At 35.4% G+C, this 72,089-nt stretch overlaps 1 protein-coding gene across 2 annotated transcripts; it reads left to right on the forward strand.

The window, feature by feature from the left end:
* The first annotated feature begins 8,824 nt into the window (after positions 1 to 8,824).
* On the forward strand, positions 8,825 to 44,834 carry LOC149544209 (autophagy-related protein 13b-like). Of its 2 annotated transcripts, XR_016355761.1 has the most exons (4): positions 8,935 to 11,381; positions 11,948 to 12,090; positions 43,246 to 43,429; positions 43,850 to 44,834. XR_016355761.1 is itself a non-coding variant. In XM_089798724.1 (3 exons), exons 1-3 carry the CDS (start codon positions 10,107 to 10,109, stop codon positions 44,247 to 44,249), a joined length of 1,818 nt encoding a protein of 605 aa, XP_089654850.1. In that variant the 5' UTR covers positions 8,825 to 10,106; the 3' UTR covers positions 44,250 to 44,834. The 2 variants fall into 2 exon arrangements, 1 of the variants encoding a protein (XP_089654850.1); XM_089798724.1 differs by lacking the exon at positions 43,246 to 43,429 and having other exon boundaries at positions 8,825 to 11,381.
* The last annotated feature ends 27,255 nt before the right edge of the window (positions 44,835 to 72,089 follow it).

The raw sequence follows: 72,089 nt of genomic DNA on the forward strand, positions 1-72,089 counted from the left end.
AATTTGAGATGTATTTTAAGCTAATTTGGAGAATGTTCAATCCTTTTTGCAAATGTCCCCCCCAAAAAGAAGACACATGCCATATTTTAAAACTTGATGACATGAAAGAGGATTTACAACATTGATCAACCATAGTTGCAAGATGTGAAAAGGAACATCATGGGCTGATGATACTTTTACTATTGTTGAACTACTTGGTGACATGTCAAGTCACAACCAAACGATGCAATAAATATTGATTTGTTAAGGGGTCAAATTGATGAAGTAATTGAAAATATAGCAACTGATCATGATTCTCCCATGATAACTAATGTAGTTGAGGTTGAAGAAATGTCACTTTAGTCACTGCTTGAAGGGAATCCTATTGAGAAATAGACTGATGTTGTTAACACAAAGGTAAACAAGAGTGATTTGGTAGAAAAGAACAAAGGGGTTGAACAAGTAATAGAGGTCATTGCATAACCATTGGACACAAATGAGCAACCACATGACACTATTGAACAAGTCAAAGATATTGATCAAATAGAGGCAAATACATATCAACAAGTTGAGAAGCTACAAGAACAAGGAACAATGAAAAAAGACAAAGAAGGAAATAGGTACATGTAACACTAGAATAGGGGAGCATAGCACAAATGTTTCTACATGTACACAATATTTACCCTCTATTTCTATAAATGCACAATATGAAATTGTAATTCAGAGAGAGAGAGAGATAGTAGATGAAGGGAAGAAGAATGAAGGTGAGGAAAAACCTAAGGATGAAGAGGAAACATCTAAAGAAGAAGCATTGACACAAAAAGAGAACGCCCCTAATAGTTTGCAAGAAGTTATAGAGAATATCATCCAAAGACAACGAAGAAAAGAAGTGAGTAAAATGATGAAGAAGATGAAGAGGATGATCCAAAATTTGAGATTTTGAAGAAACAACCCAAAAAGATGAAGTACAAAGAAAAGATATTAAATTCCCAAAAACTAGCAAAAAAGGATGTAAGAGATAGGGCAAAGAGGAAGAAGCACAAGAAAATAGTGTCGAGGAAAGTGGCTACTTTACTTTTAGATTTGATTCCTAATGTACACATCAACGATGAGGATTCATTGATTGATCCACTCAAAACTCTAGTTGATGCAATCAACAACTTTGAATATGATTTGGAATCATAATTGAAAAATAGAGCAAAGAAGAGGTTGGAGCAAGAAGTGATGGAAACAATATTACAAAATATTGTATTGATAATTTTTTTTTAAATTTTAGACAACGAAGGAGATGAACAAGTCACTGGTGGATGCTGGCAAGATTTTTGGTAAGATATCTATTCTTATAAATGTTACTACAGAGGTAAAAGGCTAAGCTAACATAGCTTGAAACTAAATTGGCTAGACTTGTCCATCAATTAGACCCTTTGGATGCATAAATGATGAAGCACACTAAAAAAATGAGAGAATTATAATTCAAATAAAGAGAGCTAAAGGCATAAGAAGACACGATTAGGATGACTTTGTTGGAGTTACAAAGTTTTCTAACTTCACATATGGACATTATGCAAGCATTTTTAAAAGAGTTGATTGATACACATGAGATGAGCACCATGGACAACATGATGGAACTCACTTTTGATATAAATGGTCAACACATTGCATTGAAGACATTGCAGGAGTCATGGAGGGAACTTTTAGCGAGTGTAAAGGACAAATTCAAGTTTTTTATTTGACAAACTATGAGTAGTCATAACAAGTTTGCTTATAGTCTTTAGAATTGTTGCAAAAAAAAGGGAAGAGTTAATGTAATGATATGTAGGAGAAGTGATATGTACAATTGAATAAAAGGGAGAGTATCGATTGAAGAAGACTAAGTGTTTACTTACTCAAGTTCTAAAATTTTCACAAAGCTTTTTCCACCAATGCCAAAGGGGGAGAATGTTGATTGAATATGCATGGGGAGAATGTTGATGATGAAATATATGAAGTATGATTGTACTTTCTAGAAAACCATTGAAGAGGTAAAGTAATTTTGTAAAACCAACTAGTAAACAACCATTGGTAATTGGTGAACAATTATACCTAGTGGTAAGAGGAAGATGACAAGACAATCAATAAAAAAATACGTTAAGCAGTAAAGGCATATAGAAGTTTGAGTGATGAATTGGAAAGTGAGCAATGAATAGGAGGACCGAGCGATACATATATAGGCAGTGAACATGAATGACAAAGAAGTGAAACATAAACAATTTTGATTAATCATCATGTCAATCACAAATGAGTCAGGTTCACAGAACCTGATCAATTAGTGAAACACACTACATTAATAAAAGAGTCAAATGAAACAATTTATATAGAATGGTGAACATTTTCTAATGGTGAATTCAAGGAATGTTTGGCAAATAAGAATGAAGAAGTATTTTACCTAGAGAATGACAAAAATATCCAAATCCAACTAACATAGTCAAAGATTTGAGTTTTTGTGGAACATTTAAGGATTGTAAATAAGTTATGGAGGGTACTTAAAAAACTAATTAGGTTTTATCTTAGAGATAAGAAGGGCATAAAAGGACTTAGTTGCCATGAAGAGCATGATGGAAGAGAATTTTTAATATGAAAAAGTGTTGAAATACATAATTTAAGTGACAAATTGAGTTGTAGAGAGGCTACATGAGTGTTGAGTGAACAATTACAAAGCATAAAGGATTTGATCAACATAGAGGAGTACAAATTACAAGTCACTTTATCTTGTTACATTCTTGACAATTTCATTAAGTGTGTCAAAATCCTTCAAGCAAGGTAGTTCTTGAAAATATTTATTTGTAAATCCTTTAACAGGGTGAACACTGTAATAGTGGATAAAATGTTTTAACATGGCAGTGATAGAAACACAATTTTTTTTCATGTATCAGCTAAGCAAAAGAAATTCAATAGCTTGATATTTAAAATCAAAGATGATAATTCAAGAAACTTTATTACAAATGAAAACCTCATTCGGCAAGAAGGGGTTAAGTATTTTAAGAATCTTCTTGCACTTGACATTTCACCGTCTCCTACTGTTTCTCAAGTTTATGAGATCCTAGATTCCATACCAAATATGATTTCATCTTAGGACAATGATATGTTGATGGCACCCTTCACCATCCAAGAAATTCGTAAAGTGGTCTTTTCCTTCCCTCTAGATAAAGCCCCTGGCCCAGATGGTTTTTTTGCCCTATTTTATCAAAGTTGTTGGGATATCATTGGATGGGATTTATTAACAACCGTTGAATAATCTAGAAAGAGTAAGAGCATGCTTAAGTATTTCAACACTACAAACATTTCAGTTATTCCCAAGATCAAGGACCCTCAAACATTTGCGGATTTTAGGCCAATTTCACTTTGTAATCTATCCTATGAGATTATATCTAAAGCTATATATCTACGAATAGAGCATCTTATCCCTCACATCATTTCACCTGAACAAGGTGGTTTTGTTCTAGGTAGAGAAACTATGGAAGAAGCTTTAGTGGCACATGAGGTTCTTCATTCAATAAACTTAAATCAGGTATCAAATTTTGTTATAAAGCTCGATATGATGAAGGTTTATGGTAGGGTTTGTTGGAATTTCTTGCTTCAAGTACTTAAAAAAATGGGTTTTTCTAAAAATTGGTGCAAGTGGATTAAGGCATGTATCTCAAGTGCTTGGTTCTCAGTGTTAATAAATGGTAAGCCAACGGGTTTTTTCTCTTCTAGACAAGGGGTTAGATAGAGAGATCCACTATCTCCAATTCTATTCATTATTATGGTTGAAGCTTTTATTAGGACCATTTCACGTCAACATGAGATCAACAAGTGGCATGGTGTTCATATTTTGGGTACAAATATTTCTACTACACATTCTCTTTTTGCGGATGATATATTATTATTTGGATTGTCAAATGTTCAGGAGGCTCGACAAATTAAACATGTTCTCAACCTTTATTCAGTCGTTTCAAGTCAAGCAATTAATGCACAAAAGTCAAAAATCTATTTTTTCAAAACAAATAAGTTGATAGCTGATAAAGTAAATAAAATTTTGGGTTTTACAATGGATTTATTACCCTCCACATATTTGGGAATTCCTTTTTTATGGGTTTAATAAATCTTCATATTGGTCCTTAGTCATTCAACGTATTAAGAGTAGAATTGTGGCCTAGAAAGTTAGATGGTTGTCTTTGGCTGGTAGAGTCTTGCTGATTAAATTAGTCATAGTAGCAATTCCAAATTATTTTATCGCAGTTCTCAAAGTCCTCCCCAAAGTTTTACTTCAAATCCAAAAATCGATTAAGGGTTTCCTTTGGACAGGTAATATGGATGATTCTCGAAAAATTCCACTTATTTTCCTACAAGATATGTCACATATCCTAGAAGTAGGAGGGGTAGGTGTGCATGACCTAACCAAAAGAAATGAAGCTTTTGGTGGGAAATTAAGTTGGCAAATGTATAAGAAACCTCAATCCACTTGGTGCAAAATTATGCAACAAAAAATATCTTGATAATAATGATTCTTCTAGAATTTTCATTATCTTGGATCCTCCAAAAGGATCAGTTATTTAGGACTCTATGATAGCATCATGAGATATTGTGGTTAAATATGTTTCTTGGGAAGTTAACAATGGTAGCAGAGTTAATTTTTGGAGGGATTCTTGGAATGGTCAGATTCCTCTCTCAAGTTTTGGAGGGATTCTTGGAATGGTCAGATTCCTCTCTCAAGTAACTTGATCTCTTCTAATATTATTGAGGTGTCAAAGTTTCATTGGGGTACTCAACTCAATCAATTTGTGGCAAGTGTTTGCAAATTTTTAAGGGAAGTCACTTGGAAGAACTCAGATGTATTGCCCTTGTCATCTCAGGAGATTAAACAATTTAAAGATATTCTGGTCTCTAGACAAGTCTTCTTTTCTAGATATGAAGATATGATTTTCTGGGCTCTAGCCAAGGATGGTCATTATTCAGTAAAGGAGGGGTACAAAATTTTGAAGCATAATGGTTCGAATAAAGTGACTAGCAGAGCATTCTCATTTTGCTAGAATCATGTCGTGCTTCCATAGGTAGGTTGTTTTTCTTGGATTGCATTAAAATATAGGATTTTGACTAGTGACAGATTGAATAGATTGCACATTGCCTCATCTAACAACTGTGTTTTTTGTAATAAATGTGAAGAATCAGTGGATCATCTATTTGTCTCTTGCTCATTTGCCTATCGATGCTAGAGTTTTGTTTTGAATAAATTAAACTATAGTACTCCAATTCAGAATACCCTTTAGGATCTTTTTAAAAATTGGCTAGTTCTTTATCCTAAGTCACTATTTGTAAACCTTTAGATATGTATTCCAACATTGGTTGTTTTGGCTATTTGGTGGGAACAGAATAAACGCATCTTCAGAAAAGAGTGTCACACTTTAGAAAAAGTTCTGGAGGGAATTGAAAGATCAATCTCAGAGGTGACAAACACAAGTTTAAGAAATTCAAAATTCAATCCTGTTGTTACTTCTTGGGACTCTCAAGTGATTTAGAATTGGAAATAGTTATTCATTCAAGATGGTTGGAAGATTAATAAAACATCCTCTTCTTCATTATCTCGTAAGAAAATAGTTTGGAGACCTCCAGAAGAGGGATATTGGAAACTAAATTTCGATGGTGCATCAAGAGGAAATCTTGATACTTTTGGATTAGGTGTGTGCATCAGAGATTATAAGGAGATATTGTGGCAATTACAACCTCCCCTTTGCCCATTGGTACAAACAATATGGCAGAGGCTCAAGCTCTGCTAGCCGGTCTCATATTAGCCAAACAAGGAAACTTTCGTGTGCTACATATTGAAGGAGATTCTTCTGTCATTATAGAAGCTTGTATACATAGGAGAACTTCCTCTTGGAAATTAAAGTATATTCTCATTCAAATTTGGAGGCTATTAGATGAATGTCAAGATGTCTGCTTTTCACATATTTTCAGGGAAGGAAATCAAGTTGTTGATTTTCTATCAAATATGGGTTGTTTATACCATCACTTCATCCTATACCTTTGGTAGAAAAATATGATGTCCTCAAAAATTTAATTAAGGCTGACAAGATTATTGGCTCGAATTCGTATTAGTGGCCTTGATCAGGTTCTACATTATATATTTATTATATCTGTTGTGAATCATCCCTGCTTTGTGTGGAAAAATTGACATATCATGGTGGCTTTTGGAGAAGTGCATTTTTCAGATTATTGAAGGATAGATTGCGTGTCAACTCACATGGTTTATGGATAGAATTATTCCACATTTTGGTTTTTGGATAGTGGTTTGATGTCTTGCATCAATCACTCCTAATATGGTGAGTCACTCAGAAGGTGACAATTGTAGCTCCTAAATGGGCATATTTATCTCTTATAATGAAAAGTTGTGGGTGTCATCCCCACCACAAATTTTTCCTCTAACCAAGGGTTTATGCGAGACCAAAAATCAGTTTGTTATATGTGTGCATGAATGGTTTATGGTTTATTGCATAAGTAATTTTCATTTCAGTTATTTGTTTGATTAAGTGCTGAAAGTTTATTATGCTACAAGTTCAAGGTTTCAAGTTTGAATAGGTAAATTGTCATAGTATTGATTCACAACCCCTCTAAGTAACTACCATTTCCAACAATTGACATAGAATTTGTTGACGCTGATCTTGAATGTGAGTAATTTTATGCACTTAAGAAAACTAAAGAGCTAAAAGGATATCTGAATATTCAAGATAATAAATCATTAAAGAATAAATAATTTTTTGATAAAGAGGTTAAGGTTTGAAAGGAACAAATTGTAAATTTAAAACTACAACTAAAGGAACAAAATATAATTCTTTTTGTTAAAGCTACCAGGGTTCACAATCCATTTGAATTTGATACATAGTTTCTAGATTTGATTGGTTAGTATTTTTTACATCAATATTTCAAATCACACTACATGATCCATCATCATGATGTAAGAGAGCAAAAAGGAAGAAAACTATTGATGAAATACATGTCTTTATTTCATTTACTATTTTGTGAAACATTTTGTACTTTAAGAGTTTGCCCTGAAATTGTATTTATCTCATTAATCTAGGATCATTGAGCAATTTAAAAAATCTGGGTTAATATATGTCAAATGATATAAAATCAACTTAGGATGCCTTACAAAAATATAAAAAATCATATAAGCTTTTAAGTTTCAGGGCCCTTGCCTCCAAACCCTCATTGAAATTTTTTTGGGGGAAATTGCAATGATAACAGTGGGGAAAATTTAACCTTCAAGTTATATAATTGATTAGGATCCATATAATAATAATGTTCAAATGATGGTTGCTAAGTATTTGTGCCCATGACCACAAATTTCTTCAACAATGAAACATTCACCATAATTTTAAAGAATTCTCATATGATTGAAAATAAATTGCCACTACAAATTAATATTTTCTCCTTTCAAATTAAAAACATCGCCAACAATATTCACTCACCCCCTTCCCTCCCCCCATTGAAGAAAAAGAAAAAGAAAAAAAGTAGTAGTCACCAAGATTTTACACCTTGTTTGAGAAGGTTTCTTAAACTTATCCCCTTTTTAAAATAATAACACAACAAATAATAAATTGTTAGAAAAGTGACCATTACATATTTTATATTCAAATTAAATGTTAAATCATTTAATTCATTAGATTTAATACTAATAAAAAGATATTTAGAAGCATTGACATATGAAATGACATTTTATGTGTTAACAAATTTATTTATATATGAATATGACATTTAATATACTTAGAGATATAATTATGAATGAGTATGGCATTTTTATGTGTGACAAATATATTTAAGCATGTGTATGTTGAAAAGTCAAGCCCATATTAAATCAATGATCTAAGTAGACAGACCTTGTCTCCTCAATTTTAAAAATATGTTAGAAGCATCTTAATTTGTAATTTTTTTTTGGGAGTAACAGGTTTGTACCTTGTGTATTAGAGGGGTTGTGGGAATTGGAAAACACTTTATAAACAATCAATTATGATATATTTTTAGTTGTCGAGTCAAATTCATTGACCCATGTTTCATGAGTAGTGTTTCACAAGAAGTCATCTCTCATGCTCAAATGAATAACACACTTAACATTGGATCTAGGTGATACATAAATGAAGTATCTAGCCTTCTCAAGAGGCCCCCCCATCCCAATACGACTATCACTCAAGTGTGCTTAAACATAGAGTTTCTTCAAGGTTAATTCCACTTAACTTGCTACTCCATTTGCAAAGCCTTCATCAAGTGTTGCCCTTTATGAAAATTGATTGACAACTACTTTTCAAAATCTATTCAATGAAGATTGCGTGGAAAGAAAGAATGAATTCGTTACTAAACTAAATGATAGGTGCTTCACAATACTAAACTAACAAAATTTACAATCCCATAGATTATTCTTGATCTCATATATCTTGAAAATTCATCTATTCTATACTATATCTTACCATGAAGTACCACCACATTCATATAGATTAAACTAATTTAATTTATTGTTTATGAATAAAAAATATGATGTTACACCTAGAATAAAGTAATTCTTGATTAGTTTTTTTAATAGAGAATTTGAAAGATTTTTAAAGTCTACTTATAGTAAAATAACTCATATGTACATTGACAAACATACTATAATCTATTTAAAATATGAGAATCTCTAGATATATATCCCAATTATTTATTTATTTTATAAAGTCTCTCCAGTTTGGCCACCAAACCAAATCCACGTGAAAACAGAAGCCCCCAATCTCCTAGTACAGTGGGACATGTCAGCAGAAACCCACGCGATAAACGGCTTCTCGGGAAGTGATGCAGGGTGCCCAAGCGTCCACGTGGCAGACAATCGGGCTAGAAGCCTGCATTTGAATCTTTGAAAAATCGAATCTTTGGGCAATTATAAATATCCCCTTTTTCCCCCACGGTATGTATTTCTCTTCTTTCTCCACTTCTCCTCTCTTCTTCCGCTTGATTTCTTCTTCAAACCCTACAACGTAATTCCTCTTTCACAGTTAACCTGGAATTTAATTCACGGGGGAAGAATTTCGTGAAATTTGTGACAGAAGGGAGAATTGTTTGATGTTGACTTCAATAGAAGTGGAAATCTCTGACGGATGCTTTCAGAGAAGCTGGACTGGACTGAAATAAGTGTTTAGTTCATGCTATTCATTTATTTTTGTAAATTTAGTTCGCAGTGTACAAATTTAAGAGCTGAATTCAGTGTATTGAAGTCATCCTTATCTTCAGATTCTTATTCAAAGCCTTTTCTAATTTGATTTGGTTAAACCCCTTTTTTGTGATCGAATTGCTGGCAGCTAATTTTATGCATTCCGGAAGGGCGATATCAGTGAATGTTTTGCGAGGGGATTTTGGCAGCTAGTTTTGGTTTTTAGGCTTCGGTTGCAGGTCCCATGTTGGATTGGGGAGAGTCGATTTTTGCGTATCTGAGGTTTTTGCAATTTTGGGATTTATTCTGGTTTTGTTTCTTGTATAAAGTTTCTGCAACTGAAGTGTTTGTTGGGATTTCTCGAGTATTGGAGTTGGTGATATAGGTGGCGGTTTTACTTTTGTTTGGAGTGTTTGCATTGTTGATTGGCACTAATTTGGGATCAGGTGGCAGTTGAGTTTGTTTTAGCCGCTGAGCGAGGTGGATTGGATTCGCCGAGGGTATTTATGTTTTTTCTTGACGGTCTGTTTTGTGTTCAATTTCTGCAAATTGAGTTGTTTGGTTAAAAGTGAACGAAATTGGACGATCTGAGTAGTGCTGCACTTAGGGGGTTTCAGCACTTTTTTTTTCTGTAGATCGTTTTCTTAGTAACTTTGGATTTTGGAGCTCTAATTTGAATAAAGAGCAGAGGGATGATAATTTTGTTTGTAGCTTCTTGTAGTCGGATGTTTCTTCAGAGAGTATTTTTGTTGCTTTTGGCTATTGGATGGGCACGGTATAGATGACTGTGAGGCATGCTGAGTTGAAAAATTGATCAGGGTCTAAGGATTCGGCAGGGCTGGAGACTGTAACATAAATTGCCTTTTCATTAGAAGGCAATTAATTGTTGATTGGTGAGCATTAAATCTTATTGTTTGAGCTAGTGCATCTGACCATGGGGGAGCCTGAAAAAATCCAGCAGATTATTTTAGAATTCTTTCGTAAGGTGGTGCAGGTAATTTTGGTGTCTAGAATTCACTCTGTATTGAAGTCATCCTTATCTTCAGATTCTTATTCAAAGCCTTCTTCACCAATGAGGGATAGGGACAAATGGTTCAATTTGAATGTAGGTCTAACAGACATTGCAAAGCCCCTCAGCTTAGAGCCATGGAGTAAAATCCCCACAACAGAGCCAATGTTTGTGGATATACTTTTGGCTGGGTCTGATGGATGTTCCGTATCACGACCAGGTGGGCAATTTTCCAGGGGTTTGATTTTGGAGAGATGGACTGTGCAATATGCCTTGAATGCATCTTCCTCTGCTCTACATATTGATATGCAAAGGTCAGTGCTTTACAAGAAGGCAGTGATACTTCTTCGGTCTCTGTACTGCACAACAAGGCTGTTGCCTGCATATAGGGTATTTAGAGACCTGCAGAAAAGCCCTCCGACTCACAATACAAGGAAACTAACGTACAGAATTTCTGCCTCTCCAACGAACCTTTCAAAGGGAATAATGGAAAATCATAATTTTACCCCTGTGGAGACACAGTGTGGTAAGCTTTGTCTTTCTGTTTCGTACTTATCAAACCTTATTGGCAGACCTGGCAGCGAAGTTGATAGGCCGGAAAGCCCTATAACACAGCTAATTCCAGATTATTGTGGGAGCCCTGGTTCCGAGAGGAGGTTTCATGGCACTTCGAGGGGCAAACACAATATTTTGTCTGCGCCAAGCTCTCCTGCTTTTAAAACTACGGGATTCGGAAGATGCCATAGCTGGAGTGGGGGTATTAACAAAATTATGCTTCCATCCACAGCGCCACAGCGATCCCCGTCGCATCGGTTTAGCATGATCCCAACGGGCCCTAGTCCCAATTACCATGGCACCTTTATCAGCTCTCGTACACCACCGCTCCCGGTGACGCCTCAAAGAAGCCATAGCAATTTGGATCGCTTTGCTTCCCCTTCTCCCTCACCCCCTATGCGGAGTCGCCTATCAAATGAAAGTGTGTCCCAAGGGCTTCTACGAACAGGAAGTCTTCCTCAGAATATGGATCAAAGCAGAAATACTCTCCCTCATCATAGCAATTGGACTAGGGAGGCCCATGCATTGTCTCGAGCAGTTTCTGCTAATTCTAAACTTATGGCTGTTTACTCTCATAGTGCTCTCAGTTCAACATCAACATCTGGGAGTTCAGTTGTTCCAAGACAAGCACACTCGGGCCACAAGGTGGGCATGATAAAATTTATTGACTGTCGATTATTTTCATTTTCAATGAAGAATGGAGCTCAAAACTTGAAGTTTATCCATATGCCCTATTGGATCTCTAGTTTAGCTATCGTCCAGTATCAACAAATGACGTGCTATCACATTTCGGGAACTAGTAACATTTTTTTGTGATAATAATGTAAAGCTCTGATCTATTGCATTTTGGCATTTACATTGGCTGGGTGTTGGTTTACATTTTGTACTATGTTACTCGTCATTGTTAAAATTCCATAATTTTTTTGCACAGTTAATCTACTTTTCAACCTTCTTGTAACATCCCTTCATTTCATTCTTCAAGCTTGTGTCGTGCATCTTTGAAGCAAATAAACTATGATGATCTAGAGTTGAATCTCCTCATGTTTTGTAAATGTCATGATTTTATTTTAAACTTGACCCTGCTATGAATTTGAAGTTCCCTATTGCAAATTTAAAAATAGAATTTTAATTTTTCTTAGCTGATATAATATTATAAATTTTATCATTGCTTGGTTCTGACAAAGAGAGAATAATCAATTTTGGTTTGCAAGGATGAGAAAGATGACAATGTCTCACTGCGGGGTACACTTTCGAGAGGATCAAGCAGACGTTCTTTTACTAATGAAGTTGAAGATGAAGACTTGTCTTGCCTCTTTGCACTTGATGGCGATGAGAGTGATGGCTATAGAAGCAGGTAGTTTTTATGGAATTCTAGCATGCCTTTTGGATTCTCATATTTCAGCTATCATACATGTTAAAACCTTATTCTAATGCTTCATGACAAATGGCCTAGTGCGAAAGACATTGATTATTGAAAATTGAAATTTTAAACCTTTATTAAGTTACAATCTAATGCACGGATGACTAGAGTACTAAACCAATGGTAAAGTCAACAATATTTCATTGGATTTTATATTAGGGTATTTAGACAATCCTAGTTCAGCCTCTTCTTTTTGATAACTTAGTAGCAGTTCTACTGGGGCTTCTTCTAGGAAAAAGATACATTCTTACTTATGTGTTGATGTCAAGTTTACACACTCTATACACTTGCACTCTTGAAGACATCAAGCATGTGAAACTTTGTGAACATGGGATGCAATTCACAAAACAACTTCAAGATTGGGAAGTCTGCTCTCTCTGTGATTTTCAGTGAGCTCTAAAAATCACTTTACAGGGAAAAGGGAAGAGGGAACTGAAGAAATAACTGATGAACAACAAATTTAAGTGAATGATCAGAGACCATTCACTGTATATGATGGTTACATTGTCCTAGCAATGTGCACAATGATATTTAACATAGAATACAGCAAAAAGCCTCACAGAACAATAAGAGACCATTTATTTGAACAAGCAAAAGGAGAAAGTTGATAGAGCCTCATGTATTAATCCACAACTTTTACTTATGAAGATTATATATAGCATCTTAGGATACACAAAGGCTACCTGAACAAAAGGAATAAGAGAAAATAACAAGCACAAGCAAACATATTACATTCCTGATCTGAGCGAAGAAAAGATAAATACAAGTAGAGCTCCAATAGTATGGGTGTGCAACAATCCTTTGCTTTCTAACCCACTCCCTTGTGCAAATGTAACATCTGGACACCATTTATAGAGTACAGAGGAGGGAAAGAGAGGAAAACAGAAAACAACTGAAGAAGTCATTAGGGCATTATCATGTGCAAAAACCATTAGCGATATTGAATCTCTGCATGAAGAATCTCTCTCTTTACTTGCCATACCTGCCAACATCTATTAGCTCATCAATACTAGTTGAAATGGCTGCTAAATGAATAAGAAAACCAATGCCTCCCACTGTTATATTCTCTATCTGGTGTTTATTGACTTCAGTTTTTTGCTTTTCCAACGTCTTTACATGCTGAAATATCATCTTTCCATTCTAAATTTTTAACACATTTTTTTTTCTCTTCCCATTCTTTGATACGAGCTCTAAAAATTACTTTTAGGGCATAAAGAGTAGGAGCTTTTTCTTTATGATACCTTAGGACAACTTGAGCAAGTTTCATCTTATATTTATTTTCTTCTCGCTTGTGTTGACAAGGTCTTGGGGAGACATTGAAGTGAGTATAATACTAGTAGTGGATTTATTATAAAGCTTTCACTTTATAATTTTAGAATATTGCCCATTTGTCAATATTATTAATCAGATTCACTTTATCATATATCATGATTGTATCACTGCAAGGGTCAATATAATATATTTGACTCTGGTATTATTATCTTGACATTCACAGGAAATCCTTCGCATATGAAATTGATAAAATTACGTCCTTTATCTCTTCACTGGATGTTATTTTTTTTAACAAATCATTTTGTTAATTGAACTAGGGCTCACCTTCATTTTGGTGTATAAAATGTTTTTATTATTACTGTTGTAGCCAAATTCCTTTCACAGGCCCCACTGATGCCACACCAAATCTGTTCAATCCAATAGCCCACCCCTTTTATTGACATCAAAGGAATTCATTTGAATTTGATCTGTCCATGAATTTCCTTTTCATCAGACATTTCCAAATATGGCGGCAGCTCTGGTAGTTTTGTCTCTCCAAGTCAAATGATCCACAACTCTTTCTTCCATATAGGTCAACACTCTTCTACATTGTGCTGTCCATAGATATGCTTCTAATAAATGGTGGCAGCTTTCTTCATTGTTGTGGAATCCATTTGTATTGCACTGGATGTAATTCCAATATATATTGTTGTGCCATGTTTTAAGAATGTTTTGCCTTACTATTCAAATGTTTTCACAACATTTCAGACGTCTGTACTTTGACCTTGTGCTTGGCATTGTAGATGTAGTGCCGTATTTCACTATGGCTGCACTCTGGTTTGGAGCTAAATTTGAAGTCCTTGGAAGGCATTTTCTATGCTGTGGATCATTTTGAAATGATGCACCATACTATTTGGTCTTGGCCATTGGTGCTCATTAAAATGTTTCTTAATTTATGTACTGTGTAATGTGTTTGTTTACTGATATACATAGATGCACAATGATTTGGAGGGTCACATTGTATTGGTTATCCTTAAACTCATTCTCAAAGTTCTTTCCTTTGATTGTTATGCCTGGCTGCACCATGTGCCTCCTTGCTGGAATTTGTATTGCTATTTTGACTTGTTTTATATGATGTCCCCTTCTAATAAAAATGAGATTATTTAATAATAAATTAAAATATCAAAACACTTCGATTGTTTTACATGGCTGCGCCAGCTGCCTCCATGCTGGGTTATTTATTGCTTTCTGATCTCTTTTATGTAATTTACCTGTTTTAAAATGAGATTATAATACTAATAAATTAAAATATCAAAAGATTAAAATATAAAATATGAAATTACTGTTTAATTAAATTAGAAGTCAAGGGGCATTTGAAAATTCATGACCATTGAATGAAAAAGATATATAAGAACAACCAAACGAGGAGATTTGGGAACCATATGAGCAATATTTATTTATTTGATTATCACTCCTTTAGAGCATGTAGCTGCAGTTGATTTAATGTTAAGGACAAAACTCCTCAAAGATCAGAGATTTAAGGACAAAACCCCTCAATTTCTCTTTTCAGGTTAATGGATGAAAACCCATATCTTTACAGCTGCAGATTGGAGGAAAGATTACTGCAGAATATAAGTTTAATATTTTTCGAATTTGTATTAAGCTTAAAACTTAGGGTTAATAGTTATCAAAATTATAAGTTTGAAGTTATATTATTATTTATAATTAATTATAAATAGTACTACGATGAGCCTCAAATATCTATTTAAGGCAGAAAAAGGAAAAATAAATAGGAGACATTACAAATGTTATAAGAGTAGCAGTCATGCCAGTTTGCCAGTCTAAATCTAGTTTATGCATTGGAGAGAAAAACTAGAGGCAGTACTACAAGAGGCTAGCAACTAAACCAGAGAGAATAAGATGGCTGATCCAGAGAAAGAATGAAAGAATGTGTGGAATGCTTATATGTAAAGACATGAACAAACAACACAATTACTCCTCAAAATGCTTCAAGAAATGAACAATACAATCAATCCCCTCAGGCTTGCCCTAGCTAATGGAGGAGAATATGGTAATCTAAATCATTCAATATCAAAACAAAACAATAGAACTCCACTTGGATCACCCAGAATTACACAGTCCACATTCTACCTAGAGATGAGTAGCCACAGGAAGAGGAAGAACTAAAAATGACAACTAATGATTTTGATGAGTGCATAGATGCATACTCAAGTCTTGATCCATTTATGAAAGAATAAATTACCATTTATAAAATTGTATAATGCAAGATGAAGGAATATAAGAAAAGAAGAAAAAAGACGAGTCATAAAGACCCAAAAATGAATTTCTTTTACAAATTTAATGAATACGAAGAGTGTTAGTTTAATAGGAAGCCATAGAAATGAGAGTGTAGATGACCTTAGTGAGGGTTTTTGTTGCACAACAAATGGTATTGGGATTTCAGTAGTTGGACCTTCAAGTCATAGCAAGATATTTATGGCCAAGAATGGTACCAACACAAGCCCTGGCAATGAGAAGTGGACATCAAAAGAAATCAGGCATTTTTGTGAAAATTTTGAACATTACAATAGTCCATTTGAGAACAACGATGGTGAGGAGACTCAGATTTTCGAGTTCAAGGAGACATTAAATGTTAGTCATGATAGATGTGGGGAAGAAGAAATTAGAAAAATCTAGCATTAAATTGTAAAGACATTTTCACATCTACAATTATTGTTGGCTATGTTGCAGGGCTCCTATCCACATGCCTTGTTCCTAGTGTGGTTGTGCATCTAGTTCATAGGCGTTTGTGGGTACTTGCTGGGTGCATATAGGTTGTGTGCACCCTCAATGTTGAAGGCTCACTTGCAGACCTAATGTATAAAAGAGGGCCCAAAACTAAATAAAAGAGCTTTTTTTTTTGTACAAAACCCTAAAGCAGCCCAAAATTAGGTCTTCAAACACAAAAACATTTTATTTTTAATTCTTATTTTGCTCTCACCATATTTGTGCTTTTGTGACTGAAGACCTCATATTGGGCCGTTGAAAGCCAAATAATTTGGAGGGAGGTGATTGTATTTGAAGAAGATTGATTGTGGAGTGCCAAATAGCTTCCACCAAGGAGATTTGAATATTTAAGGTATGCATTTAAACCTTATTCTTTAGTCTTTTGATGAATGTTTTGAAGTTTTTGATGGATTTTTTCAAGTTTGTGAAGAAGTTTTTCAAGTAATTTTTTTGTTCATTGTTTATAGATTGTAACAGCGACTAGTAGTCAAAGTGGGTGGGGAGGGAGCTTGAAAATAAAAAATTGATAAATGATCTCCTTTATGGAGACATACCACAAAAACTTGACAATTTTTTGGAGGTGGGGGATTTATTTGGAAGTGTAATTTTTGTACTACACAATATAATGACTCTCATTACTTAGTGAAACTTTACCAAATGGGGCTTTGGAAGTTTAGTATATATTAGGGCCGAGACAAGAGGCATTTGTTGTACAAGTAGCTGTATTGATAAAAAAACAAAAAGATGTTGACAAATTGATTGCAAAATAAAAACAATATAGTTATAGTTCCAGAAAGATAAAACAATGACATTACCCTCTTAGATAATTGCGTCCTCCAAATATCCATTCTTGCATATGCCCTCTATGGAAGATGAAGATGAAGATCTACAAATCCCCACTTGTGAGAGAGGCCTATTGGAGGGGGCATTCAAAATGGAGAGAAGAGATGTTGCTGAAGAAAAAAATGCATGTTGCCTCTATGCCAATGCTCTTCCATTCAACTTGGTGAGATTATTGGCAAGACATGGTGTCAGTAATAAATAGTGCACCTCCTAGTTTCATAAGTCCTAGGTATGAAAAGGTACATACCACCTCCTTACGAAAAGAGAGGGAATTTGTAAAAGGTCCAACTAAAACCAATTAGAGATTCTTGGATTGAAACAAGTGTGTCTATTGTTTCCATGGATGGAAAGATTGCAAAAATTGTCCATTAATCAATGTTATTATCGTGTTTCCCAAGGGGGCAATGTTTTTGAGGGCATTTGATTCTGTAGGGGAATTGAAAGAGGAAAAGTTCATTTCTAGGATTCTCATTGATTCCATAGAGATGGTGGGTAATGAAAATGTTGTCCAAGTAATTACAGACAATGCAAAAGTTTACAAGTCTACAAGTGCTTTTGTAGAGGCAAGATATGAGCATATATTTGGACATCATGAACAACACACTCTCTCAAATTGGTAATGCAAGCAATTGGCACTCAAACAAAGAGAGTGAAAGAAATATACCAGGAGGTAGAGGAGATCTAGATGTTTGTGACAAACCACCATATATCACAATCAATTATTAATTTTTTTAAAGATTGAAGTTGTTGAAGGTAATTTTTATTTATTTAGTTGCATTTATGTCATGTTTTACATAATTGAATAAAATATTTTTTGCATTGTTTACGTAATTTAAATGTGTTATTAACTTACTATTAACATGTTCTTAGGTTGCTGAGACATGGTTTGCATCTCACACAATTTTTTTTAGATGACTTGTGAAGGTGAAAGAGGCATTGGGTCAAATGGTTATTAGCAACCAATGGGTTATATAGCAGCAATCAAATTCAAAGAGGTTCAAAAGGTCAAGGCATTGGTTTTGGATGGTGACTGGTGCATTTGTGTGGATTATGTATTGGAATTAACCAAAGCTATCATGTCTATGCTTTGGTTTGTTGATATAGATGAACCATGCCCGGGGGATGTCTAAGATAACATGCGCACAATGTTGGAGAAAATAAAAGTGGAATTGCAAAGGAGAGAGAATGATTCTAAAGACACCTTTTACCAAAGGGAGAAAGCAATTGTTCTTCATTGTTCGAACAAGATGACCACGCCATTGCACCTCCTTACATATGTCATATCTCCAAGGTACTATAGCTTGCAAGTACTTTCTATCCCAGGGAGAGTACCATCATGTATAGATTGCGAAGTTGTTAAGGGTATAAGTGAGCATTTATTAGACTCTTTAAAGATCCAAAGGTAGAGTCAAGTATTAGGAAAGAATTTGGATTATTTGTCTTAGGAAAAAATATACCCCTTGTGCTTTCAAAGACCAATTTAAAATGGATTCTATTACAAGGTGGTACCTCCATGGTCAAGAGTTTATGCCTTTAACCTCTTGCAATCAAGATCCTCTGACAAGTAATTTTTTATTTTGCCACTTGTATTGTAAAATTTAACTTAACATTCTTGAATATATCTTGCATTTTTAATTTTTAATTTTTAATTTGTTGGTTTTCTCTATAGGTTGCAAGGTCTTCTTTTGCTGAATGGAATTAGAGTACATACTCCTTTATCCTCTCAATTCGCAACCAATTGGCTACAAAAAGAGCTGAACACTTGGTGTATATTCATTCCAATTTGTATCTTCTGACACCTAAGGATCCCCGATGCAAGGAGGAGGCAGTGATGCTTTGAGATGTAGTACCTAAGTTCTCTAACTTGGATGCAACCATTAAGGATCTGGCTAGAGCCGTTATGGTTGATGTGGATGATGATGATGAAATACCATATGGTGCATCTAGTGCGAGTGGAACCACTTTGGGTTCAAATGATGATGATGATCTTAGACTTGCTGCCACTAGAAATCCAATGAATGAGTTTTTTAATAATCCCTTTAATGATTTGCGAATATTAAATCATATTTCATTAACTATATTTTGTAGTTTAGTGATTGTAATGATTCTCATCTGAATTGTGAACATAGACATATATGATATCATTGATATGGCTTATTTGAATATTTTTCTACTATTAATTGGCATATAATATTAATCTTATTACGGAAGTAATTGGTAAAATACTTGCTTGTTATTAACAGAGACCAAGAGGTCAATTTATACAAAAGAATAAAGCGATGTTTCCTTAGCAAACTACCAAAAAGAATAGAAATATTCTATTCTAACAGATAAAGCTAAAAAAGTGAAAGCTAACTAAAGTTGAAAGATCCCTGATGGATCTCTGCTGCTAATCTGCTGTAGCTTAATTATATTTTTTCTTTTTAATTTTCTTTTTCCTATTTATTAAAGTTTTCTTGCAGAACTAGACGGAAATGCAGAAGAGTTTGTTTTTTTTTTTGCGTTTTTGATGATTATTCAAGATAGAAATGAGGAGGAGCAAATGATATGAAAAGAGTCTGAAAATAAATAACAATATGCAGCAAAATCAGAATTGATACAAATCGTACCAGGCAGATCTCTGAATTATAGAGCCAAATAAAGGATCCAGTACATTTTCCCTAACAATGACGCCAAACTGGCTGATGGAAAAGGACTGTGAACATGCAAATGTCTGCTGCTGATTATCCGACTCACTATATTTCAAAGTGCTGCAAATGGCGGCTACTGCTGCAAGGCTCACTTTCCCATGTACCAATAATCGTGCCCAGCTAAACAATACTGCAAACCCAAGCTGAAATGGTGTCCTCCTTCCCTAATAATAGCTGGTACCATTGAAAATTCCAAGACCAAATACTGCTGAGGGTTACGTCCCAGCCAGTAAATACCCTGGGGTTTGCGTCCCAGAATAAAATCGCCCAAGCAGAGCAAATTTGTAAACAAGTTTAAAATGCATAATATGAATGAGGAATGGTGCCTCCATCTCCTTATAACCCCTTCCAAAGCAAATCGAACCCTAAAGTGACTCCAAAAGGCGTTGGATTACAAAAGTGATTTAAGTCTTATTTTAAAGTGGCAATGTTACTAAAAATGACCCTTTTTCTCCATAGACATAAATCCGTTCATTGAATCGCCCTGAGACCAAAGAGAAAGATTTAGAAAAGTTCAAGACCTTTCCAACGAGCTATCACACCAAGGGGTATGCATCCAAATGAGGTCAAAATTCCCCTTATTACTCCAAAATGGCTATTAACTTAGCCTTATTTAATTATTAAACGCTAACTTAGGAAATATTAAAAATATAACCCAAATAGCTACAAAATGCCCAACTGACATCAAAAACCATAAAATCATCCTGTCACCTGTCCGTGACTGAAGTCGGAAATCAAGGATCGACTGGCAGTCTCATCACTAAAATCTAGGGATGCTCCTAAATTTTAGGAAACAAGCTCTATCCCTCTGAAACTGAACCCAAAGAGAAAACTCATGGAAACCCAACCCTGTGCATGATCATACCTCCTAAAAAGTAGAAATGAACCCCATAAATATAGGAACTGTCTCCTAAAAACAAGGAACGTCTCCCAACTGATCAATAACCGCCAGAACACCAAGTCCCCAACATTGAATAACCATATTGGGTCTCTATCCAACCCTGTCAGCCTACAAGACCCCATAATAAGCTGACTCACATGTCTCTGCTAGACTGAGCTAGAGTGGGGACATGACAAAAGCTAACTAGATATTTACAATAGATAACCATTAACTAATAATAGACGACTTATCTATTCTTGCAATACCCTCCCTTAATGGTTAATCTATCTAGAACACTGAGCTGTCCTCTGAATTTGACAAATTTATCAGGACCAAGAGGCTTGGTGAGACTGTCTGCAGTCTGATCTGTGGTAGGAACATACTGCAGATCAATAGTCTCGTCTTCAACCAACTGTCGTATGTAATGACAATGAACATCCACATGCTTGGTTCGTTCATGGAAGATTGGATTCTGTGCTAACTTGATAACACCTTCGTTATCAACAAACAGAGTAGTCGGTCCTGCTGGTGACATCTGCATATCCCCAAGCATCCAACGAAGCCAAACAGCTTCACATCCTGCTTTAATAGTCCCTCTGTATTCAGCCTCTGTAGAAGAGAGAGAAACTGCTTGTTGCTTCTTGCTGGTCCATGTGATTGCACCGGATCCCAAACTGAACACATATCCAGATGTTGACTTTTTATCATCAACAGAGCCTGCCCAATCTGAATCTGTGAACCCACTGAGTTCAGGTTTAGAACTTCGAGAGTACAAAAGTCCATAATCTGAAGTGCCCTTCACATAACGAAGCACACGCTTTGCTGCCATCCAATGATCAGCCTTAAGAGCTGTCATAAAGCATGAAATATAGCTTACTGCGAAGCTAATATCAGACCTAGTAGCAGAGAGGTAGATGAGGCTACCCACTAGTTGCCTGTATGTAGTATCATCAACGGAAGGAGAATCAGACTTTGCTGATAACTTGAGACCTTTCTCCATAGGCGTAGATGCAGGTTTGCAATCCTGCATTCGAAATTTGTCTAACAAGGCCCTGGCATATTTGGACTAAGAGATGAATATACCAGAAGATTGTTGCCAAACTTCAACACCTAGGCAATAATGCATGAGCCCAAGGTCAGTCATATCAAAAGATTGGCAAAAGTTCTGTTTGATTCCTTGAATCAAAGATGCTGAACTGCCAACGATGATCAAATCATCCACATAGATAACCAGAAGGATGATGTCACTATCAGTAGTCTTGATGTACAGATTTGAGTTTGAAGAACTCCTCTTGAAGCCTTGATCACTGAGGTACTTATCAATCTTGATGTACCATGCCCGAGGAGCCTGCTTCAAACCATAGAGAGCTTTTACTAATTTGAGAACCTGATGGTCTTTACCAACAACCTTGAAACCGGGAGGTTGCGTCATGTAGACCTCTTCATGGAGATCACTATTCAGGAAAGCACTTTTTACGTCCATCTGATGGACCTTCTAGCCAAACTATGCTGCCATGGCTAGGACTAATTTGATGGTGCTCATCTTTGCAGTAAGAGCAAAGGTCTCCTCATAATCAATGCCCTGAAGCTGAGAAAAGCCCTTTGCCACTAAATGAGCTTTGTGCTTATCCAAAGTACCATCTAATTTGTATTTGATTTTGTAGACTCATTTGCAGCCAATGGGTTTCTTCCCTGGTGGAAGATCAAAAAGGACCCAAGTGTTGTTCTTCAGCAGGCTCTGGTGTTCAGATGTCATGTCCTGTTCCCACTCTGGAATTCCTTTAGCCTCAGAAAATGTTTGAGGTTCAAACGCACTGTGAATGTTGGCCATAAGAGCAAAGTTAACATAATCTATAGTATTGCTCTTTTTCCGAGTAGTTCTCCCATCTACAAGCTCATCATCATGAAGATCAGCAAGTGTCTTAGCCCACCACTTAGGCCAGATAGGAGAAGGACCAATAATAGTACTAGGAGATGCTTGATCAGCAGGATCCGCATCAGAAGAAGCTGGATCAAACTCAGGTGAAGCATCTTCAAAACGAGGTGATCCCGTAGGAGAAGTCAGAGGAGTCTGTACAGGTATCACTGGAATAACTGGAGCTGCAAGAGCTACTGGAGCCCTTCCATCAGGTGGACCTAATGGAAGCCGAACTCCCAAATCATGAGCCTGCATAGGCTGGTCTGCTGGATCAGGAACAAGAGAAATAGGCATGAATGGTCCTCGCTGCTCATCAAAGACTACATCATGGCTGTATATAAGATGAGATGTCTCAACATCAATTAGGCGGTAGGCTTTGTGAAGACTGCTATATCCAGCAAGCATCAGTTTTTGACTCTTGGCATCCAACTTGGTGTGTGAAGCATTAGGGATCCAAACAAAAGCAAGAGAACCAAAAACCTTCAGATGATTGATTCTTGGCTTGCAACCTGACCAGGCCTCTTCTGGAGTTTTACCTTTGACTGCCACTGTGGGTGACCGGTTCAATAGATAAACTGCAGTGTTAACTGTTTCTGCCCAAAACTGCTTTAGAACATGTTTGTGTTCGAGCATGGAACGAGCCATCTCGGTGATTGTCCTGTTCCGACGTTCAACTACACTGTTCTGTTGTGGCGTGTGGGGTGTGGTGAACTGGCGTTGGATGCCATGTGTATCCAAGAAGTTGGAGAAAACATTCGAACAAAATCCCCCCCCCATTGTCTGATCTAAGAGTAATAATAGATTTCTTAGACTCTTTTTCAACTAAGGGTTTAAACTTCTGAAAAACAATAAATGCATCGGATTTCTTTTTAAGGAAATACACCCACATTTTTCTACTGAAATCATCTACAAACAATAGAAAATACCTGTACCCAAGAACAGAAGGAGTGGCCATAGGGCCGCAGATATCAGCATGAACAAGCTGAAGTACCTGAGAAGCTCGCCAAGAATCGCCACTGGGGAAAGGTGTGCGATGTTGCTTCCCAGCCTGACATGCGTCACAAATTCGAAGCTGTTGAGTTTGAATCTCTGGCAAACCAAGAACAAGCTCATCTCGAGCAAGTTGTGAGAGATAATGCACATTTAAGTGCCCATATCGTTGATGCCAAAGTGTGCTTATGGAAGATCGCCGAGTAGCCATAGCTAAGTCCTGAGAATCACCAGAATTAGTAAGTTTGAAAAGAACATGATCCTCAAGACCAACTGCAATAGTAGACTTAGTCGCCCGATCAGTGATGGTGCATTGATGTGAAGTGAAGGTGACTGCCAAGTGTGGAGAATGTCGCAGCAACTGACTGACTGAGAGTAGATTTAGTTCCATCCTTGGAACATAGTACACATCAAGGAATATGAGATTCCTCTCAACAGACTGAATTTGAATGTTGCCTTTACCGACATCTGTGTACTCTTCTCGGCTACCAAAAATAACAGAATCTGAATAAGGCTGGTGGTCAATAAACTAGTCTCTGCGGTGAGTGAAATGTCGAGAGGCACCTGAATCAATGTACCAGGCAGACAACTTCACATGATCTGCAGGTCTCTTAGCCATAAAGGTGTAAAAGGCAAATTCTGCCTGCTCAGTGTGCTCTGCACTGTTCACTTTGGGTTGCGAACTGGATTGCTTAGACTGGGCAGTTAAGCGTTTCCGACATTCAACCTTCATGTGACCAAACTTGTGACGGTAGTTGCATTGAATGTTCTTCTTTTTGGTACCATCAGATGTTGGAGCAGAAGACTTTTACTGAGATGGTTGTTGAAACTTGCCCTTATCCTTCTGAAAGGATTTCGCAGCAAAGGCTTGCTCAGTGGAGGTGGAATTGGACCTGCTACCGAACTGTTGTTTCCACCGATCTTGCTGAAGCAACAGGGTGCAGAGATCAGTGAACTTTAGATCAACACCAGTAGATGTGATGTTGAGAGTCTTGATAAAATGCTAATAGGATTTTGGTAAACTCCGAAGAGTGATTACCACAATATCCTCTTCCTCCATCTTGCAACCAATGGCAAGTAGCTGATCACGGATTTCTTGAATCCGATTCAGGTGTGCCTGGAGCGTGGTCCGCTCATCCATGACAATAGAAAATAGTGTGTTTTTCAGAAAGAAGGCTCTGCTCGTGTCAGAAGTCTCATGAAGACCTTTGAGGTGTGTCTAGATTTCGGTAGCTGTCTTATCGGATGGAATCTGAGAAAGCTGTTCATCAGCCACGGATAACTTGAGAAGCATTACTGCCTCTCAGTTATTCCGATCCCATGTATCTTGATTAGAACTCGGAGAAGTCAGACGCTTTGTAACCCCTAGAACAAGTTGATCAGTGTTCCGATATTCAAAGATTGCAATGATGTGTTGCTTCTAGGTTCCATAATTGCGACCATTGAATTTAGAGTTATGCTCGAGCAAAATATTTGTTAGAGGTGCCATGGTATGTCTTTTAATGAAAATCTGTGAAGGCACATTGTTCGAGGCAAAAATATGGAAGACCTAGAAGAATCAAAGAGTGACCTAGAAGAGAGCTCGAAAAACCCAGAAGGAATATGTTGTTATTTTTGGAATTTGTTGGCTCAAAAATTGAGGCACAAAAAACGAGGCACCCAGAAAAAACAGACGACAACCCAGTTGAGCTCTCGAAAAACCTATCAAGAATTTGCAAACAAAAAAATATTTTGACCCCAAAAATTAGGGTTTCGAGCCAAAAAACCAGTTGGTGGATTTGAAGGTCAAAGCAACAGAAGAATGGTGTTTGCAGGTCTGAAAAAGACGATTTTGATCAGAACAGGGGCGTTTTTGCCTGAGACAGCATAGGCAAAGAGATTTTAGCATAGAAAATTGTGATTCCACCCTCAAAAACGTTGTTCTTTGACTGCAGAAAAATAGATGCCAAAATTGAAACCCTAGCTCGTGATTTTCAGATATGATGAGGATCCGAGTTGCAGAAAAACAACCTCTAGATCTGCGATTTTCAGCAGCTGAAAAATGACAGTAAACACACGAATTCTTCAAAAAACGGAAAACCCTAGACGGGTTTTTGAGAAATTGCAGAAAAAATTCCGAAAATTTTGAAGCAAATAATTTCAAAAAAGAAATTATAGAATTTTCGAAAAAACTTCAAGTATTAGCTTTGATACCATATTACGGAAGTAATTGGTAAAATACTTGCTTGTTATTAACAGAGACTAAGAGGTCAATTTATACAAAAGAATAAAGCGATGTTTTCTTAGGAAACTATCAAAAAGAATAGAAATATTCTATTCTAATAGATAAAGCTAAAAAAGTGAAAGCTAACTAAAGCTAACTAGATATTTACAATAGATAACCATTAACTAATAATAGACAACTTATCTATTCTTGTAATAAATCTTTGGAATTTGGCACTGATCAATGATCAAGTATCATACTATGAAATGGTTTAGTTTTACAGTTCTGTATATTTCATTTTTTTGTATATACAATACACCTATATGTATTTAAATATTTTGACACACATCTATACGCACCCAAACCCCTAAAAAAAATTCTGCATACCCACATACCAGGTTCACATATCCGCACATGAACCGATAACTTAGATTGTTGGTATTAAACATATGAAAGAGAAATTAGATGCACAAACACATTCGAATTGAATCATTTCAAACTAGGATGTCTTCTCAAATCTAATTTGGGTTTTTGATTCTTGACATGTTTTGCTTCATTTCATTGCAAAATAACATGAAAACTAAACATGCAAAGGAAACTATATAGATTTCTAAGGAAACAAGTGATTTCAAAGACAAATTTATTGAAAATGATTCTGATATAGAACACACATGGCTGTTACATCAAATATACTGCTGTTACAATGCTAGAACATATATAAAATTTACATGCTGTTAACCACATGATTCCTCGCCATTATCATCAAAGCCCCAATGAGATAATGATCATTTGTAGCATTTGCAAGAAGATTGAATGACATGTAAGAAGAGTGACCAGTGCAAAAATAGAGGTTTTGCTGTAGGTGTGTCAATACCAACATATAAGGGGGGAGTCAATTTCAATGAAACTTACAAATATTTGTTGCTGTATGTTGAACAAATACTTCCCAAAATGGAGATGCTACTACACGATCACCCACAACTAGGGCCAAATATCAATGAGAGTCTGCCTCACAATGGTGCCACAAATATCTCCAAGTCGTATCCAAGGATGAGATAGTCGTCCACAAAATTGAACAATGTAATGCACTTTTGAATTCCAAAGCAAATCCACCGAGGGGGCTGATCTGGGTTTTCCATCCAAATTACATAACAGTCTAGGGTCACTGTCCTAGGGTTTTAATAGGACCTTCAAGAAAAGCTTCAAGCTCATAATAAAAAAGACTCAAAATAAAAATAACAATCTCAAGAATACCTTAACAACTCCCTTTTTCCTCCTTTTATAATAGCCTTTTCCCTATTTTGAGAGAAATAGTTTTTATAGTTTCTTTTATTTCATTTTCCCTCCAAAAAGAAACATTATCATATAATTTAAAGTTGACACTATATAAAGTCACTATTAATTTATTCACGACGATAACTTGGGTAGATGATAAGTTACAACTTAAATTGGCCTTAATAAATAATTAATTGTAATTGAATTTCACTTTAGCATTTTTGCTTCTTATATTTATTTCACCTTATTATTTCTTAAGTCCATATCAGCTACATTACAAGTTTTCCTGATCACCAAAATCACATATAATTAGCATCAAGCACACCGTTTGATTCTTGGAGCCCAAAGAAGTCTTGGTGCACCTTCTTTGAATCTCCATTTCTCTGAACTGATGTAAATATGATAAGATCCAAAACTATGAAGCACACTGCCACAATCCCAATGTAGAAGTGCCTCAAACCAAACCACACACTGTAGCAACTTGTAAGTACTCTTGCGGGTGAAGAATTAAGTCAACAAGAGTACACAATCACTGTTATAAGTCAGAACAATGTTCATAAATGACACCACATGAGTATCCCTGTATGCAGATGAATCTAGATCAGCGATGCCATCAAGCATATTGACTACACCAAGGTTTGGTTCAAGGGGTGAATCCACTGAAGCTGTAAAATGATGATGTTATTCTTTTTCTACTCAGGAATTTTCTGAGTGTATACCTTAATTAAGTCTTGTTGCCAAGCATGAAGTATCATCACCTAGAGATATTATATCACTTTTATCACCGTATACTAAGGCTGTCATGTCATAAGGAATGGGTACCCACATCAAGTTTGTAATGTAAATGTATTCCACAACACCCCAAAGTGTTTCATGATTGGCTGATCCACTAAGAATAAATTATAAAACCCATAAAGTCACAATGCTCATTCGTGATTGCATATTTTTCATTTCTATGATCATCATGACCCAAGGATGGAATATGTGACTCTTCTAAGGTTGATCTGTAATCATACTTACCTTGCTCATGTTCTTCTTTACTTTCTGTAATGAAATCAAACAGGTGGTCAGCATCACCAACTTTTGTCATGTTTTTATTAGTTCACACCTGGCTGTTTTCAATGGTTTGCTCTTGTGTTGATAGAGGGTGGTGATTGCATTCAGGAAATCAAAATTGTGTTTCCTCTTGTCCTAGCTTTTCACATCCTCAACAAAATCTTTTCTATGATGCTAAGGGCTGCACGATGCCTGTACATCTTGGGACTCAAACATTCTTCCTCCTAGAATGAGTCTATCTCCTGAAACAATTTGTCCTTCATTCTCTTTCTTGCTCTTTTCAGGATACCCTGTAACCTGTGAATTAAGTTTCTCTTCTTTTGCTGGCTCCTTTTCAAGTGCTGGTTCAATATTTGTTTCTGTTAAATTGCCGTGGATTGCTGCTAATGTACTAAGCACCGCCATGATTATTTGGTATGTGTTTTCCAAATGGCAGCAACCTCTTATATATATAAAGAGAATAATCGATGAAGAGACATGCCCCTTCATGGGACATGTCTATTCATTCTGTTAGATAATTAATATAATATAAACTTTAATCATAGTTTCATATGTATATAAACTTATATCTCATATATGATGAACACACCTATATAAAGAATAAAGACATCTGAATTGACTAAAACTTCAACACTTTCTCTTAGTCAAGAAGGATAAATACATTTTGATAAACAAAGGTAAAGGGTGATCAGTATTTTGAATAACCCAAAGATAATCAATGAGATGATATCTAAAGGATGATCAGTATTTTGAATAACCCAAAGATAATCAATGAGATGATATCTAAGCTCTTAGTTATTAAAATACCTAGTATGCTTTTATACAAACAATCCAAAGATAATCAATTTAATGATATCTAAGCTCTTAGTTGTTAGTCTTAGAAAATGGATACTTACCTCATGCCCAAGATGCATCTATACAAACAACTCAAAGATAGTCAATTTACTGACATCTAAGCACTCAGTTGTAAGTCTCACAAGATCCATATTCTCATGATTTAAGTACAACACTTACTCAAAATGTATAACATAGAATTTTATCTAATTGAAGCTGTCACACATCAACACTCCCTCTTAGCTAGGAAAGATAAACATAAGACGTATATTACACCATTTGTAATATCAGGAATGACAAGTTTAAGGATCTCTTTGATCAGAAGATATCCATCATTTTGATATCACATTTGATATCAAGAGTATTGGTCACCTAGAATACATGATATTCACCAATACTCAAATGTATGGTATCACATCTGATATCAAAAGTACTGGCCTCCCAGAACATCAATGATATTCACCAAGTTCTCAAAAGTGTTTATAAGGTATGTGCATATACATTCTCATAATGTGTACCATATAAACATTCACATGCAAAAGTATAATCTATCATGATCTACATAGATATCGTAAGATATCCATCATAATAGAAAATTAAATTATTGTAAGATCGTAACCTTTCAATAACTTTTGCAGATAAAAGTGATATCATTTGGAAGTTATCACTTCCTCATGATGTACACAGGGGGTAGGCCCTTTAAAAATCACAGTCACAGGGTATATTCATGAATTACAGTCCTCTTGACTACTCCAATTTACTGGAGTATCCATCTCCAAATGGTTTACTCCATCTAAATCAATAAGACCGAGATTACGAAAGGTTAACTGAATGACACCCTCAGTCTTCTCCCTTTCTTTCAAGGTTGACTCTAATAACACGTTAGTGTCCCTTTGAATCTCAATCTTTATTTTCTTGCAATAACATTCTTGGAGGAAAAAGATCAAGGCATATAGCTCTTATAGTATATATTGAAAATGCAAATAAGAGAGACTAATATAATTTTCAAAATAAGCTCTTTCCAATAAAATATAGATAAAATCTATACTTTGAACATATACATATATTTCATTCAAATAGATTATTAAAATCTTGTTAATAATTTTAAATTTTCTTTTGATTACACTAATTATCCTAAAAAATGTGTAACCATAATTAGAAATAATCTTATTAATTATTAATCATTGATGATTTTAAATTAATCCTTATCTTAAGTGTATATATAGATATATAACTATACTACAATATCTTCAAATAGAAACAAGAATTTTAAATATATATCATACCGTTTTTACCTTACCAATCTCATTGCCCAATATTCTAATCACTCCTTAAAAAAGTGGCTCCATCACTAATGTCTAAATGGTGGCGGGGGCCCATTTCTCACTTTGACTAGTACCAAGAGTCAAATTTATCTTTGAAGATGGAAATCAGTGTCTGATTCTTTGCAAATCGTATTCATTCATAAATCGCACTTCTTCATTCATTTGGTTCTCCTAATTCCGATTGGGCAATATCCTCTATGCCAATCCTTGGTATTAGCGTTTGATGGTAGGTTTGTATGCATCCACAATCCCCTTAATATAGGCTCCAAATGAGTTTAAATGATCTTACATATATTTCTTTCATCTCCACTCACACGGGGGTTAGTTCATGTTATAAACTTTAAGCAATCTTTAAGTATCATTCGCTAAACTCTATACTAATTCTAGATGACATCTATATTCTCCATGTATCAAGTCACGTAATGGATGGTAGATTTATAGCTACTTGAGTTTGAACATGCTCTATGTGGAGTTCTCTTTCCCCAACATGAACAATTTACTTCTCTTGTACACACCTTTCTCTATCCATTATGTAACTAATACGATATTCATATAGACTTATCCGCAAACCATTAATTGAATTGATTATATTAGACTTCCGATAGTCATTCATAACAATGACAATAACAATAATAAAGTGATCATATTATGTTAGGAATTGCCATATTCCCTAGATGACATATACTATAAACATGACTACTCAGTATTCATTGTAATTAGAAAGTATATTGCTCTTACTAATAGTACAATATTCCTATTTATAATAAAACACAATCACAAAAAATATGGTAATGATAATATTTCATTTAGTAACACCACTTGACTTCTCTCCTTCTATCCGAGGGTTTATACCTTTGTCAAAATCTTGTCATTGGTCATTGTGATTGTTATTATCTTTGGTGCGTGACTTGTGCAATTAAAATCTTCGCTTAATACTTATGTGGTTTGTGGTGATAAAATGCCAGGGTGGCAAGAGTGGGGTCTTCGTTATGAGTCTACACTCTATCCCTTTCCGGCTAGGGTACCTTTTAACAAATCTCTTCTACTTATTTCCTTGGACTACATTCATTCATGTCCCCAATTAGTCTCATATTACTCCTCCACAGTGGCAGTATTGTCTATCAATTTGACTTTACTGTCTGTATCTTCTCTATGTCAGCCTATAAATATGTGATTGTGCTCCTTTATTTCTTATTCCCTGGTAATGATAAGAACTCTAATGATTCCCATTCATTGACTGCACACCTATAGATATGTGATTATCTTCCACATCATCCCCTACTCTCTATTTGTTTTATTATCCTTTCCTTTCATTCATTCATAGTTTTTCCTATAGTAATAATGCCCGTGTTTGTCCTTCCTTTTCAATCGATAGAGTATTTCTCCATATAAATCATTGGGTCTCTCTTTCTATGTTGGATCACATCTTACTCGTCCAAGATAAGGAAGAGATTTGTTGTCTACTATTGTTATATTTCTAACCAATTGGTATTCTTTTGTTCGCAACTCTTCCCTTAGTATCTCCTCTCTTTGTATCTAAATTTATGCTTGTCAATGCCTGTGCACATGTTAACATTATAGTATCCTCTTGTGCTAATTTTATATTGATCTGCTTCTGTGATTTTGCAGAGATCAAACATCCTTTGGTTTGACCAAGCAAAGACATTACCTAACATAGGTCACTGATCACAAAGACATTTTCCACCTACAATGCAATCTTGAACCTTGCTCTGATACCATGTTAAATTGCCGAGGATCGCTGCTAATGTACTAAGCACTGCCATGATTATTTGGTATGTGTTTTCCAACTGGCAGCAACCTCTTATATATATAAAGAGAATAATGATGAAGAAGTCTATTCATTAATTAGATAATTAATGTAATATAACTTTAATCATATATATATATATATATATGATGAACACATCTATATAAAGGATAAAGACATCTGAATTGACTAAAACTTTAACAATTTCCCAATCACCTACTTCAATGACATCTTCAGCATGCTTTTCTTCTTTCCCAATCCTTGCTTTTCTATCTTTTGATTCTTCTTTCTTTCTTTGCTGCTGATATGAACTTGTAGATACCAAATCATCATCATCGTGATTTGGTATTCCAATAAATTGTGCGAAGGAAAGGAGGTCATGTATCTCCTTAGGAAAAATGCAATATGTATGGTGGCTGCTCATAACTGCATTATTGGTTGCCTTGGCATGAGGCCTCGTACTTGTTGATGGAGATGAAGTTTTGGAGTGCCCAGTTTTCCTTAAATGCACATCATCTAAATGCTGCAATTCCTGACTGTTCTTTTGTTGCGTTTCTCTTAACTTTGCAAGGTTCTCTGTTTTTCTCTTCCAGCTAGGTAAGTTTTCTTTAATTAGTGAAGCAGGGAGGAAAGTAGGTAATGATCTTCTGTCTTTAATTCCGGCAACTGAAAATGCTGACATGCAACTGAAAAATCTGACTGACAAGCTCACATGCTAGTAGGATTTCTGATACCACTGAAATATCCTGAACTAGGAAATTGTTTCAAATCTGATTTGGGTTTTTGATTTTTTACATGTTTGGATCCATTCATTGCGAAATAACATGCAAACTAAACATGCAAAGGAAATAATAAAAATTCCAAAGCCATGACCGATTTCAAAGACAAATCTATTGAAAATGATTCTAACATAAATCATGCATAGCTGTTACATCAAATATACTGCTGTTACAATTCCTTAAAATGCATAAAATTTACATGCAACATATCCACATGATTACTCTCCAATATAATCATAGCCACTGTGAAATATGATCATTTGTAGCACTTGGAAGAAGATTGGATGACATGTATAAGAAGAGTGATGAATTAAAAAATGGATCTGCTGCAGGAGACGTGCACCAACCAACATACAAGGGGGGAGTCAATATCAACTGAAACCACAAATAATCACTGTAGTATTAGGAATGATCCTTGCCCAAATTGAATAGGCTATTACTACACAATCACCCACAAATAGAGCCAACTATTAATGAGAATCCACACAATGGCACCATGAGTATCTCCAAGTCATGGGCAATGCTGAGATAGCTGTCCAGAAAACTGAACAATTCGATGCACCTATGAATTCTGAAGCAAATCCACTGAGGAGGCTGGTATGAGTTTTTTCATCCAAATCGTCAAACCATCTAGGGTTTTATAATTTTATTGGAACTTCAAACAAAGCTTCAAGCTCACAGAGAAAAGACTCAAAGTTTTTGTCCTAGGGTTTAGCTGGACCTTCAAACAAAGCTTCAAGCTCACACAGAAAAGACTCAAAATAAAAATAACAATCTCCAGAATGCCTTCACAATACCCTTTTCCCTCTTATACCACTTCCCTATGTTGAGAGAAATATTTTATTTAATTTCTTTAATTACTTTTTCCCTCCAAAAACACAACTTTATGTTATAATTTTAAGTTGACCTCATAATAAAGTCACTTTATAAATTGATAACTTCTTTTTATTCATGAAGTTGGCCTAGGTAGATGGTATGTTGTGACTTTAAGTGTCCTCAATTAATAATTTACTATAATTGAATTTCATTTGAGCATTTTTACTTCTTATATTTGTTTCACCTTATTAATTCCTTGGCTCCATATTGGGGGACTTTACACAAGTGATGGAGTTTGTGTTGAAAAAGATTCTTCAAATATGGCCTTTAAAAAGAATACTTGAAACAAAAAATTAAAGAGAAGAAACATGCTAAGACACATACAGAGTTGGAGAAGCCTTTAAAAAAATTGAAGAGTATCTAAAAAGAGATGATCAAAAGACATTTTTTGTTGATGAAGATCAAGGAAGGTAATCCTCTTTTTCAAATAAAGGGAGAGACATATTTTGGATCAATTTCCACAATTTGTGATTATCTCAGAGTAGCACAACATAAGACGAATGGTGAAATGCTTGTTCATAAAGAATAGCCTTTGAGAAAGTTGTATGGATAGAGTACTTAGTAGAGTTGGGTGTGACTCAAGAAACTTTCCAAGACAATAGGAGTCATCAAGCAAAATTGTTCAAAGACATAAAATAAAAAACTGTTCAACAAGACATTGTATTATTAGAGAGATCCATGATATTTTTAACGATTGATTTGGGATCTTGGTATCTCCAAGAACGACTTGGTCAAGTGAAGAAGAAATTCTGTGAGTATCCTAGTATGTGATTGCTTGAGGACATATAATCTTGGGAAAGGTGAATTGTAATGTCCCCCTTTTTAATGAGGTTATAATATTAATAAATTAAAATATCAAAAACCTAAAAGCTAAAATATAACATAATTATAAAATAATATAAAACAAATGGTTAATCTAAGAAAAAGCCAAGAGGCATGTCAAAAATCACGACCTTTGAAGGGAAAAGATATGTAACTAGTGTAACATGGAGACTTGCACTCTCCTAAACCTCGAAGTACCCATCCCCAAGATGTCTCTACATCGGGTACTTGCGTACCCAAATACACCCACCTTTGACATTCTGCAACCATGTTGCCGCTGGGATGGGTACTTGAATTTCTATTTGAACTTTGATTTTTGAATGTTCCTATTTGGTATGTAATATGTTACTATGTTGAATATTCAATGGTTCTAGTTACTGTTGCAGTTTTGCTATGTTCAAGTATTTTAATTTTGTATCTTCTATTAAAACATCATTTCATAACAAGCATTTCAAGTTCTATATGTATACCATAAAACACCCCTCCTTGCGCTGCCCTCCCCTTGTTGCTGCCCCTTGGCCGTACCCCCACTGTCCCGGAAATGAGGCCCATTTTCCTCCCATCTTGTAAACTCGTCTTGGTGTCCCATCGTCTCGACGTACTCCATACTAGGGTTACATTGTATGTCACGGACACCAAACATGGAGAAGTGAGTCATTGAGTAGCACGTGAAGAACACATCTTTATTATTGGTCAGTAGGATTATTACTCCTTTAGAGCATGAACTTCGGTTCATTTCTGTGGATGAAACCCCTCATAACAGAAATTAAAGGACTAAAACCAATTATTTTTAGTTTCGAAGTTTGTGGAGGAAAATCCCTTACCAGAGGACTCAAACTGGTAAGATCTGAAGAAAATTGATAATACTACAGAAAATAATACCTGATACTTACCTGGACAGATTTCAGACCATTCATTGTGCAATTTAATGAATTTAATCTTTAGGAGTAATTATCTAGTCAGCTAGTTGAAAGTCAGAAATTCTTATTAATAATTAAGTGTGCAAAGATAACTGTGCATTAGATGTTATAATTTAAAATAAAAAACAAGGGAAAACAAAGAGGGACATTACATTTGATGCACTGGGCTTATTAGTGAAGGCTGTGTTATAATCAGAAGTTCCATGTTTAACAATTGTTTCAAAGGTTCCTATCACATGCTTCTTTCTTTATTGGGGGCTGCGATGCTACACAGACTCATCAATTGCACTAATTACTAAATTCTATGCAGATTGGACTGCACAATACATTACCTTCTCATTTTATATAAGTCTATTCATCTTCATTTTCTATACTATATCCTTTGCTGTACTACACAATAAACTTTGTGTAGTTGTCTGAGCTTGATGTTTTAACATGCTAAGCAGATCTTTAGTTCTTAAGCACATATGCTAGCCTTTTAAAAAAAATAGGATTATATGCATGAGCTTCCTTGGCTCTCTTTGCTGGTTTGGGCTTCCAGCTGCTTGTCGGTAAATTGCATATTGTAGCTGACGGGTAGAAGTGTATCTGAAGGGCGCATGATGGTTGATCACCCCTTCAAGAAAGTATATGTACACCATCCGGAAGGGACTTTGGATCATCATTGATCATCATAATCATATTGTAAGCATTGGAGTGCATATTGCGTATATGAATAAAGTATCTGTTCTGTGTTATATCTTATTATACTACATGTGATAAGTATCCTTTTACCTTGTACGACAAACATTTGGTGCTGTTGCTAGTTGAACTTGGAACGAAGGAAGTGTTATGAAGATTAATGCCGAATCTACTTAACAAGGATAGAAATAAGATAAAAGATAAGGATGAAATATGCACAACACAGGAAGTTTTAATTTTAGCACAATAGGTGGAGTGTAGACAGAAGTTTCAGCAGATTACCTATGGACACTGAGAAGGTGAAGGAGCATAGACGGAGGGAGTGCATTAACCTAGCAGACTAAGGAGTGCCGAGGAATTGCTAGAAGAGACTTGATAGCGATTGAATTTGGTGGAAGAAACAAGCGAGGAGTTCCTTAATCTGTATACGTCGAGGGTAGAGAATCCGAACGGAAGGGAAGTAACTCGCACGACATGAAGTGTCGAAGGAGCACAAGCGTGGAGTGATACTTCCGACGAAGGATACAGATAGAGAATCGAACAACTTTGCTTGAGGAAGATTTTTTCTCATCAGGTAATGCGGTTGTTCGAAGTAGCACAGTTGTCCAAAGCAACGCAGTTGTATAGAACAACGCGGGTGCTCAGAACGTGGGTGCTCAGAACAACACTGGTACTCAGAATAGCATGAGTACTCAGAACAAAGCGGGTGTGCAACAAGCTTCACCACTTAAGAAGAAAATAGTAATGGCAGAACCAAAGGAAAAATCGCCGAAGTTCAATGGTGACTGGACGACAGATCCGATTAGACACTGCAAGACGTGAAACAATATGGACGACAAACGGTGTAATGGACTAAGATGACTGGGTTTGATAGTTTCCAGCAACCTTGCGGGATGTAGTGATTGATTGGTTTGTGGATGCCGATTCTTTGAAATCAACTACATGGGCGGACATCAGGAAGGAGTTCATAGTAGAGTTCCGACTACTAAGGGATGATAACAAAATTGTAGTAGAAATATACAGTACAAAGTAGGGGAAGAATCGTGTATATGCAAGAAGGCTGAAAGGATTGGGTAGGGAAGATGGAGAGCCCACTGGTTGTCGGATTAAAGAAACGAAGGTTTGTTGAAGGGCTACGACTGACACTAAAGAAGAAAATGAAGATTGTACCTCCAACATCGTACGTAGATGCATATAATCGGGGGATGGATCTAGAGAGAGCAAAAAACAAGCAAGAAGAAGCACAGATCATTGGACTCAAACGATTCATCTTCCGAAAGTAGCAGTAGTGATGAAGAATCAAGTAAGAAAGTCCGAGCGTTGCAAAAGGATATGCTATGGATGATGAAGGAATTTAAAAATCTGAAAAAGAATCTTGACTCGGTGAAGGGGAAATTGTGGTGTATGGACTGTAAGGAGGGCCATGCAAACGGCTCTTGCCCGAAAAAACAATTTTGTGATATCTGCCAGATTGCGGGACATTCCACCAAGGAATGCCCATTCAATATGAAGACGAAGGGACATCAACAAGTATTATTGATGCAGGAAGTGTCCACAACAGGAGTAGGAACGAACACAAATAATGATGCAACCTCAGGAGGGTACCAAAACAATAATCAATGCGGACATGGTGGTAATAATAATAACAATAATGGAGGCCGAAGTCAGATACAGTACGACTCAAGTGGATGGCCGATGATACAATGCCGTGCGTACAACTCCTGGGGGCGCTTCGCTAGAGATTGTACCTCAAAGGAAACACCACAATTGTTATGTAGATGGTGTGGTTTGGGAGATCACGAGGATTGGAAATGCCATAAGCAAGGGGTGAACTTGTTAAGCATTGAAACATGTGATGAGAAGATACTAGCCATCACTCACGAACAAGCAAAGAAGGCAATGTACCTAGATGTAGAGGAAGAAAAGAAGAGGTTGCAGCAAGCACGAATGGAGTTGGAAAAACAAATGGAGATAGAAAAATCACAAACATAAGACATTGCCAACACCTTGAAGAGAAACTTGGTGAAACAAAATATTATAAGGCAGATAATGCAAATGGAAATTCCTATAAAATTAAATGACCTTACAATGCCTCAGTTGCGGATGATGATACTGAACATGACACCACTCCTAGAAGTAATGGAGGAGACAGGAAAGGATGGTAGTGGAACGACTGCAACAAACCCAATGCTACTGGCACTCACTACGAGAATACATCTTGCAGTAGTAGAGATGGGTATCCTAGGAACTGTACTTGCAAACAAAATCGTCGACAGAGGGTCAGGTGTAAATGTGTTACCAGAGGATATATGGAAAAAGTTGGGACAATCTACATTGTGGCCACCTACATTTCAGTTACTACAGATCAACACAGAATCAAGCCATTGGGAACCTTGATGGTGCAGCCGGTAACCATCGGAATGCAACCATTTCTATTAGATTTCGTGGTCATTTCGCTAAAAAAAGAGAGGCTATGGTGCTATCCTTGGACGGGTTGGTTGGTGCAAGCAAAAGTGAAGCATGATTGGAAACGAAATACCCTATCCATGGAATGCGGAGGCCGAAGATTTGTAATTGACTTGCACACGCAGATGGTAGGGGAGGAAGCAGCATCGTTGGATTTTGAGGGAGAAGGTGAAGGGGACAATGAAAGGAAGAAGAGAATGGAACCCGATGGAGAGGAAGTATTGAGATTGGAAGGAGGATCTAATGGTGATGACCTGAACTTGGTGAACGGCCTACTCCATTGGCTGATGGAGGACTACGAACTCTTTCCGAGTTGTAATATGTTAAGGGTTGACGAAAGTAAGAAAGGAGAGGAAAATGAATGTTTGAAGGAATACAGAGAAGTGAAAGAAGGCAAGGCGATTAGAGCTAAAGCTGAAGGAAAGAACATATTGTATGGCTAGTACAAGAGGAAAAACATACCATACGAACCTAGAAATAGGAAAGATTCACAGTACTGTACACGGTGAGTGGACCACGCGGAAAGAAAAGGTTACACCACACCACAGATTTAGTAGAAAGGTACTGGCGGCAAGGAAAACATGTACAATTTGCATAGGAAACAAAGAGGAAAGGCTTAATAAAAATTGCAGCATTACGGAGTGAAGGTACTAGAATCAAGAATACAGTTATTGACGAGGAGTGGCAGCCGACAGAATTCATGGTACCAAGTTTAAGGATCGCGATCAAGAACAAACTGGGAGATATGGAAAGCCTGAGGGACAGATTGTATAACTTAAATAAACTTGATGAGCGACGATTGCAGGCACAATGGACCACAAAAGTTACACAAAATAGGCAAAAAGTATGGCATGACAAGCATTTGAAATTGAATAAATTTCAATTGGACTAGTTAGTTTTAAAGTATAATGGGCAGAATTAGATGAGGAAAGCTCAATGTGAAGTGGGTAGGACTGTACAAAATCTGCGAAGTCGGCGATAATGGAGCAATCAAATTATGGACGCTCGACGGGAAGGAATTGCCTGATGCAATGAATGGATCGAAATTGAAAATCTATCTCCGATGCAATGAATGGATCGAAATTGAAAATCTATCATAAAAGATATAACGTGCCTCCATGGACAAACTAGAAACAAAATAAAAAATAGTAATTAGTAATGTATATATGTAAGATAAGTAAATATAAGTATAAAAGGAGAATTATAAATGGAGCAATGACAGAATTGTAGTGACATAGCATCGTACGACTGTTAATAAAAGGACTAAAGCACAATTCAAGAGTACACCATCCAAAAGACAAAAGAAGGAATTTGTACGGTAGTCAATGAACTGTGGAAGTGTGGAAGACCATACGGATGACATATGCAGTGTGGAAGACCATACAACATAAAGTAGGGTGGAAGACAACAGAGGAAGCAACCCCATAAGGTTAGAGAGAAAGCAACCACAAGTACCGTAGTGAGAAGGCGAGTGTCGTATGACTGTACGGATATGAATGCATATGGGCATTCCATACGGACATAAGGGAACACCATACAACGTACCGTTGAGAACACAATAGGCGATACCATACGACCTTCTATAACAAGGAATCTTACATTGTAACAGGACATTGTACGGTAGTATTTGAAGGACAAAGCCATACGGACTAAAGGAAGAAGAAGAGACCCTACAGACACCACTGTATGACCGTACGAACAACACAGGAAGGTCACAGAGAAAAGTACCATACGATAACATGGAAGCATAAAAGAAGAGAGATCACCTTATGACCTGGGACTACAGATCAAGCATTATGGTAAGAAAGGCAAGGGTGGGAAAGCTATAAAACACCACCGTACGGTCTGGGAGAAATCAAATGCAAGCAAGGAAAGAGATCGAATAGACCACCGAAGGGTGATAGGAGGTTTTTAAAAAAAAAAAACGACGACAAATCAAAACAGTTCATAATAAATAACATATGGTGCCAAAGGGAGAGACATAAATAGGCAGTGAAGAAAACATAAGCGATTAGTAGAAAGAGTATGAGATCGGAAGAAAATCACAAAAATGGTGTGTTCCATGGACTTTTGTGTGGGTTTGAAGGCGCTAATTTGGTCTTGGCAATGGGGGCGCTGCCCCTCGACCCCAATGAGGCCATTGCCCCCTAGACCCCCGGTCAGTTTAGTTATCAGTCGTGGGAAGTGTGACTAGTTGATGAGACTTGGAGTTGCTACAAGCATAGAGTGTTTGTGTGCCAATGGTGGAGAGAGCACCGAAGGGTGATAGGAGGTTTTTTAAAAAAAAAAGATGACAAATCAAAACAGTTCATAATAAATAACATATGGTGCCAAAGGGAAAGACATAAACAGGCAGTGAGGAAAACATAAGCGATTAGTAGAAAGAGTATGAGATTGGAAGAAAATCACAAAAATGGTGTGTTCCATGGGCTTTTGTGTGGGTTTGAAGGCGCTAATTTGGTCTTGGCAATGGGGGCGCTGCCCCTCGACCCCAATGGGGCCGTTGCCCCCCTAGACCCTTAGTCAGTTTAGTTATCAGTCGTGGGAAGTGTGACTAGTTGATGAGACTTGGAGTTTCTATAGGCATAGAGTGTTTGTGTGCTAGTGGTGGAGAGAGCACTGGAGCAAGCCTTTCGAGAGGGATGCTATGCTTTGAGGCACTCGGAGTAGGTGTTGGTTGGACTTGAGGCTGTCTTGGTGGATGCATAGAGAGCTTGGAAGGAGCTAACCATCCAGTTGGAGGTAGTAGAGCGACACTTGGCTCAGTGTACCAAGGAGTTGGAAGCAGAGAATACGACATGGATGGCTATCAAGGTCAAATTGGCTAAGGAGACAGTATTGTGTTAGTAGAGGCTACAGATGCAACGTGTTTTGGAGACCAGTTTGGTGCAGGCATGGGAGGAATGTGAATGTGATGTGAAGGAAAAATATCTATCTTGTTATAGTTAGTCACAGTTAATGTATTCCATTTTGTTAATTTGTCTTGGTAATTTTGTAATTGTTGTTCGGAGACGACTTTACTTTTTTTGGGGGGGGGGGATGATGTTGTCAGCAAATTCTATATTGTAGCCGACGGGTAGAAGTGTATCTGAAAGAGCATGTGATAGTTGAGTCACCCCTTCGGGAAAGTATATGTACGTCGTCTGGAAGGGACTTTGGATCATCATTGTAATCATCATAGTCATATTGTAAGCATTGGTGTGCATATTGTGTATATGAATAAAGTATCTGTAAGCATTGGTGTGCATATTGTGTATATGAATAAAGTATCTGTTCTGTGTTATATCTTACTGTACTACATGCGATAAGTATCCTTTTACCCTGTACGGTAAACACAACTTAATATGCCCCTGTTAACATAGTTCCTATGTTTCAAGCTGTGTAGAACGCTCTATAAGTTGTGAGAACTAACATTGTATCTTATGTGCTTGGAAATTTGCATAGCTTTAGAGATTGCTCAGCTGATGTAGTGGCTGCAATTATTTGAATTTGCCCACATTTATGCAGATGTATTGGAGAGGATGATCTATTTTTAAAACTCTTTGAAATGCGTTCAAATGCTCTATTTACATGACAATAAATTTTATATGCTGCCCTTAGCTGCAACAGAGCATGACCATTGGCTTGTTTGGCCTCAAAGAATGCATTTTCTTCTTCAGTCTTCATTAAAGAATATAGCTGTGTAGCCCTTCTAATAGAGTTTGTAAAGAACTATAATACAATATTTGCTTGGGCCCTGCAACTATGCTTGAGGTCAGACTTATTGAAGTGATCCCTATATTATCTTCATTTTCCATGGCATTCAAATTTTGAACTGGAGTGCCTAAAATGCACTGCATTAGGATGGGGATGGTAAGCGGCAAGGGGTATATTTTTTAGTTGGCTTTTTTAGCAGGCCATTTTTTAGGGTACGCCAATTAAAAAAGAGGAAATTTTTAAAACTAAAATAAATTTCTAACATGGGTATAACAAGGCATTCATTATATTCTTTTTAGAACCTAATTGCCTAAAATCAGTGTAGGATTGAGATTTGACATAATGGTCAAGACTAAAAAACAAAAAATCATTCCTTCATTGTCAATGTACATTTATATTATATAAAATCACAACAAAATGCCCTAAGGCCACATGTTTCAATTACAAAATGAAAATGATATAGAAAATCTGCTGCTGTCCCAAATCTTTGTTTGCTGACAGTAATGAATTTTAGCTCCGAGTTTGAGTTATTGACAATATAAGGGTTGCCTCATCCAATGGAATCCCAACCAATCCCTCTTTTTCCTCTGCTTCCATTCTACATAACAGCTTGGGGATCAATCTTGGATTACCCCTTGAAGCCCTATTGAAGTTATGTTTGATAAAACCTTTTGTGTGACAATTTTCTTGTTTGAACCTCATTACTTCTAAAGCTTGAGGTGTTTTTATTTTCATCTGACTGTTGCCTCTTAACCCTTTAATGGGGCAGCTTATTTATTATACTGTTTGTAGGTTAAATATTTTTTTGGGGACGTACCTTTTTGGTACAGTGGAAAATTTTATAGCATAATGAAAATTGATTATGGATTGTTATTTTATATCTACCACTCGTGATAAGTTCATGCAAACAAGTTTTAATGGGCATACAATCTACTTTGGGCAACTGATGCTTCATCAGTTAGGTAACTTTGCTGCTATCTTACTAATATTGCATGCTTAGCTGACCAAGCGTTGTTTCTTTTCTGTTAGTAAGGAAGAAAACATGATAAGATGCAAGGAGTATTATTTTCTAGAAATATGCCTGTACAATGCACAGAGGCTTCATGGTCATTCAATATAAGAATGTAGGCAGTGTAAGTTTCTCAGAGAATATTTTTGGAGAGCTGGTATAAGACGCTGCTGTCATCATGTGAAGTCATAGTTGAAATGAAGTGTAAGTTCAATCAGAGATCTTTATTTTTAGGCAAATTTTATGTTTAATGTGATTTAAATCACATTGTTTTAATGCTTCTTAATTTTGATGTAAAGGGTCAATACGACTGGTTTTTATTAGAGCAGAGTATATTGTGTTTGAGTGGTTTTAATTTGAGCCGGGTATATTGTTTTTGAGTATTTATCAGGTATATGTTGTGAGTTTTTCCAATGTTCTTGGAAGTTCCATAACTACTTTGGAGTTTGGACAATATGATGATTTTCAAATATTTCTCCATCTAGACTGTTTGTCATGGGTTTCTTTAGACTATTTCTCATGGGTTTCTTTTAAAAGATGGTGAACTGGTGCATGATTGATTTGTAGCTGATTATATCATTATACATTAACCCTATTCATATGATTTTCTGTTTTGTGAAATAGGGCTGATTCTTTTGATAGGAAATTAAGCCTACAAGAAGTTATGGAAGTACCAGGCCATACTGTCTCAACACCAAGAAGATCACAGAATGCTGCTTTAGGTGAACTTATAGAGATGTTCAATTCAGCACCGCCTTTGCAGCAGCATATTGGAAATGCTTTAGATTTTTCACAAGCCAGTTCTGATATATTGAGGGATGGTTCTTTAAAAGAAAGTTTTCAGTGTCCTAGCAAAGATAATCAATGGGGTGTGCCATGCAGTTCAACTTTTTACTCCAATCATAGTAGGGCCTCCAGTAAGACAGCTAATGATGGATTAGATGAACTTCAAACTTACAAGGAAATTAAAGATGGTTTGCTGAGGCAAAGTGGAGTTCCACAAGGATGTGTCATTAAAGACTGAATCTTTGTTCAACGTGAAATACATCTTGGTCAGAATCCCATATGTTATAGTTTGTGAGGTTGTTTCTTATTCAGACTAAGGTTTGGCAGTACTACCTTGCCCTCAAATTGTACAGTGTATAGTTTTTGATGTTTAATGCTTGCCGATTGAAGCTGATATACTGAGAGTCTTGGACTAAAGATTTTGACATATCTAAACAGTAATTGGTAGAAGCATGATGACATGAGAAATAAACTCATTTTCAGATAGCCATTTTAACTGATTTGGCATTGTAGTAGTTTAGGAGAGGAATCATCTGAAATCAGATACTTGAAAGGGTTTGTGTTGTGATTAGACCATAGAATGATGTTGCTGCCTGATGAGCTCTGTAAATTCAAAAAAAACATGTTTTCTCTTGCATTAATGAGACTAGTCTCAGCAAGGCTATCTGTAACTGATTCATAATTGGGGGATAACAGGTATAGATATTTGTTGGGGTTAAACTGATGCTATTATTCATCTAGGCTTACAATGATCTGATTATAGTGTGCATATCATGTATTATATACTCCATGGAATATGACCAATATTTTTTCATTTACTCAATCTGATGTAAAAATTGTATGTAGTAACCTCATTTCAGGTCCACTGTGTTAGATTCTTTGCTTGAAGATTTTACATCATAATGGTGTATTTGGGCTAAAAACCTAAAAATTCCTGTAATTCTTCTCCGTATATGCCAATCTAATTATTTTGTTGTACACTATGAAATAATTTACTACATGCTTCTCCACACCAAATGGTCAAATAGTTTTCCAATTTAACTTATCGACGTAAAAATTGTAAATGGTAACCTGATTTCAGATTTTGTTGTTTTACATTCTTTGTTTGAGGATTTTAATATGTTGCAAGTGGGTACTTTAATTGGTCACTTCACATATAGCTTGTTTCAGGTCAAAAGCTGTCTGGGCTAGAGATTTTGTAGAACATCATTTGTTCACACTTTCAACATGCTAGGAATGTTGTAATTAGTCATTGCACTTGTATCTGGTTTGGTATTCTCAGTGGGAACCATGGACATTTGTGAGAGAAAAATGTTCACTGGCATTGTATTTTCTAGAGAATAGATAAAGGGTTGCACTCCTTTCAAAGCGATTATTGATGTTGTATTGGACATGTAAATTCAGTTTATTAGGTGCTTGAATTGAAAAATTTGAGATGCGTTGACAAAGAGTTTGATTCAATATAAATTATCTGTACTCAAATCAAGATGGTGGAATTATCTGAAATCAGAAACAAATTGTGATAAGGGACTGGTCTTGGCAGAGGCATGTCAGTAGTTGACAAAAAGTAGAACATATTGTTCTGAACACTGAACATTTTGAGAGCCATTAGTGAAAAAGATAAAGAAATTTGTTTACTTTATGATAATAACATTATAAACATTGGAGATTATCAAGTAGTGATTTTGCATCTATCATTTTAGATCTCTGCTAAAGTAGTCCGTTACCAACTTACCATCAACAGGATTAACATTCAATTTCCTGTATTTGGAAACTATTAGCAGTCTAGGTGAAAAGTGAGGTCCTGTTCTATTGCATTTACTTGTTTAAGTCTGCTGTTTGATTTTACTAGTGTGAGTGTTACAAATTGCTCTTACACGATTCAGACTTTATTAGCTCTACTTTGTTGGTTCATTTTGTTGATGTATAGTGTCTGTAGAAGTAATATGTCATATGCAAACCTGTATCATACTTATGTGATAATCATTATTGTTGTGCTCTCTCTCTCTCTCTCTCTCTCTCTCTCTCACACACACACACACACACACATGAGTTGTCAGTGATTATAATAAACATGTGATTCATACTCTTGTCGGTAGATTAGATAATCGACAGACTGCTTTGCTTTGTATTGGCATTATGTTATTGCTGATGGCAATAATATGAATCGATGACTTTGCTAACTACTTGTATTAAGTAGTATTGTTTACTACTAACTAATCATTAGTTATGCCTCCATAGAGGCATGACCCTACATGGCCACGTAGAGTCATGACTCTATGGGTCATAACCGTTGCACACTTATATATATCAAATGGAGATTGATGGGAATGACATCAATACATGGCATCTCAGACCTAGTGATCTGCATATCAAATATTACAAATACCTTCCAATACTTTTCCTCTGCAATCTAATATAGAGGATCATTATTATATTCAGTATACGATCTGCATTATCTGCAATATACAGAGAAGGAGATTCTGAACATAAGCAATTTGAAGATCACCATTATTTGAAGAACAACTTTGCACTACAGTGATACAAAGAGTATCTATTGTTTCCATATTTATTGTAATAGTTTTATCTATCAGAGATCCACAAAAAACTAACATGGTATCAAATCCATTATGATAAGAAAAGTTATTACTTAGAATTAAAATCTAAATCTCAAATTTTTTCAAAAGCTAAATTACATTATTAAAATGGTGAATCGTGTGAGACTAGAAGATAGGCTTAATGGTGCATCTAATTTCTCATCATGGAAAATTAGAGTAATGATAATATTGAAGGAAATGGAGTTAGAGGAATATATTGAAACAAACATACCCATGCTTGGAAATGAATTAGAGAAAGTAACATGAAAAAGACATAATAATAAAGCAATGAAAATTATAATAGATTCTATAAAAGATCATGTTCTGCCACCCATATCCAGCCTCAAGACTGCATTTGATATGTTCTCCACTATTCAAGATACATTTGAAAACAACAATATTAGTAGATTATTAACCTTAAAACAAAATCTACTATATATAAAGATGAAAAATGGAGAATCTATTGCTAATTACTTTCTAAGGATTTCTAAACTAAAAGATCAACTTGCAACAATGGAAAATCAAGTTGATGACAAAGAACTCAACATTATAGCACTAAGAGGTCTTCCTCTATCATGAGAAATATTTATTTGAGGTTTAAGCTCTTGATTCAAACTCCCTAAATTTGATTTATTAAAGAATGAATGCACACAAGCAGAATCTAGATTAGTCTCAAGAGGACTTAAGTACAAATCAAGAGGGAGAAATTCAAGCACTTCATGTAAAATCAAACAAGAAAAGAAAATTCAAATACAACAAAAGGGAATCTAACAAATCATATAAGCAACGCGATTGGGCCAAAATTAGATGTTTTTAATGTGATAAAATTGGTCACTCTCATAACTTCTGCCCTACAAGGAAGAAAATTTAAGCAACTTTAGCAGAAATCAAAGAAGAGGGTGTAGAGAAAGAAGAAAGAGAAAACTATGCTTTTTACTTAGCCCTTTCAAATGAATTAAACTCAAACCACAACACTTGGATAATAGACAGTGGAGCATCCAGGCACATCACCGATTTTAAAGACAAATTTGAAACTTTCTCTGAACATCCTTAGAAGAAGTTACCATTGGAGATAACTCTACTCATCTTATTAAAAGAATTGGTTCTTGTTTAATTTACCTAAATTCATAAATTACCCTACAACTCAATTTTTTTTTATATGTACTAAGAATAAAGAGAAACCTAGTCTCTATTTTTAGTCTTGCTGATCAAGGATTCAGAATCACATTCCAAGAGGACAAAGTTCTATCTTGGCTCAAGAACTCTAATATTAAGCAAGCCATTTCTATCAGATTTAGAGATGGAAGTCTTTATAAATTTTGTAATAATCAAAACCTAGCTCTTAGTCATGAAACTTCAAATTCCACCGAAATTTGGCATAGGAGGCTAGGTCACCTTCACTATCATGCATTGTCATCCATAGAAAAAATTATAAAAGGTTTACCTAATCTCAAAACTGATCACTTAAGTATTTGCAAAGAATGTGCTTTAGGCAACAATACTAAACAATCATTTTCTAAGAGTTTTCATAAATCTAAATCCATTCTTGAATTGATCCACATTGATCTTTGCAGCTCTATGTCTATACCTTCTCTTAACGGGTGCTTCTTCTATGTAATTTTTATTGATGATTACTCTAGAAGAATTTGGATCTATTTTCTAAAACAAAAAGAATTAGTTGAAGTTTTATCAAAATTTAAAGAGTTCAAAGCCTTAGTTGGAAATCAGTCAAGACAAAAAATAAAAATTCTAAGATCAGACAATGGAGGTGAATACATCTATGATATTTTTAAGAATTTTTGCATTGTTGTTGGGATTAAGAGGAAACTTTCTGTACCATATAATCCTCAACATAATGGAGTTGCTGAACATAAAAATAGATCAATTGTTGAATCTGCGAGAGCAATGATGCATGATCAAAACTTTCATACTTCCTTCTGGGCTGAATCATCTAACACTGTAGTCTATATTCAAAACAGATGTCCACACTCTATATTAGAGAACACCACTTTGGAAGAAGTATTCACAGGCATTAAATTTGATCTAAGCCATCTAAGAATATTTGGATCTCCTATTTATGTTCACATTCCTAAAGAGAAAAGAACAAAACTAGAACATTCCAGAAAGAAGGGGATACTTATTGGATATAGTGAAACAACAAAAGGATATGGGGTCTTCATTCTAGGTCAAAGAACCATTGAGATTAGTAGAGATGTAAAATTTGAAGAAAATATCACCTTTAATATCACTAGAAACAGTGATGAATCGATTAGCAAATCTCTTCTTGAAATAGATGAAAATCAACAAGCATAAATTGTGAGGGAGAATGATATTGAACCATCCTCTTCCACTATGTCTAATCGTGAAGATTCTGAAAATGTCAACAATAAAAAGAGGCCACTTTGGGCTAAGAAAATGATAGAAGAAAATCAAGTTGAACCTAATGAAGTGATTCGAGAAAGCAAAAAAATAAGAAATCAATCATGTTATGTTGCATTATTAACTAAACTTATAAAAACTAAACCTTCTAATGTTAAAGAAACACTTTCAAATCAGTCTTGGAAAGAAGCAATGATTGAAGAATATAACTTTATATTAAAAAATGATTTATGAGATGTTGTACCAAGACCTAAGATCAAATCAGTTGTTTCTTCCAAATGGCTATCCAAAATCAAGCATGCTGTTGATGGTAGTATTGAAAAGTACAAAGCCAGGTTTGTAGCACGGGGTTTCTCATAGAAAGAAGACATTTATTATGAAAAAACATTTGCTCTAGTTGCTAGATATACTTCAGTTAGAATCATCTTGGCTATTGCCGCATCCAAGGGATGGAAGGTTCATCAAATGTATGTCAAAACAACGTTCCTTAATGACAAAATTGAAAAAGAAGTTTATATCAAACAACTCGAAATATTCAACACTCATGACAACAAAACTCATATTTGTAAATTAAAGAAAGCCTTTTATGGTCTCAAATAGGCTCCTAGAGTGTGGTATGAAAGGATAGACAACTATCTAATGAAGTTAGGATATTCTAAAAATGAAGTTGATCCTAACTTATACTTCAAAATAGATGGTGATGATATGATCATTCTTGTGTTATATGTTGATGATTTGTTGATAACAGGGGATGATCATCTTATAAAGAAATGCAAACAAAAACTCATAGCAGAGTTTGAAATTTAAGACTTAGGTCTACTTCACTACTTTCCTGGATTAGAAGTCTGGCAACAAGATAACTACATTCTTCTGAATGAAGGCAAATATACAGTTGACATTTTGAGAAAATTTGGAACGATGGAATGTAAACTAGCTGCTATTCCTATGGAAGTAAATCTACACAAGTTGAAGGATGATATGATCAATTTAGAACCTACAGATTCTACTTACTATAGGAAAATTATTGGATCTTTAATGTATTTGATTGTGAAGAACCTCCTTATAGCAATATCGTGAGAATGCTCGAAATAACAGAATACAAAGTGATAGCAGAACTCAGAATGAATCTACTGATCGCAGGCCACTTCGAGGGGGTAACCTCCTTTGAGCAAGCTCAATACAATAAATTCGTCCGTGCCCATCAAGGGCCTCAACCTATTCTTATATACTGGGTACGATCTAGAAAAGTAATACTACCTATGCATGTGGGATAATAAAATATACTCACGGGACGACTTACAAAGCATATGCGTCCAACAACACTACTCTAACAAAATAAACAGAAGGAACACACAGGTTCCTAACATTGATGAATACTCGTCCTAACATATGTTATGCTACTAACACCTTGAGTCAGTTCATGTGTGCACCAAAGAAGATACATCTACATGCAACTAAATACATTTTGAGATATCTAAAGGGTACTATTGGAATGAGAATCAAATATGATAAAGTCAACATTGAACTTCATGGATATTTTGATTTTGATTGTGCAGGCAGTTCTAATGAACGTAAGAGTACTTTTGGATATTGCTTCAGTTTAGGATTTGGTATGGTTTCTTACTCCAGTAGAAAACAGACTTCAGTTGCATTAAGTTCCACCGAAGCAGAATACATTGCATCTTCTTTGGGTGCTAGAGAAGTGGTATGGCTACGTAAGTTGTTAGCAGACTTGTTCAAAAGACCTTTGAAGCCCATTGTGATTCACTGTGATAATCAAAGTTGCATCAAGCTTTCAACCAATCCGATTTTTCACAATCGCTCCAAACATATTGAAATTCCTTACCACTACATTTCAGATATGGTGAATCGAGGAATCATTCAACTGGAATACATCTGTACTAATGAGCAAACAACTGATATCTTTATCAAGCCCTTTGTTAAAGTGAAGTTGAAATACTTCAAAGAAAAACTTGGTATGATTAATTTGTAATATTGAATATTGAATTAAATTTTTTAAATTCATGTGAGTTTATGCTTCTATTGTTGTTTAGTCGCATTAGATATGTAATGAAAGGTGATGAACTTTCATGGACATATTTATTTAGAAGGTAATTATTTGCAAAGTGACGATCTTGCAAATGATAGGCTTGTTATCATGGACATCTCTAGATATTGCTTCAGGCAATTAGAAATCATAGATAACCAACTCATTTGTTACCATGGACATCTCTAGATATTGTTTTGGACAATTAGAGATCATGAGTAACAAATTTTATGTTATTACTATGGACATCTTTAGATATTGCTTTGGGCAATTAGAGATCATAGATAACATATTCATTATGATTACTCTAGATATTGTTTCGGACAATTAGAGATCATAATGTACATTATGATAGTGTTCATTTGGTGATTTTTTATTTGACTAGTCACTGTTTTAGAGTGTTAAGATCAAATAAAGTAATCAGATATTCTATTCTAAAATCTAAAGTATATTACTTCTCCCTTGCTAAGAGGGAGTGTTGATGTATAGCGTCTATAGAAGTAATCTGTCATATGCAAATCTGTATCATACTTATCTGATAATCATTACTGTTGTTCTCTCTCTCTCACACACACACACATATATGAGTTGTTAATGATTATAATAAACATGTGATTGATACTCTTGTAGGCAGATTAGATAATCGACAGACTGCTTTGCTTTGTATTGGTATTATGTTATTGCCAATGGTAGTAATATGAATTGATGACTTTGCCGACTGCTTGTATTAAGCAGTATTGTTTACTGCTAACTAATCATTAGTTATGACTCCATAGAGGCATGACCCTGTAGAGTCATGACTCTACAGGTCATAACTGTTGCACACTTATATATATCAAATGCAGATCGATGGGAATGACATCAATACACGGCATCTCAGACCCAGCGATCTGCATATCAAATATTACAAACACCTTCCAGTACTTTTCCTCTGCAATCTAATATACAGGATCATTATTATATTCAGTATACAATCTGCATTATCAGCAATATACAGAGAAGGAGATTCTGAATATAAGCAATTTGAAGATCACCATTATTTGAAGAACAACTCCGCACTACAGTGATACAAGTAAGAGTATCTATTGTTTCCATATTTATTGTAATAGTTTTATTAATCAGAGATCCACAAAAAACTAACACATTTCTTATTATGGCAATCATTAATCATTAATGGTACATATGTAACTTGATGCCACAGCAATAGATCATACAATGTCAAACAATTCCCTTGTTCCTTGGCTGATATATATTTATGTTTTTAATCAATGTGGGTTCTAGTGGAGAGGGAATTCTTCATTTTTGGAGCTAAGAATGAACAAGATCAGAGTTATGGCCAATAGAGGAATTCTGTTTGGTTGTTCACCATAGGTCACAATATTAAGCTCTTGCAGGCATTTATATGTTTATGAAATTGATGATGAGATTTTTTAGTTTTTGGTGATGAGAGCAACAGCTTTAGTAGCATATCTTGTGGTTTTTGTTTTGCGCTATAACATGTGTTGTTCAGATTTTTCATTTTTGTTTTCAGTAAATTCCTCAAATTTGTGGTGTAAAACTTAAAAAAATAATATAGCTTCTGCACATTTTGGATTCTCTGTGTAAGCATTTGTCAAGTATAAATTGAAGTATCCATCAAAATGATGATGTGCACTGAGCTGATAGCGAGACAAATATGCAACATTCTATTGTGATACATGCGCAAACAGCAATAACTAGAAATTCTTATAAAAATTCATTCACTACCCGTGATTATTATGTATTTTGAGTCATCATAGCCTGTTTTTTCTGAACTGTTGTTTTAGTTTTGATCTAGATAAGGAGGTCAAAATCTAAGAATACAAAATCTAAACAATCCTAAACAGTATTTTAAACCGAGTTTATATAAAAGGTATGAAACTTGAAGACAATTGGTCTCTTTGAGAACATTAGAAATTTTCAATGTTCTCTGACTCATTTTCTTTCTTCTTATACTAGTCTCCAATTTGCTATGCAACGAACTGTTTCTTTTTTAGTAGCATGACCAAATGTTTGTTGTCAGTTATTGGTCTGAAATTCAGCACAAGAATATGTTATTCAATCAACATTGATTTGGGACTGGTACGAACCAAAAGGCCTCTTGGTTGAAATAAAGGAACTTATGTGTACAGTTATAAGTTTATTTGAAACAAATTCAATCTCTTTGTTATGATTCCATCTGAGCAATTAAAATTTCTGTCTGCTTTTATTTTCTATTCAGTTTAGGGAACTCCTATTTTAACATTTTACGGTGTCAAGTGGCGTGAACCTATTGGTAAAGTTGCTTGGTTCACGTGATACTAAGGATTCATCTCATTAAAGCTTTAAGGATGTTAATTTGTGCAATGCAAGGACAACTGTAGTTGCCGTTTACGAATGAATTAAAACATGTGTATTCTATAAATTTTGCTTCATAATTTACTTCAGACATCAACAACATAACTATTCACCGATGTAAGGAAGCAATTCAAATTATTTATTTCAAGTTGATTGCTCATCTTCGTCAGCACTGTTTGGAAGTATTAAACAATTATTAATCCTTTCATTTGGCCGTTGCTTATATTGCGCTATTTTTGCAAATGTGGCTCTCCGATCAAGGAAATTTCTAATTATGCAATGGATAAAGAGATCTGCGTGGAAGTTAGAACCTGTCCAGCATATTACTTTGGCGTGCACAGAGTTTTGCAAGTAATTTGGGTTAGATTCAAAACAAAATATACTGCAAACAATTTAATTTGTTCTAAGTAATAAAATGAAATAAAATAAAATGACCTAGGCTTACGCTTTAAATAAAGCAATGGAAATGATCAAATTTTTAGATTGGTTCCTAGAACTTAGTGGAAGATAGTTATACAGAAAATCAAAAGAAGTTTTGTTGAATGCTTGTATATGGGTAAGCTTATCGTTATAATTCAAATTGAGGGACACTAAAGTTCAAAGTTGTGTCAAATGTTCTTATATAGGTCATGGGGTCCATTTCACTATCATACAATTCAATTGAGGTGCAAGAAAGTCTATTGCAAAATAATATGCAAATATCTCATAAATTAAAGGAATATAAGTTAACCCCATAGTCAAATCCTTTTAAGTAATGAGAGAGAAGCAACAATTTTTTTTAAAAATACATTAAGATATTTGATAATAGTGAAGGAATAACTAAGAACATAGGTATTGATGGGTTGGGACATAATAGTAGAGGAAGAGACAATAGTGTTGGGAAATATGCAACCACATATTGACATTTTCCACATAATTCATAAGATAAATTCATGCAAACAAGTATTCAAAATACATATACAAAAGAATAGAAAACTTACCCATCAAACATGACATAAAATATACCCTGGAGAAATCATGAGGGGGAATCCTAACCTCCAAAAATATCCTTTCTCCATGTCTTATTCAACAATGCATGTTAAAATACATCCATGAACACCTTTGAATTGCAAGCTCTTTAGCATGTAGTCACAAATCTCATCTCATACTCTAAACCCTCACAAATGTTAAACAAGAGATGCTTTAAACTCCTTAGTATGACCAATTAGCCATCTTTAGACAACCACCCTCGTTGTTTCTTTTATAGAAACAAGCTCTGAAACCACCAAGTGTTATTACATAAAACCATTTGACTATGAGATTATAAATCATTGCCCCCACATTCAATAGTAAGCTAATTTATCACTTACACGTGACATAGAACATATAAAGTGACCTCAATAAATGTTAACTCATTTTCATACACACCCATCTAGGTTCCCTTAAGTGGACCATACACCTAATATATAATATATAATAAACATTATAAAAGGTGTAACACCTAATTCCCAACATTGTCCCACATGTTTTGTGCATTGCATAAGGGGTAACAAGTAACCTCATAAAATAATAAGGGAACAATTCCTCTAGCCACATATACCAGCAAGGGATCAAAGTGATCCATATGCTACAACAAGATGCTTGCAACAAGAAACAACACAACCACTACCCTATAACATGAATGCTCCCATCCATCCTCTATTTGGTTTCCATTATGTACAATTAGTTGGTTTAGATAATTCAATATACTCTTCTAGTGGAGAAACAAATCCCCAATTAGGTAACCTTTTTTTCTAAGGGAGGCCCATTTAATTATTGACTAGGGATGTATATACTCATATGATACTAGCATTTTATGTCCAACAAAGGGTTCCTAGACTTCTATTCAATTTGTGAAAGTAATTATTCTAAAGAAACAACAAAGCAAACAACAATAATCCTAACACAAACCCATGTTACATAGCAATGGTTGTAGGTGAGTGTAAACTTACTTATGAGTTAACAAAAATCTAAGTATGAATAAAAGGTACACACTTGATAAGTTTAATTAATAGAATTAAAGTAATCAAAGATGGTGAACATATAACATCTTGATAAACTATTGATTAACTAAAAATACATTAAACTATCAAACAATATAACTACTATTACTATATGATCTAATGTGTAATCTATTCTAGTTGAAGAATTGCTTCACCTCACGTGGCCCTTGCTTACAAGTTGTAATATCAAGCAATGAAGAAAACTCAAATTGATATAGATCATTCACTTGCATTAATACTATAGAGAAATAATAAAATAAATTTATTTCTACTCCCATGTCTTTAATCTACATGAAATCCAATAACATTCAAGCCACACAACCTAATGCCACTTTGGAGTTTATAGAGATTCTAAGAGTTAGTAATCATGACTACTGTTGAGCTAATTTGTACACTTGTCACTCTTCTACAGAGATATGACTAATTCTTCTAACTGACCAAAAACTAATTATTCCATTGAGTAAAAAAAAGGGTTTCAAAATTTTCATCATATACTATATAGCTTTTTGTAGGAATAATGTTTGTTTTCAATAGGTAACTCCTCTCAGTCATATATATTCTCTATTTTATCCTTGCAATGGAACAAGATGTAGTTGTCACAATGAGGACTTCCACAACGATCATCGGTCTTGATTTCTATAAAACCTTAATAGAGGTAATTGTCCTACTAAGCTACATGTAGATCACTTCCTTTTTAAGATGCATGTTGTTCAAAATAGAGTAGATATATATATATATATATATATATATATATATATATATATATATATATATATATATATACATCTCATTTCTATTTAAAATATCATTTAATTCACAATTAATCATCACATCAGATAGCCATGTATCATATCATATAAAATTATATTATTTATATGGTATTATGATAAGTTTGTTAATCATAATGTTTATTATGAATGGTCTGATAAAGTTTGATAAAACATAAAAAAATATAACCCATTTAGTTATAGAAAAAGACATATATTGTAGGATTGACATGTTAGCCCCAACTAATAATGTTGTTAACATATAGAAAGAGTCATATCAGTTGTTATGTTGTCATTGATATCAAGCCTTAGCTGGTTAGACATTATGCTAATTCAATAGAGTACCATATCATTTGATTGATGAAGATGATTTGAAGAAAGTGTGATGATGTAAGTATTGATAAGCATATGATATTCAATGGGCACTTGAATGAGTTGGACTTTGATAGTATTGTTGGTTTGATTATTTTACATGATTTGATTAAGTATGATGAGATCATGTACAAGAAAGATAGTTTGGTTGGTGAATGAAGGAACACTGTATTAACCGAGCTACTACAGTTGTCATTGAGCACCTAAAGAAGAGATGTAGAAAGTGTAGAGTCAATCGAGCAATTTCAGTGTTGACCGAGTGAGATGTAATGTTAGCCGAGCATGGAAGGAAGAATAGTTTAAGAAAATATTGAATCTGAGGCCAACATTTTATGAAAATAAAGATTGTTCGAGAACTTTCAGAGATAAGGATAAAATTTGTTACAAGATCAACGATTGGAGAAATTCAAAGAAGATCTAATGAAGGAGATTCAACAATTTGAAGTGAAGAAAAAAGTTCAAGGTGAAAGTATATTTCCCTAGTGCCTAGATTCAATGCATATGAACTCGATGAAGATCTTACGATTGTGATTAAGAGGCGAAACCTGGAAGATTCTAGAGGAATGACAATTTTTATTTATTTTTAGGATAAACATGATGTTTATTATCATTGGTTGAGTTGATCAAGTTGATGAAGGAATAAGGTGAACCAAGTAGAACAATATTGTGAAGATTAAGAAAAGGAAGTGCTAAGTTGAAGTGTGAAGTGTGTGAATCAACTAGTAAGGGATCAAAGGACATAGATTGAGCGAAGTAGATATCTGAACAAGAAAGGTAGTGCTAAACCTAACATATCATTTCATTGATACTCTCTAGTCATTGTAATAGAAAAGTCTCTTAATAGAGTGGACCTAACAGTCTTTTGAAATCCTATATGGTAAAAATTTATTAAGTTTTTGTAAGTCCTTTAGAGGAAGACATTCTTTATAAGTGTCAAAGAATGAACAAGGTCTAGATGATCTTTGGTGAAAACCCTCTAACAAGGTCACATTAACAATGTGTCTGTAATCTTTAATAAGGTTAGCTCCTAATAGAGCTCACTTTAGAAGAGTGAAAATTTTGGGTTGCCAATTTTTAGGTGGTTTTTCTCTTTACAGGGTTTCCACATCAAATACTTGTGTCAAATTGTGTAAATGCTTATGATGTTACAAGTTTATTTCATGTTTTCCATTTGTTGTCGCAACTTGGTGTAAGCTGAAAGATAACTCTAATACTTAGTATATATTAAGTGACAATTTATTGCAAAGTTTATAACATTTTAGATATTGATGCTAGATCTAGTTACCGAGTTAATGATCTTAAAGATTAAAGTGTTTTTGAATTGGTGAAAAGTATTTTTAAGGCATGTAGAATAATTAACTATAACTAATTCACCCCTCTTCTCAATTATCTAACAATTGGTATCAGAGATGGTGCTTGAAAGAAAAGTTTGAAGGTACATAAGCTAAAGACTTGAAGATGTATAAGAGAGAGGTACCAAAGCTAAAAAAGAGCTTATTCTCATGGAAAAGAATGATGAGTTTTTATCTATCTACGATTGGAGACAATGCACTATATTATGGATAACTAGTAAACCCCTCCTAACCCTCCTATGAAAGTTGATAAGATGAATCGGAAGAAAAAACACAATAATATAATGATTGAGATTTCTTCTACACTGAATGATGCTAAGGTTGACAATGTAAATGATTGTGCTATTGCTAAAGAGATGTAGGACAAGCTGATACTTGTGCATCGTGGAGATGACACAACTAAACTTGTCTTAGAAAAGTATGTGAGAAGGGATAATTCACAAGATCAAATAATTGGAGACAAGAGTGCTGGAATCATGACAAGAAGTAAGGTGAAGGACAATGCCTATTTGATTTTTGATTTTGAACCAAGAACTATGAAAGCTACACTTAATAATGATGGCTAGATCAATGCCATGAATGAGGAATTAGATCAAATTGAGAGGAAAAATACATGCACACTTGTACCAAGACCCAAAGACAAGAATGTAATTGGAACCAAGTGATATTCATGAACAAATTGAACAAGAAAGGTGAAGTTGTGAGGAACAAAGCCATATTAGTTTGTAAAGGATATGCTCAAGAAGAAGGAATTGATTATGGTGAGAGTCGAGACCTTTGCAGCTATAGCAAGATTGGAAGGAGCCAGAACACTACTAACATATGCAACTTATAAGAGATTTAAAGTCTATCAAATGGATGTTAAGTTTATATATCTAAATGGAATACTAGAAAAAGAGGTTTACATTGAATAACCTGAAAGATTTGTGCAGCCAAATCAGAAGCAACAAGTATGCAAACTGAACAAAGCACTGTTTTAGAGCATGGAATGAATGGTTGCATTCATATTTGATCAAGATTGAATTTGTTAGAACAAGTGATAAAAACAATCTATACTCGAGAAGTGAAGATGAAAACAAGGTACTAATAGCTAAAATATTTGTTGATGATATAATATTTGGTGGTAATGATTTATTCAGTAAATTATTTGTTGATCAAATGAGCAAAGAATTTGAGTTGTCTATGTTTGGTGAGATCAAATTTTTCATTGGTTTACAAGTTCATCAAACACAAGGTGGTACATATGTGACCTAACCTAATTACATAAAAGAGAAATTGAAAACATTTGGTATGGATGAGTCAAGGCTAGTTGGAACACCTATGGTCACTGGATGGAAATTATCTAAGGAAGGCAACACTATTGAAGTGAATGAGACACAATATATATCAATGATAGGGAAGTTGCAATGTGTTGTACACATTAGACCTGATATTGTACATGCAGTTAGAATAGTTGCAAGATTTTGATCTACTCCTAAGTGTAAGGAAACTTAGGTGCGAAAACAACTTCCTACACTAATCTCTTAAGGAAAGTATGGTGCAAATCCTTTTAAAATCTTTTCACTTCTAGATTCAATATCATGTAAACAACAATATTGCAGCCAATCATGCATACAGAAAATAGATAGAGAAAGAAACACATAACACAGAGATTTGCGGGTGGGGAAAAACCTTTTGGTAAAACAACCCCACCCCTTCAAAACTTGCACAATGTATTATCTTCAACACAAGGTTACAACCGGCAACAATAGAAGACTCCAGCAGCACCTCAGTACCTGCACACTCTCCTCTTCCTCTCTCTTGCATTTACAACATGCAATACTACTTTCATGAACATCTTAAGACCCAACAAAATGCCCACAAAGGAGTTGGGCATTTTTCATGGCTCAACCACCAAGAACCATGCACAATGCCACATGTAGATGCAATACCAAGAAAAGGGCGTCCATCCCTTGAATACGCAATGACAACTTGTCATAGAATCTGCCAAAAATAGTGATCACAAGAGAAGTGTAAGGGAATCCATCATACCAACCTATTTTTGGCATATTCTCTTACACACGCCAACCACTCATTCTTGGGTGCCCAAATAGGCCCCATGTCATAAGATGCTCTTACACCTAGCATAGCTCATTCCTTAAATAGCTCTTACGCATCATAGGAATCTGTCATAACCATTTCAGCCATGATCTCCTTCACAAACTTCAAGATGCCGACACATGTAAGTGATCAACATGCCAACTAGACATATACACTCACATTTACATATTATTTGCAAAAATACATTTACAAAAATAATAATAATAAGAATAGGAATTATACAAGGTTGAGACACCTTATTCCTAACATTCTTCCACTTGTCAAACACCTTGTAAGATCAACAACAACATAACATGAACTAACTGCTATAGGCCAAAAGACCCATAGATTTCAAACACCATCTGAACTTCTCAGTGCCCACTAGTTTCGTTAATGCATCTGCAACATTCTTCACAGTATCTACCTTCTCCAAATTTACCTTTCCATCTTCCATCATATCTCTCACAAAGTGAAATTGCACATCAATGTGCTTCATTTTGGCATGGAAAGTTGGATTCTTCACAAGGCAAATAGCGCTCTAACTGTCACACCAAATAGTAATCTGTTCTGCATCAACACCAACATTAGAACATAATCTCTTAAGCCAAATAACTTCCTTACAAGAATGAGTAGCAGCCATGTACTTAGCTTCTGTACTGGACAAAGCAACCACAGGTTGTCGCTTGCTCATCCAATTGATGGCACCACCAAACATAGTGAACACATAAGCACTGGTGGATCTCCTGCAGTCAATATCACCTGCCCAATCTAAATCCAAAAACCCATGAATACAAACTGAATGTGGAGATCCAGAAGAGTCACCATGATAACGTATGGAGTAATCTGATGTACCCCTCAAATATCTGAATACTCGCTTAACTGCATCCCAATGTACTCGTCCAGGATTAGCCATAAACCAACTTAGGATTCCCACTGCTTGGGCAATGTTTGGTCTAGTGCAATCATCTATAGATAACTTTGTTCCCACAGAAATAGGAACACATAATGGTCTACAATTTGCCATGCTAAACCTGTCCAACAGAGACTTCACATACTTACTCTGACTCAACCAAAGTTTTTTGTTAGACCTGTCTCTACTGATTTCCATACCCAAGATGTACCTAGCTGCCCCAATATCTTTCATCTCAAACTATGTTGACAACTGAGATTTAAAATCAGAAATCATACCCTTACCCTTCCCAAATAGCAACATATCATCAACATATAATGGAACAGTAAGAAGGTGATCATTTTCAACTCTGAAATAAACACAATGATCTGATTTTGATCTTACAAATCCAATTGACAACACAAAGGCATCAAACTTAAGGTACCACATCCTAGGAGATTGCTTCAAACCATATAGAGATTTCTTTAATATGCAAACAAAGGATTCTTTACCTTTAACAATGTAGTGCTCAGGTTGTGACATATAAATCTCTTCCTCCAAATCACCATGAAGGAAAGCTGTCTTCACATCCATCTATTCTATCTCTAAATCATATGATGCAACAAGAGATAACAGAAATCTAATGGTTGTCAACTTTGCAACAGGAGAGAATATTTCACCATAATCTATTCCCTCTACCTATGAATACCCCTTTGCAACCAATCTAGCTTTGTACCTTTCAACATTGCCATCTGCACAGAATTTCTTCTTGAACACCCATTTACAGCCAAAAGATTTTCTCCCTTTAGGAAAAGGTACAAGGTCCCAAGTATTTTTTTTCTCTAATGAAGCCATCTCATCATCCATAGCCTCAATCCAGGAACCTGCATCTTCCATGCCCAAAGCCTCTTTCATAGATCTAGGCTCATCAGTGTTAGTAATCAAAGCAAATGCACAACTAGAATCTAACATAGAATAACCAAACCTTTTTGGTTGCTTTCTTTTTCTCATGGATCTCCTCAAGGGTTGTGGTTGAGGTTTTTCTTCCTCTTCTTCTAAACTATTAGAGCTACTAGAGCTCTCCTCATCATTAGAACCAACATGGTCTCTCTATTCAGTCTTCTCAGGGGTAGGAGGCAACTGAACATCATCTTTTTCTTTTTCTTTTTCATTTGGTTGTAGCACAATAGGAGAAGATGTTAGCTCTCTAAAAATAACATTTGTACTATACAACACCTTACTAGTCATAGGATCCCAAAGCTTGTATCCTTTCACACCAGCACTGTACCTGATGAAAATACATTTAACAGCTTTGTTTTCCAACTTAGATCTTTTCTCCTTTGGGACATGTGCATAAGCTTCACAACCAAAAACACGAAGATGTCTAATTGAAGGCTTCTTACTAGACCACACCTCCATGGGTGTCTTACCAACAAGGGCTGATGTAGGAGATCTGTTAACCAGATAGCAAGCAGTGGGCACAACTTTGGCCCAAAACCTTTGTTCTAAACCAACTCCACTAAGCATACTCCTAGCGTTCTCCATCAGTGTCTTGTTCATTCTCTTTGCAACTCCATTTTTCTGTGGGGTATAAGGAGTTGTCTTATGCCTCTCAATACCTTGTTCTTTATAGAATTTTCAAACTCTGCTGAGCTAAACTCACCACCATTGTCAGTTCTCACACACTTAATCTTCTTACTAGTTTGATTCTCTACAAGGGCTTTAAATTCCTTGAATCAACTAAAGACTTGTGTCTTACTTTTAAGGAAATAAATCCATTTCCTTCTACTATAATCATCTATGAAAGATTGAAAAAATACAGACTTGAAGATTGAAGGAACTTTTACAGAACCAAATACATCAGAATGAATAAGATCCATAATATCAGAAGATTTGTGAGAACTAGAGTAAAACTGAATATGATTTTGTTTACCATAGACACAATTTTCACAGAAGTTGAACTCGAGATTGCAATCATTTAACCCCTCAATGAGATTTTTATTTTTCAGGGTTCTGAGACCCTTTTCACCAATGTGACCAAATCTCAAATGCCACAACATTGTCTTTTCTGCAGGAAGCTTACCTTCTAAAGTGTTTGCATTTCCATTGGAACCAATAACCACAGTATTCTTCACTGCTCATCTAGATGGTGAGGATGAAGAACTATTACATAGAGGAATACATGCATCTAGCTGAAATAAGGTACCTCTCCTAGTACACCTTGCAAGCACTATCAATCCTCTCATCATCTTGCATCCTTCTTTCAAAAAAAAAACTTGCACACCTACATCATTCAACATACTTATAGATAATAGGTTTCATGCCAAACTTAGAATGTGCTTAACTACATTGATTCCCTTTACTCGTCCATCAGGAAATTTGATAGTGACCCTTCTGCATCCAACTATCTTTAGGTGAGAATCATCACCCAAGTACACCTTTCCACCATCAAAATCTTCATATTTTGAGAACCAGTTTTGATAAGAGGTCATGTAAAAAGATGCACCTATGTCAACCAACCACACATCATCAGATGCATGTGCTGCCAAAGCTACGATGAATGCATCACCATCTTCTTGAGATCTTTCTGAAGCTGAATCTGAACCTTTCTTCTTCTTCTTCGGCTCTTTGCAATCTTTACGAAAGTGCCTAGGTTTATCACAGTTCCAACATTTTGCCTTGGACTTATTGGAAGTCTTTGACTTTCCATGGGATTTGGATCTACCCTTATTGTCAGACTTATTGTCATTTTTCTTCCCTCTTTCCATGGATCTCCCACGAATAGCAAGGGCTTCTTTTTTTGAAATGGAAGCCTTTCTCCACATCTCCTCTGATAGTAATGAAGACACCACATCATCCATTTTGAAAGTGACTAAAGTGCTTCTGAGAGCCATCACAAGATGGTCTCATGAATCCGGTAAAGAACACAAAAGTGTGTAGCAACGATCCTCCTCCTCTAAGTTGACACCAGCTGATGTCAATTGTGTAGCCAACAAATTAAATGCATTTAAATGATCCGTTAAGGATCCACCTTCCTCCATTTGTAGAGAATACAACTTCTTCCTCAGGAACAACTTGTTCACCAAAGATTTGGCCTGATACACGGCCCCAAGTCTTTCCCACAAACTATATGTGATTTTCTCATCTAGAACATTCAGAAGGACTACATCGGTTAAACAGAGTCTTATGAGATCCTTAGATTTACGGTCTTTTATATCCCAATATGCTTGAGCTACAGTTGCTGGTCTTGTAGCATTTGAAGTCGCTTCCCATAGGTCATGATCTTCCAACAGGTCTTCCATCTTGAGTTTCCACAACTCAAAATTAGTGCCATTAAATTTCTCCACCTCCATTCTTCCATATGATGAACTCGCCATCTTAATCTGCAAATAAGATTCAGGATGCTCTACACAAGACTCCCACTCAACTTGAGATTAGCTCAAAAAACCCTACCCAACAACTAGGATCAAAAGTTGATCAAGCTCTGATACCACTTGTAAGGAAACTTAGGTGCAAAAATAACTTCTTACACTAATCTCTTAAGGAAAGTATGGTGCAAATCCTTTTAAAATCTTTTCACTTCCAGATTCAATATCATGTAAACAACAATATTGCAGCCAACCATGCATACAAAAAATAGATAGAGAAAGAAACACATAACACAAAGATTTTCTGGTGGGGAAAAACCTTTTGGTAAAACAACCCCACCCCTTCAAAACCTGCACAATGTATTATCTTTGACACAAGGTTACAATAGACTTGCAATGCAAGTTTAACAACAACAATAGAAGACTCTAGCATCACCTTAGTACTTGCACACTCTCCTCTTCCTCTCTCTTGCATTTACAACATGCAATACTACTTTTATGAACATCTTAAGACCCAACAAAATGGCCACAAAGGAGTTGGGAATTTTTCATGGCTCAACCACCAAGAACCATGCACAATGCCACATGTAGATGCAATACCAAGAAAAGGGCGTCCATCCCTTGAATAGGCAATGACAGCTTGTCATAGAATCCGCCAAAAATAGCGATCACAAGAGAAGTGTAAGGGAATCTGTCATACCAACCTATTTTTGGCATATTCTCTTACACACACCAATCACTCATTCTTGGGCACCCAAATAGGCCCCATGTCATAAGATGCTCTTACACCTGTCATAGCTCATTCCTTAAATAGCTCTTACGCATCATAGGAATCCATCATAACCATTTCAGCCATGATCTCCTTCACACATTTCAAGATGCCGACACATTTAAGTGATCAACATGCCAACTAGACATGTACACTCACATTTGGATATTATTTGCAAAAATACATTTACAAAACAAATAATAATAAGAATAGGAATTATACAAGGTTGAGACACCTTATTCCTAACACTAAGGAGACACATATGATTGTAGTTAAGAGGATATTCAAACACTTGAAAGAAACAAAAGATTATGGACTATGGTACAAGACAGAAGGTGATTTTGAAGTTAGAGTTTATACTGATTCTAGCTGGGAAGGAAATGTTGATGACATAAAGAGTAATAGTGGGGGAGCTTTTTTTTTAGGAGAAATATTGATTGCATGGTTGAGCAAGAAACAAAGTTGTATATATCAGTCTACTGCTGAAGTTGAGTATGTCACTATTGCCATTAATTGTTCAAATATTGTATGGACTAAGTGTAATACCCCAAAATTGGTACCTTGCCATTCTGAACCAATTTCGGTGCATTAGTCTCAACATCAATTTCTAGATCAATAAATTCCTATTTTACTAGGCATTTTTGACCAATTGCTCTACTTGATCTCAGTATCAAATTGCAAAGGAATCCGAAAATTTTAATAATCACACACCCTATTTAATTCCTAAACAACAACTTAAATTTGGCTAAATAAACCTTCTAATCAAATTAATTTAATTAGAAGTCCTAACACTTTAATTAAATAAATTCACCCCCTTTAGCTAATACACATGGAAAAAATAATTAAATAAATTTGATTTAATTAAATACCCTCATCCTAATTGTTGAATTTAATTATTTATTAATTATAATATTTAATTATGATGTCATATTTAATTTATTAAATCAAATATTATCTTCAAATCTTCTCTTCAGTTCAAAATTGGAAATTGTGAGTCAACTAAAATAAGAAAATAATAAAAAATAGTCAATTACATTATTCACTCTAAAAGAAATCGGTTAACTCCTCGAATTATGGACACTTTCTAGTTGAACTCAACTCTCCTCTAATTTGAACTGTTCTTCTAATTCAATCTCAACTACCGATTAGTTATGTAATTCTATAAAAGAGACCTTCTGCCTCTCATTTGGAAAGGATGCATTGATTGAGTAATGAAACTCTATCATTATGAATACTCAAATTCTTGTGCATTTGAAGATTTTCATTATAGTTAATTTTCTTTCTCATATCAGATTACATTGCATACATTTAGAACAATTTTTCTAATCTCATTCTTAGTTTAGTTTGCATAATCATCTAGATTAGTTCATATCTACTTTGCATAAGTAAATATCAAAAATATAGATTAACTATATCTATTCTAGCTTAGATCTTTCTTTTGTATAGCTTTTAAATATTTCATTCTTAGATTGGTCTATGGTTGCTAAACTCTCAATTCTGAGAGCATGTTTAAACCTTATCTAGATAGAAGGCAATAGGTCACATTTCTTAGCCATGAAAGATGGCCAACCTCATGTTCATTCCTGTAAGAATCTGACAAACAATGACTATGTTGAAGTGTGTTGTTGACATAAAGAGTACTAGTGGGGGAGTTTTCTTTTTAGGAGAAAGATTGATTACATGGTTGAGCAAGAAACAAAGTTGTACAAATAAATCTACTACTGAAGTTGAGTATGTCGATGCTGCTATTAATTGTTCAAATATTGTATAGATTAAGAAATCGTTGGAAGATATGCAAGAAGAAGTACCAAACCTGTTACTATCTATATCAAAGAATCCTGTGATGCATGCAAAAACTAGGCACACATCTATCAAGTATCATTACTTGAGGGAGAAATTTCAAGAGAATTGAGCAAGATCAGAGTATGTGAGGTCTACAGAGAAATTGGAGATATATTCAAAAAACCATTTCCTAAGGATGCTTTTGAGTATTTGAGAGGTAAGCTAGGGGTCCTTCCCCTATCCAAGATTCAATCAATGAAGATGCAAGTTGCATAAATTCATGGATTGGCAAAATATCTTTGTGGAGTTGATGCAAGAGTTCACTCTTTAGGGAGTGTTTCCTACAATTGTGAAAGTTATTGTAACAAAGTTGATGAAATCTATATATGCAACCTATAAGGTATTACTACAAGGTTTCATAGGTTTCTAATTGAAACTTATTGTTGGAAATGAGAATGGAGTAACTGAGAGGGGGAGGGGGTGAATCAGTTACCACAAAAACATTTCACAGTCCCTTAGATGTCTAAAATCTTGATCTTAGTTACAAATTACTAAAACTTTATAATGCAGCAAATACTAATAATTATTAAGAACTGATAACCAAAACAATTCAGCAATCATGAACACTAGAGACACCAGATTTAACGTGGAAACCCAATATGGGAAAAACCACCAACGTAACTAGTTACTATTTTTCACTCTTCTGAAGTGAGCCTTGTTAGGAGCCAACCCTGTTAAAGGTTACAAAACACACTGTTAGGTGTGACCTTGTTAGAGGATTTAATCAACCTATTAGGAGTGGCCTTGCTAGAGGTCTTTAGAACAATTCAACTGAATTGTTACCTTGTTAGAGGATTTACAATAAGGCTATTAAACCCACTCTGTTAAGAGATTTGAAATCACGGCTACAATTGTTAGAAAGTAACAATGAATGATCTGAATATAATGCAACTTATCTTTGCTGATACAGATCTCTGTTCTGCTTCACTAGATCCTCTCTGATCACATAAAAGCTTTGTAGCTTCACAAGGATATCTGATCCTTCAAAAATTCACTTGCACCTTCACAATTCACACATACATCTTATCCACACATGCACCCTTGAATTCGCAACTTGATCCTTCATATATACCTTTCTGATTATCAAGTCAGCCTTAAATACAAGTTAAAATTATTAATAATTATACCGTGAGTCGGCTACATTCATCACATAAATCAATTTTAGCCTTAATTCCACAATTTTCAAAAATCTTTCGCTAACCAACCCAGCTCGGTAAACACTGTACCATAATGATCTTTAGTGTTAACCAAGTGAGGATTGGTAAGCACTGCGAATTGTGCAAAAATCCTTTGGACACCAAGTGAACTCGGTAAACACTGACTTTCCTTCGCTTACCTTCCCAGCCCGGTAAACACTAACTTTTCTTCGCTTAGCTTCCCAGCTTGGTAAACACTAACTTTTCTTCGCTTACCTTCCCAGCTCGGTAAATACTCTGTCATAGTTTCCTTCGATCACCGAGTGAACTCGGTAAGTACTGAACTTCCTTTGTTAACCAAGTTAGCTTGGTAGAAGCTATCTTTACAGTGTAATATACATCAACTCTTGGTAGACTCTGTAAACTACTATGCTTACCTTCTGAGCTCGGTAGACTCTATCTGATGACTGATATGACATTTGTGTAACATCAAAGACAACACTCAATTAACCAATTGTATCCAACAATAGTTACCTTTGGCATTGTTGTCAAAGGGGGAGATGAGTAAGGGAGAGAAGTATTGTAAGGGAGATGAGTAAGAATGGAGTGATTGCAAAATTATTGTCAAAGGGAAGAGTTAGAAATATTGAATATGTTGCTGAACAAGAGGAGTACAACTAAAGAGAGAGAAGATGTCAAAGTGGACACCAAGTTGGAACTACTGAACCTGTTGTAGAGAACTTAAATGAAGTCAGAGAGATGAAGATGCACTTGTATTTGATGTTTTCATTATGTAATGTAATATCTTATGTATTTATTTGTTTCCATCAATGGAAAAGGGGGAGATTGTTAGCCATGACTGATAATGTTGTTAATTTACATACAAGAGTCATATCAATTGTTATGTTGTCATTGATGTCAAGACTTAGTTGGTTAGCCATTATACTAACTTAGTAGTGTGCCATATCATTTGATTGATGAAGAGGATTTGATTGATAAAGAGGAAATGAAGAAAATATGATAATTTAGGTATTGATAAGTTTATAGTATTCAATGAGCACTTGAATGAGTTGGACTCTGATAGTATAATGTTCGTTTGATTGTCTTACATGATTTGATTATGTATGATGAGATCATGTATAAGAAAGATAATTTGGTCGGTGAATGGACACAATATTAACTGAGCTACTATAGTTTTCACCAAGCATTTGAAGAAGATATGTAGAAAGTGTAGTGTGAATAGAACAATTTCAGTATTAACCAAGTCTAGTGTTGATTGGGCGAGATGTAATATTTTTGATCAAGGAAAACATGTTTTAATGGAGCCTTGCAACCCTACAATAGTAAAAGAAAAACATAGACAAAGTGCTTAAAGTATCATTAGCATAAAAGCCATTGATAGAGACAATAACCTCCCACAATAAAACAAAAAAAAAAAGAAATAAACAGGGAAGCAAAGCAAAAAAACCAAGACATGCCCAAAAATCCAAGAGAAAGGCTCAAGCAATTTCTCTAAGGATTTTTGTAGCCCGAATCTCCAGCTCAGTCATTCTTCTAGCCACCTCTTTTAGGTCTGAAAGATCTTTCTTAGGTTCCTGGATATCCTTTTTCTCTGTGCTAGATCTAGTTCTCTTTCCCAAACCACCCTCTAGAGTCTTATCCTTCCCACTATTGAGAGATTGGTTATCCTTCTTATTGGCCCTATGTTCTTCAAGTTTTTTTATGAGCACCTTTATGTTGTCATTTGATTCTTTTAGAATGTTATAGCTTTGCTCAACAATTCTTTGCAGAGTGCCCTCCATAGTTTGAACTCTACTATTCACTTCCTCCATTCTATTTTTTCATTTCCTTTTCCTCCTCTATTATTTTGATCTGCATGCTACAATTATCTCTTTCTAATCTATCCACTCTATATTTGAACTCTTTAATTTTATGGAAAGTCCATTTAGTAGTTTGATAATTATCAATAGCACTTTTTTTAGCATTATAAATCATATCCATCTGAGGGTTTTCCTTTGTGATGTCACTCAAAATAATAAGGGTAGGGTCAATCAATTCCTCCATTTGAATTTTGCACTCCTTATTCTCCTTAACTAGAGTTTTGATCATGTCTCTCTTGAGCCCTATCCTCACAGAAATATTATCAAAATTTCTCCAAACCACATTCTTGTCTTTGCTCGAAATCATACATGTATACTAGCTAGACCCGAATTCATCAAATTCCTACTCATTCTTTTCCTCACTCCCTTGCTTCTCATCTTCCTCATTTCTCTCCTTTCCATCCTCCTACCTATCCTCCTTAGAGTGGATATCTCTCCCTCTTTTCAAACTCTTATTAGGCTTGCCCTCAAAATCCTCATCTCTATTGGCAAGCATCTTAATAGTGATAATTCTCTTTCCACTTGTCTTGTCCTTACATTCCTCCTCTCTGAGATTATCATCTTTCCCATCAATGCTATCTCCCTCCATGTCCATGCCCTCCACCCTTTCATTGTAGTCTCTACCAAACAAAATCTCAATGCCCTATTTAGGTTCAAAATTATCCTTTTCCCCTTTTTTCTCCACTTTGATTCTCTTTTTCCCCTTTTTGTGTTGTGGGGTGGCATCCTCCTCCGTGTCTGAATGCATGTCTTGGCTGTCCTCAGTATCAGATGGGGTATAATCCTCTCTTGACTCATTCGAGTAAGCTTTACCCTCTTTCCCCATTTGCCTATTCTTAATTTCTTTCCCTATAGTCCTAGCCTTAAAAAAATCATAAATTAATAGCAAAAGCCCCTCATGGAAGGCAGGATTACCTATGTGCTTCTCCCCATAGTCGTTGATATTCTCATTAATAGAGGAATATAGGTAAAAAGGAATAGAAATCTTCACCTCATACTTGAAGTGGTTAAGAAGTAGGAAATGATGAGTGTAGAGGTGATCGAATCTCATGTCAAGGGAAATGTACTTGATGATGACTCTTAACACAAACCTCCATATTGACTTGATAGAGCTTGGTAGATAGTAGGTGCCTCTCTTCACTAAAGCCTTCTTTTCCTTTGCATTCTTGGTAAATTCAAACACCACTTGCCTAAAAATCCATCTATCTCTATAGAATTTCTTCCCACTAATGGGTATTGTAGTCACCGCAGATATAACCCCCTCCATCATCATGAAATCCATTCCATCAATCTTAACATTCCCCTCATTCCAACTCTTTACCATACTGCACGTAATAGAGGGTTTCCATCCATGAAGCTACTCAATGAAAGTGGTAACATCACCTTTTTTCAAAAAGTTCCACACCTTAGAATGCTGGTGCCACTTCTCTGCTTCATCCTTAGGTTCCCTCCTATGTCTTTCCCCCACCATGTTTTCATTCTCTTTGAAAGCTTTTCTTCTAGTAGTGATGTGCTTCGGAGGCTATTTCCTCTAATATGATTTGTTTTCACAAAAAACCTTTTCACTTTGTGTACTTGATACCCAAAATCAAGCCTCAAAGTGTGATGATGGAAAAAAAAAAGTGTTTCGTGCTTTGGTTATCATACTTACCCATCATATTTCAGCACAATTCTCATAACATGTAACCTTTCATAATTAACCTTTAATGATTCTCGATCTGCCCGATATCTTCTCCCTTTCTATCAACTCATAGATTTTTGGTGAAATATTGTGCCCATTCTTCCACGTTTTCAATTCATCATTCTTGACTACCCAGTTGGCCAACTTGTTAGCCACTTGATTGGCTTCCCTATACTCATGGCTATGTATATATTATAAAAAGACTTAAGTATCTAAATGCACTCTTTAGTAATATTTACAATCATCCACATAGGCTCATTCTTCTCATTAAGATAGTCTATAATATCCTTGGAGTCTCCTTTAGGCCATAGATTTCTGACTCCCATGTCTCGAGCTAGTTTGAGAGTTTGATGAGCCGTAGATGCCTCCGCATAATGGTTACTCTGCATAACCAGAGGAGCTAAGATAGCAACAATACCTTTTCCATGGGTGTTTCTTATGATTCTACCCACCCTAGCCTTGCCAGTGTTGCCTTTGGCAGCCCCATCAAAGTTAGCTTTCCACCAACCCTTAGGCAGGAGAGTCCATCTGCAATCCTCCCTCT

The sequence above is a fragment of the Cupressus sempervirens genome, chromosome 8 (genome assembly GCF_028749045.1).
Source record: "Cupressus sempervirens isolate cs-2001-9-10 chromosome 8, ASM2874904v1, whole genome shotgun sequence".
Classification (NCBI taxonomy): domain Eukaryota; kingdom Viridiplantae; phylum Streptophyta; class Pinopsida; order Cupressales; family Cupressaceae; genus Cupressus; species Cupressus sempervirens.

What these genes read in the sequence shown, in the direction of transcription:
- LOC149544209 (XM_089798724.1), top strand. Translation starts at nt 10,107, where the DNA reads ATGGGGGAGCCTGAAAAAATCCAGCAGATTATTTTAGAATTCTTTCGT. An exon ending in AAGCACACTCGGGCCACAAG is followed by an intron (nt 11,382 to 11,947) that starts GTGGGCATGATA and finishes TTGGTTTGCAAG; the next exon opens with GATGAGAAAGATGACAATGT. An exon ending in AGTGATGGCTATAGAAGCAG is followed by an intron (nt 12,091 to 43,849) that starts GTAGTTTTTATG and finishes TTTGTGAAATAG; the next exon opens with GGCTGATTCTTTTGATAGGA.